The 65,585-nt window shown below is 34.1% G+C and overlaps 3 protein-coding genes across 4 annotated transcripts; 2 read left to right on the top strand and 1 right to left on the bottom strand.

Moving 5' to 3' along the window:
• The first annotated feature begins 16,761 nt into the window (after positions 1-16,761).
• On the top strand, positions 16,762-30,614 carry LOC143224263 (protein FAM151B-like). Its single transcript, XM_076452673.1, has 4 exons — positions 16,762-16,886; positions 22,239-22,477; positions 25,879-26,066; positions 27,936-30,614. Exons 1-4 carry the CDS (start codon positions 16,778-16,780, stop codon positions 28,216-28,218), a joined length of 819 nt encoding a protein of 272 aa, XP_076308788.1. The 5' UTR covers positions 16,762-16,777; the 3' UTR covers positions 28,219-30,614.
• An 11,131-nt stretch (positions 30,615-41,745) lies between these two features.
• On the top strand, positions 41,746-47,722 carry LOC143223282 (nucleoredoxin-like protein 2). 2 transcript variants are annotated; one of them, XM_076451070.1, is made up of 3 exons: positions 41,746-41,893; positions 44,526-44,833; positions 47,478-47,722. In XM_076451070.1, the coding sequence occupies exons 2-3, from the start codon at positions 44,541-44,543 to the stop codon at positions 47,614-47,616; spliced, it is 432 nt and encodes a 143-aa protein (XP_076307185.1). In that variant the 5' UTR covers positions 41,746-41,893; positions 44,526-44,540; the 3' UTR covers positions 47,617-47,722. The 2 variants fall into 2 exon arrangements, with proteins under 2 accessions (XP_076307185.1, XP_076307186.1); XM_076451071.1 differs by lacking the exon at positions 41,746-41,893 and adding an exon at positions 42,424-42,546.
• Positions 47,723-57,989: 10,267 nt separating this feature from the next.
• Positions 57,990-58,739, bottom strand: LOC143223989 (C-reactive protein 1.4-like). The gene has a single exon (XM_076452455.1). It carries the CDS (start codon positions 58,737-58,739, stop codon positions 57,990-57,992), a length of 750 nt encoding a protein of 249 aa, XP_076308570.1.
• Positions 58,740-65,585: the final 6,846 nt, after the last annotated feature.

Here is a 65,585-nt window from a genome sequence, read left to right as displayed (position 1 = left end):
GGATAAATCGCTAACGTCTTTTATAAACGATATCGTCTTATGACACTGTAGGATACCATTATCTCTGTTGCCAAGGTTATGAGATATCACTAAACAGAGAAATGCTAACAAAAACAAATAACCTTTATACTACTGTATGAAGTACGTAGTAACTCGCTGTAAGCAGATACATTTAATAATATATCATTATAAATATTGATATTACATTAAAAGAGACCACGATTTTATATTTCATATTATAACTTTTCAATTTAAAACAAAATTGTTGGAACTGTTGCATGTACAACAATTACAGTGCACTAGCCGTGATAACTGTTCAGCTAAGTATTTAGCAAGATTATATATATCAGTAGAACTACCAATACTGGTGTCAATCAATCGAAACGATTGACCAGATTTATGAAAGTTGACTTAACTTAAACTCTGTGATTTCTTATTAAAGGTTTATCGTTTAATATACATAGACTGATTGATAGATTGTAACAGACACTATTTCTAAGACACCTTTTTATTAAGCAGTATTTTAGTTTAAAGAGTAAAAGATTTAACCTGAAAATGAAGGACAGATCTAAAGGTCAACATATCTTTCGTATAAAGCGAACGTTCTTGTTAACTACCAGCTGCTTTTTTATTGAATGTGTTTGATATTTCCACTGGGTTAAACGGTCATGTAGAAGCCCCTAGATTCAGACCTAACCATTCCTATTTTACAATCGATAACTAGTCAGCATCGCCTGCCGTCTACAGGGCTGATTTTCACCAAGTACCAGGATTAGTTGCAATGGTCATAACAGCTTTGCAGCTGAAAATGCAAAGTATTATCAGCAACATACCACCACTTGAACCTTGGAATTTTCGTCCCGCAACCCAGCACGTCAACCACTTTGCTACTCTCAATACTAATTTATGAGAATCAGAGAAAGACAAAAGCTTCGGTGTTTTGCGAAAATAATAGAATAAATTTATCAGTATTAGAGTACTATCGGTCAAGTAGATAAATGAACACTTTAATCTACCATATTCTGATCACCACAATGTCCCAAGTTTAATTTAATTACACTAATGAATCATTTTGCACGTCGCGAACTTCTTTAATTAAAACCACGACATTAAGGGTAACAAACTGAGAATGTTAAAGAAGTATTAAAAATAACCACCACAAGAGTGCGTAAGTCACTGTTTACAAGGACTGGCAAGTTTTAACACGCCTAGAAACGGCAGGTTTACTGTCGACTTGCTAATCTGGTTGGTTATGTTTATGAACGGATATTAAATTTGACAACACCAGTGAAAGATTTATTTAGTTCTACGACACGAAAGCACTACTTATCTGTACAACAGATGAAGATACAAATACCACTTAGTTGTACAACAGCTGGAGAAACTATTATATAAAATGTAAGACACTAGAAAATATTACTTGTTTGTTCGACTAAAAGTTATGCTACTTAGCTGTGCAACCAACAGAATATCATTACCTCTTAGATCTAAAACGGATGGGAGACATTATCACAACTTTGTCTACTACATAGCTGTTCAAGGTATAAGGACATTATTTTGTTGAATAACAGTATGTTATACTATTGAATTGTACAACAGAGAGCATCATCACAGCCACTGAATTCGTGGAAAAGATATTTTGACAACTACATACACAGACACCACTTCCTGTACCACGTTGCTGACTTGTTGCAAACAACAAGTCTGGATCTTAAATCCGCTTATCTGATCGCAAAGCAACAGAAATGTGTGACGATTTACAAAACCTCTTAAGAGAGCAAATGAACTGATACAATGTGTGTTGGAATACATGTGCACAAATGTGTCAGCAATGTAGTTTCCCAAAACTACATTCACACACTGATATTTCTGTTTACTTTTCTCATTACCGTTGCTAGTGGAGAGAGAAAGTTTGATTAGAAAATGCTTGAAATTAGTGTTACTTAAAACTGGTTTGACTGACAATAATTTCGAAGGAGAGTGAAATTGTTCAAGAATTAGTCCTAAAGTGCAAGCTTTCTCCTACTGAGAGTGGCACAGCGGTATGACTGCGGAACGCTAGAAACAGGGTTTCGATACTCGTGGTTGGCAGCGCACAGGTGGCTCATTCTTTAGCTTTGTATTTATTTCCAAACATACAAACAAACCTCACTGAGAGTAAAAAATACTTAAATTTTAGAACTGCAAAACTTTGAACCAGCACAGTATAATATGCTAATCAGTTCTGAAAAACTGCTCAAATTTTAATAACTAAATATAAATAAATATATTTTACTTGACTTGTAGTTCTATGTTTTACCTCCCCCCTTGGTGGCTCAGCGGTAAATCTGAAGAATTATAATCCAAAAAAATCAAGTTTCGATACCCGCAAAGAGGACAGCACAGATGTGCTTAACAACAAAGAAATCCTACGCTTTGATTCAAATTTGAAAGTAAGGCACGAGGGTGTGAGACTGATAAATTTATTAGGATAAGTAATTAGGGTATTTTACAGAAACAGTTTGTTGTGTGTGATTAGGGATTAATTTGAAGCATGCAAAGATCTCTGTCTCACCGCTGCTTGGTGACAAGTTTAACTTATGCTACAAGGAATGCCATATCACAGGGCTAGTCATAAATTTAGAAAGTTTAATTGGCATCTTTATTGTGATTGATTTCACGTCAGAACGTGACATTGTCCATTCACTGTTACAGGATTGACATATTTTGCAATGGAGACCAAACACTGTAGACATCTTACGAAGAACAGGTACAGTATCAGTTCTATTTTTACATCGCATGCCGTTCAGTGTCTGCATTCTTTAACAAGAAAAAGAATGTTCATTACGAGACACTAAAAGAAAAGTTTGGTTTGTATATCGAAGTGCAGTTTGTTTGTTTTCTCTTCTTCAAAGTCGTTAGTCCTGCCTTTCATACTGGCCCCACTCTTATACTCCTAGCCTCTTAAACTTTAAAAAACAACACTTTTTAACAAGTTCGCTCAGAACAACTCTGATCGTATTTAATTGTTTCTGTAAACAGTAGAAAATACAGGAAAATACTCATCGATACTGAAAACCTGAATAATAATATTCTGTGTGGTTTATAAGAGCAGCAGAGTCGTGCACAATCGAGTAATATTTGACATGTTAGGAGCATGGCTGTCAACACATAAGTCTCGATCTTGTTTCATAGCAACTGGAATTAGCTCGTTCTAGATTCTTTAAGAGGCTCAAATGTGGCCAAATATTTGACAAATTTCAGTAACTTTCTGTCTATGTTGCTTAAAGCTTTTTATTACTTCCACCAAGGTTAAAGTTTTGAATTATATAAACCTTTATTAAATCAGTATACCTGTCGAGCACAACTTTCGAATGATTCGTATCTTCTTTAATCAGGAAAAGACTCTTCATGTCGATTGTTTGGTTTATTTTTAGTTTATCTACTGATGTTCTATGTCTACGTAACAGAGCTGATACTTTTGTTCATTTTCTTTGTTCTGTTTCAAGAATTAGATCTGTCAAAACCTTGCAACCGAAAACAAACAAACAACTGAATTGTGTGTAATCGAATAACTGACTTTACACTTTCATGCTTCTTTACTGACAAACAATTGTCGTGACTCTTTCATTTCTATTTTTTGAAGAACCAACTGGTTTCAGCTGCATTGGACTCATTTCTACTAACAACTATTGCCCTATTGATCCAAGTTTTGATCATTTAGCTATGCCACAGATATTAGGTGTGGTTATTACATCTGCTACCATTAAACTATTATCCAGCGCTGCTTGCGTCACAGTCGAGTGATCAGCTACTAAACTTGTTTCCCCCCATTTAGCTATATTTAGTGAGAAGGGTATATGGAAACCTGATGAAATAAAAAAAGAAACGAAAAATCCATCAAAGGACAGTCAAACCCTTATGTAGGAAAATTAGATCTTTCCTATATCATTAAAGTTTAATATATCGCATTGAAACAATTTGAGAAGAGCTTCCACTTTCCTTCCTAATTTCCTGCTTCCCCTTTTTGATAGTGAACACCAAAAAAAAAAAGAATTTTCCATCAGTCACGTTTTCTTAAGATTACTAATTAACACCTTGGTAATTACCACTGTTTTAATTGTTACCTTTTCTTTACTGTCTTGCACAGTAAGTATATTTTATAAACTTCAAAATTTGTTTTTATCTGTATGTGTAAACTTGATAAAAAAAAATAGTAATTAACCTCTACCAACAAGGTATTTTGTAATATAGCAAAGCTCATAATAACAATTCAGTTACAATATTCACATTTTTCGTTGAAATGTTATCAGTTAATTGAAACAATTGCTTAGAATCTTTTCCCAAAAGCATCGCTATGCGAATTATCGATTGTGAACAGGTTATTCAGACTATCGGTTTGGTTTTGGTTGTTGTTGAGCGCAAAACTATATCATTTGTTCTTTTTTTTTTTCTTTTTTCGCAGTTTCTGTAATTTGCCCACTACTATTTGTTTATAGGTAAATAAAAAACTACGGATTTAATATTTGGTCTCTAATATGTTTACGGTTTATATGTTCCGTTCTAAAGGTCTATTATTCTGCTGATATTAGTTGATATTTCGGTGTTTGTCGTACCTTGTGACTAAACGAACTAACTGTTATTCATATTTTTTTTTATAGATATTATGATAATATCTTGTATAACAGTAACAATACTTTAGATATTTAGATAATAAAACCTTGAATACATTATTTCAACCTTCTGCTGTCTTGTGAGCTGGAGGTTTAGTGTGATACTTTGTTTTAAAACTACTTCTTAAAACTTAAAGTATCCTGGAACAGTATCTTACAGTTACAAGTTCTAATCAATAATGTTCTAATTCTAAACGTTCGAGAAGTCTAATTATTAGTGTTGAAGAACTAAACCTGTTTTTCTTTTAGATAGAAGTCTACACAAGAAAGTTGAAATAAGTTATTGTGCACCATACTGGTGATAACAAATTATAAATGACTTTAAACTAGTTTATGATACTCTAACACTTGGATGTTTTTATTCTACAAGCGTTTATTAAACAGTAACTCGATAATAAAACACTATGTTTAGGTTTAACAACATTAATAAAACACACCTGTCCATGACGTGTGGACGTGACACAAGAAACTTTATTATTCTATTAAACATTATTGCATAACCTATAACTAAATTGTTGTCTGTTTAGAAACTAAAACAATGTCCTTTGGCAGTATGGAGGTGTCAACTTGTACACTTATACATTATCGACGAAATGGTAAGAATCCATTTACGAAACCACTTTTTGTGGTTTTATTCCAAAATACGTAATAACGGTTTCTCATAAACAAATAAACGAAAAAGACCGATAAATAGAGAGACTTGTGAACCAATCCAAGTACTCAAACATTTTAAGTATTTTGTCACGATTTACAGTTTGTTTGTTTTCATCTGCACAGCTTTATGAAGAACGGTATCAAACTGGTATTATATTTTTATTCAGATTGTATGCTTTCTACATCAGCTGTAAAAATGTCTCCCGATGGATGACATAGTGGTAAGTCTGGTGGATTATAATGGTCAAACTCTGTGTTATATCACTGCAGCAGACACAGTGTAGATAATCATAAAAAAAAAAAACACGAAGAATAACAGCCAGTTTCCAACATTAAGAAAATGATGTACGAAACTAACTTTCTTTCATAGTAAATACATATGAACGTTTATAAGAATAAATAATCTAAGTATAAATGCCAAATCGTTTAATAAAATTTTTAAAATAAATATAGAGAGCTGTTAAATACTGTATATCAATATATCAACGTGTCTTGAGTATTATCAAAAACGTTTAATGGAAGCTTCTTTTAAGAGGTGTCATCTCTGTGACAGCTTTTGTTCTGATAATCGTGCTAAATTTTCTTTCAGTTTTAATTTATTTTCTGTAAAATATTCGTTTGTTTAACGAACCCGACTAACACATGCTAATACTATTCCACTAATTATTTCTGTGGGTAGAATCTAGTCATCTTCAGAAAGATATTACAACGGTTCAAGTAATCAACAAGTAATACTTGAACATTCTTTTGTTTTTTTTCTATGAATACTTAAAAGAACAGTTGAAGATCTTAGCAACATAGAAACTGTTCGAATGTTTTGTGTTTACAGCTGGTCTTGTTTCTGTGTTGCTAATCACAAAGCTACACAGTGGGCTGGCTAGTTGTGCAGTACTCACGACTGGCATCGAAACCTGATATTTAGCGTTATAAATCTTTGGACTTGCTACCGGAACACATTTACAGTTGAAAATTACCCTGAGGTTAAAAAACTGTTTCCATAGAACTCGTTTTTAATTCACTTGGATACACACAATATATCTGCTAATGCGAGAACTGCAGTATTTACTAGGATAGGTAATTTTTCGACGTTTGCGGATTTTTCTTAACAATTGAATGCATATGAGAACAACTAGAACTTTCAAAACTATGACTTTTTGAAGTTCTAAAAATATGATTAAATAACAAATAAAAATATAATATGATGCATTGATGTTATTTTCTTTCGTACAATTAAATAAACGTTTGTAATCTCGATTTACAGTAAATTTTATTATAAAATAATCATTCCGTTATGCAGGAGGCTGTATCCCTAAATTAAATAAATAAATGTTAAACATTATAACTGTATAATTTATGCTTCGTATGATATGTTTGTTAACATTCTTAATTCTTAGATGATAATTAGCTGACGTACTTGAAGTGTCCCGTTTCCCTGATTGTACTATCCATGGTGTCCCAAGACTTATAAGTCCGTTGTAAGATCAATTGAATAGTATGGTAACACATAAGGACTCTCGGCAGGCGACACGATGGGGGAGGGAGTGAAACTATTGGCAGGTGTCACAGGATGGAGAGGTCCGTACATCAGTCCTTCAACATCACTTTCCGGATGGGCCAAGGGTACACGTTAAGTTTAATTGAGATCAGTGAGAAACTGAAAGCATGAAAGGCGAACAAACCGGACATTCCTCATACACACGCACGCCACGAAGTGTGGCGTGAGGGTAAGATCCGACCGGTAACCTCGATGACACTCCACGGTACGACCTAGAGTTTGATGCTAAGTTCAAGGTCAGTCAAAATGTGTAGGCGTAAAAAGCAGATACATCGATCATTTTCAATATTTCATTAATGACATTAGTTAACGAATTAACTTAACAAAATGAAACGTGCTTTAATATAAAGTTTATTAACATCTGATGAGTAACTAGTGGACTACATATGTAGTCACAGAGAAAGCTAGTACCATAGAACCCTACATATAATCGCTAGGTGAGTTTTGAATCAAAACTTACAGGTCGACCATAAATTCATGGTCGGGAAACGTAGCCTAATAATAAAAGTAAAGACGGTTGACAAAAACAAAGCATTTTTATTTATAAGGTTCGAACGTTTCGGAATACATTTATTCCATCTTCAGCGTAATATGAAAATGGCGTTACAAAGATATTTATTAACTAACACTATATTATTCCTAATCACTAACTTACGTAGATATTGAATAAAGTGATAAACAGAAGGAAAATGAAATTGTAATACATGATACGTTGTTAATATATTCCATAATCTATTGTTCGTTTTTCGTCTCTTTACCACTTAATACCTCAGTATATTAGTGATTGGTGATACTACAGTTTTAATTATTAAACATATTTGTAACACTATTTTCAGATTACGCTGAAGATGGAATAAATGTATTTCGAAATTTTCGAACTTTGTAAATAAAAATGTTTTGTTTCTTGTCAATCGTCTTCATCTTTCATATTTTATACATCAATCAATTCTTTCATGTTTCACGGTGAGAAACGGTTGGCGCCCCTCTACTTTAGCTAAAGAACACATATGAAGGACAGTCATACTTTTAAGAAAGCTATTTAAACCCAAACTCAACGTCATCTCATTCCTCAAATGGGGTGAGGTTTGTTTATGAAGTTAATTAACTAGAGGTTTAAAGAAACTAGTTCGTCTGGTATTTCCTGGAATGGCCACTTCAGTTTATGACATATCTATGATAAAACTATACGGGGTCTAGAGAGGTTTGTTACGCTAAGATATCAAATACTTGCTGAAATATGAGATCTAATCTGAAAATATAAAGTAAAAACGTTTTACATTATTTGTGAACCAATACGTTAAGGAAATACAGAGGTAAAAATCTTCATGGAATGAAAATGGACATTGACATGGAGTTTATCTACATTTATTAACTTTAAACTGCTACAGATTCTAAGAATACAGCTTGTTAAACGTTAACGTTATATATTAATTTCTCTGAACCTGTATATTTGAGTTTGTTTGATTTTATTATCTGCTGTTAAGTCGGCTGAAAATGATACTAGTATCAAGATAGGATCTTTCCTTCACTGTGGGCTTTGTAATTATGAGTGTGGAGTTACTCTGCGTTAACACTCCCTACCGTTACCATGGAGGTTTATACGGGTATAAGTCTAATCGTTGATGCAAACAGAGACCTGAAATCACCCATAGAAAACGCTTAATAATTATGCGAAACAAACCACAAAAGTTAAAAGAGGCACTCACTAAACTACAGTTCAGAATTCATAGTCGTACGCTTATCGTGTACCGCACACAATACGTTCATTTTAGACGTTCTAATTAAGACTTACCTTTACCGTGGAAAAAATATCTCAGAAACTGTTATCAACACTACTCAAAGATAGAATAGTCTTAGTTGTAGGATTAAATACTGCCAGTAACTCTAAACATAATGTTCACATCCATGAAGCTTACATTTAATTACATCTTTCAGTTCATGTTTTCTCAAACTCAATTTTCGCACTTATTTACAAATTCGTCTTGACCAGCATTATTTTATAGTTCCATTAATGTTAGAAACTTTTATTGATCAGTAATGCTACAAATTCCTGTTGATCAGTGTTGTTTTATCGTTACAGCTAATAGCAACAGAGTAATGAAGTAACGAAATCCTATTGGTCAGCATTGTTTTTAGTAACAAGTTATAAGTACAACAGTTAATTCTAAATATCTTGTTTAGTATTTTGGGTAGTATTGTTTTGTAGTTATTGATTATAACAACACAGTGATAATGGTTCATATCTTTGTTTCAAAGCATTATTTAGTAATCATATCGTTTACTTACAGCTATTAATAGCTGTTGGATACAAACTGTATAGTGATAAGTTAAATGTGTTGCATTATTTTACAATAATACAATAATGATGTTACACACTTTGGAAGAGATATTTCAGAACTGCCCTTGTTTCAGCTCAACACCAGCGTTTTCGATGAGAAAAGAAGAAAAACTTCGTTGTGCAAATGTATCAAAGTCACAAGCAAGTTAGTAGCCAAGATATTTGTAATGTATTTTTAGAATGGCAAACAATCACATTTGTTACCAGAGTGAATTTAATGGTAAACCTTCTGTGTCAGTGTACCAACTGTCGTGAGCATGACGTGTCATTGCACCCAAGAATAAGTATTTCTCGTCAAGGGTTCTTTCTTCAAAGGCTGCACCCTTCCTATTCGCTGGCTAAGACCACTATGAAGAGAATACAACCAATCTCACCTCGAATGATCGTGAGAAACCGTCACGCGGCGTAACTATAGGTAACACTAGCAACAACTAGTCCGGAAATTAAAAAAGAGAAAATAGGCAGAACTCGTGCATGATGATAATACAATGACCAGTTAACATCAGTCTTACTCTATTTAATGTTCCACTAGAGCTATTTATTTAAACCAGTTTTGTAACTATATTTGAGTTCCATATATATAGCGCAAATGAATGACTGATTAACAGATGCTCAACTAAAACAGTGTCATATAACGAGTTTTATAGCGAATTTTTATATAAACAAAAAGTTAAATGATCTAAGAATCTATAAAAAGGACTTGAAGATATAAGGTCATTATTATATATACACATACACATAAAATAATAAAAAATTACCCAGAAAAATGAGCAAAATTATACTAAAAATCAGCTAAACGTACAAAACACCTTGTAGTTTCATATGTAACTCGGATACGATTAGTCAGTCAGTAACGTTTTATCAACTATTATTATACACTTTTTAGTTTGGCAATTTGCTCATCAAGAGCTTATCTGTTTGTTGTTAAGCGTAAAGCTACAGAATAGGCTATCTATGCTGTGTCCACCACGGTATCAAAACTCAGTTTTTAGTGCTGTAAGCCTTCAGACCTACCGCTTTGCCACTGAGGAGCTATTTGATTGAATATAGTTTTGAATGCAGTTCATTTTAGGAATATATATATTTTTTTTTTCTTGACGAGAAATATTTTCTAGCCTCTCACCATTAAACACCATCTGAGACATACTGCTGCGTAGTGCTAAATCAATAACTTCTTGAAGAACATTATTTTTAAAAGCAAACTCAGTGTACAATAATCGATAAAGTAAGATCTACATATCCAGGTTCTTGTGGTGTTCAACTGTTCTTCTTCTCCAGAAAAAAGAGAAAAAAAACGAATATTTAAGGGATTAAAGTGTTGGTGCTTTGAGTAGTTTATCCTGTTGAACAATGTTGGCTTGAGTTGAAGTAGTTTATCCTGTAGCACAATGTTGACCAGAATAGAAGTAGTTTATCCTGTAGAACAAGGTTGGGTTATGTTGAAGTAGTTTATCCTGTAGAACAATGTTGACCTGTGTTGAAGTAGTTTATCCTGTAGAACAAGGTTGGGTTATGTTGAAGTAGTTTATCCTGTAGAACAATGTTGACCTGTGTTGAAGTAGTTTATCCTGTAGAACAATGTTGACCTGTGTTGAAGTAGTTTATCCTGTAGAATAATGTTGGCTTGAGTTGAAGTAGTTTATCCTGTAGCACAATGTTGACCTGTGATGAAGTAGTTTATCCTGTAGAACAAGGTTGGGTTATGTTGAAGTAGTTTATCCTGTAGAACAATGTTGGGTTATGTTGAAGTAGTTTACCTTGTAGAACAATGTTGACCTGTGTTGAAGTAGTTTATCCTGTAGAACAATGTTGGGTTATGTTGAAGTAGTTTACCTTGTAGAACAATGTTGACCTGTGTTGAAGTAGTTTATCCTGTAGAACAATGTTGGGTTATGTTGAAGTAGTTTACCTTGTAGAACAATGTTGACCTGTGTTGAAGTAGTTTATCCTGTAGAACAATGTTGGGTTATGTTGAAGTAGTTTATCCTGTAGAACAATGTTGACCTGTGTTGAAGTAGTTTATCCTGTAGAACAATGTTGGGTTATGTTGAAGTAGTTTACCTTGTAGAACAATGTTGACCTGTGTTGAAGTAGTTTATCCTGTAGAACAATGTTGGGTTATGTTGAAGTAGTTTACCTTGTAGAACAATGTTGACCTGTGTTGAAGTAGTTTATCCTGTAGAACAATGTTGGGTTATGTTGAAGTAGTTTACCTTGTAGAACAATGTTGACCTGTGTTGAAGTAGTTTATCCTGTAGAACAATGTTGGGTTATGTTGAAGTAGTTTACCTTGTAGAACAATGTTGATCTGTGTTGAAGTAGTTTATCCTGTAGAACAATGTTGGGTTATGTTGAAATAGTTTATCCTGTAGAACAATGTTGATGTGTGTTGAAGTGGTTTATCTTGTGGAACAATGTTGACCTGTGTTGAAGTGGTTTATCTTGTAGAACAATGTTGACCTGTGTCAAAGCAGATTGTACCTTATAATTAACTGTATGTATTGGAGTAACTTTTCATGTTTAAAAAAAAGGACATTGTTACTTTGCGTCTGAGTTGTTTGGCTTGTGTCACGTACAATATTGTCCTTCATCGGACCAGCTACAACAGTATTTATAAACCAGTAAAATGGTCTGTGCATCAAATTGGTTGGGTTGATTAGGCATGATTCTAATTAAAATACGTATGTAACACCGCCTAAAACTTAGCAGTTAAACGTGTGTAAGTTATACCCATATCTAAGTTGGCTGCAGTAACCCTTCCCATTTAACGTAGAGTTAATCTAGCCAGAAACGACTTCCCGAGTTTAAGTGTCTATAACATAAATATATTTTAAACTACTTGAAATGCACTGGAGGTCCATTCTTTAGTTTACTTTGTAAATGATTTATATTATGATCTCCAGTGTTAATTTAGTAATTTAAGACACAAAACGTTCAATGTATCTTAGATTTAACTGACAAGAGTACAGTAGATAAAGAAAAATGTTGAATAAGTGAAATGACAGTGAACTACAGTGAATTACAGAGAATCATTCAGTTCTAACTTCATCAATGTTTCAACTTCACACCTTCATCAGGAGCATACGGCTTCCGAAATAAACTCATCAGTCAAGTAAATGTTCATATCTTTATACATGTACCTTTGAAATTACTTGATTGTGCGATGATTTTAACATCTTTCTTAATATTATAACCAGAAAGAAAAATAACCCAATAAATCGAGTGCTTTTGGGAAAGTAGACTTTTCTTCATTAGGATTAAATGGCATGTCGATCCTAATACAGTGATTTTCATGTATTGTTAGGTAAACAAGACAATATGTTTTTAATTCCCTATTTTGACAGTGATTAGTATTGTTAGGTAAACAAGACAATATGTTTTTAATTCCCTATTTTGACAGTGATTAGTATTGTTAGGTAAACAAGACAATATGTTTTTAATTCCCTATTTTGACAGTGATTAGTATTGTTAGGTAAACAAGACAATATGTTTTTAATTCCCTATTTTGACAGTGATTATTATTTCCTTTTCTTCCTTCTTCAAAAATCTTTTTCTTTATTTTTACCCAGCATGCAGTTTGTTGTAATTGGTGTATTTTATAAATCTCTGTCGTCATGTTTGTTCTTCTAAATATCGTATTTAACCTTTCTTGTACATACTTTATCAAGTAATGTATTCCTCAGCCTTCATGGTACTTCCATCCTTTTACTTTTCAACAAGGCCCCCCAGTGGCTCAGCGGTATGTCTGCGGCCTTACATCGCTTAAAACCGGGTTTCGATACCCGTGGTGGGCAGAGCACAGATAGCCCATTGTGTAGCTTTGTGCTTAATTCAAAACAACAACTTTTCAACAAATTTTGGACCTTGGTGTGAACCATGGGATGATGAGCTTAGCGCACGTATTTTATATTTCGTATATTTATTTTTCCTACTTCGTTTTAATTTTAAAATATTTTTTTTATTATTGCATTTGTTTTTAAACATCTGCTTCAATGATTTGATTTCCCTGTGTGGCATACACTATAAAAATAACAAGTTTAATTTGGGTGTAATGATTGGATATTTGAAAGATTCTAGAAGATCAAGAAAATTGTCAAACGAAAAATCATAAAACATGTTTGAAACAATGGTTGGCTGAAAGTTTAAGAGTAAAGCGTTAGGATTCCTTCAAATACAGTGAGGGTAAGCGAAACGATGAGGTGGGAGTAAGGCCGTTAAGTGATGATATAGAAAACAAATATCTCATATTGTCCTTTTTAACCAGTGGGTTATTAAATTTTACTTTTTCTTCATATTTTACACTCCCTGAACTATTGCTAAAGGGAAACAGGGTTGAATAATATGATATATTAATTCTGAAGTCATTAAGAACTATTGAGATTTTAAAAAGTGATAAAGCTCCTAGACTAGGTAATACCTACTTAAAGGTGTGTAAGCGGGTTAAGGATCGAAATGTGAGTTACTTGTTTGTTTGTTGTTTTCTAATTCTTTGCATAGTTGGCAGGTGCCACAAGATTGGAAATTCACTAGTGTTACTCCCACTATCAAGTAATTATAGATTTATTAGTCTTACGTCAATGATGAGAAAAGTTTTTGAAAGCTCCATCAAAGATGTTTTGCAAAGTGATTTAACAAAATTTTAAATCTTATTGGATAGTCAGCACGGTTTTACTAGGGGAAAACACTGCTTTACTAGTCTTTTGACATTATTTGAAGAGGTTATTACTTATACAAATAAAGGTGCGGGTGTATATTTGGTATATTTGGAATTTCAGAAAGCATTTGACAAGATGCCACATAAAAATTATATCTGTTGATGTGGGAATTGGCTCGCCCACTGGGTATAAAACAGGCTAGAATGAAGAAAATTAATGGTTGTGAAACTAGATTTGTGTCACGAGTGAGACACCTCAGGGCTCAGTGTTAAAGCATGGTCGATAAATTATTTGAATTTATTAATTTCATTAAAGTTTTGCGTGTTGCTGGCTGGGAAGAAGATGCTACTGCTTTATAAAAGGATTTGAATTACTTGGTGAATCGGATGAATAAATGGTATGTGTGTTTTAGTTAAAACAAGTGTCAAGTAATGTATGTGATATATTACAATTTGAAAATATGAGTATAATTTTGACAAGAATAGCCTTGACGATATAATGGAAGAAAAATATATCAGTGTTCTGATTCATCAGTCCCTTAAGGCATCTAAACAATGAACTGTTACTATTGGCAGGTGAAATAGGAATTTAGGCTGTGATTACGAAAATAGGTTATAATGTTATTGGTTAGGTCACAATTAGAGTAATGTTTCAGTCTTGGGCTTCTCACTTTAGAAAATACATTGATTTGTTGCGAAAGGTACAGAAACTAGATTTTAAAATATGAACTTGTTTTCTCTTGAACAAAGAGCTAGAGGGGATCTTATTGAAATGTTTGAGATTGTTAAGAAAATTACAGGTGTTGATGCATCATTATATAAAATTTCATGGTGAAAATGGCAAAATTATGGGACAAAAATGTAAACTTTTGTCAGGGTAGAAGTCATCTTCAACTCAAACAGATTTATTTTTACTAACAGGGTGGTTTGCCTTTGGAATAGGTTATCCCCGAGTGCGGTGGATGTAGTTTTGTTTTGAATTTCGTCCAAAGCTACACAAGGGCTAACTACTCTAGCCGTCCCTAATTTAGCAATGTGAGACCAGAGAGAAGGCAGCTATCATCACCACCCACCACCAACTCTAAAGCTACTCTTTCACTAACGAATAATGGGATTCAACATACTTATAACGCCCTCACGGCTGAAAGGACGAGCATGTTTTATGTGATGAGGATTCGAACCTTCGACTCTCAGATTGCGAGTCAATTTTCTTAACCCTCTGTCCATGCTGAGCTAAGCTCTAATAGAATTTAAGAAATGCATGATAAATATTTGGATGACAAGGGCTGGCTAGTTTTTGGTATTTACTATAATTTAGTTGGTAGGACGGCGTAGATGAGACAAAATATTTCTTGTTGTCCTATAATATTATGTTATACACTATTTGGATTTTAAAACTCTATAGTCTTGATTACCATTGAGGTCATATATAACTAACACTATTAAAAACGGTAACTCATTGTTATTTTCCATATCAGATGCAAGTTGAATAATGTCGTTTATATTATTTAGATATGAATTAAATCGTTTAATCAGTTTCAAAGTATTCAGAAAAACAGCAGAATTGTCGTCTTCATATCTCGCACAAGAAATCCATTTTAATGAGAGTTTAAAAAGGTTTTCTTTTTAAAGCTGTCGACGTAGATATAAAACAATAATCGGAACAAACGAAGAATTATACTTAAACCCTGATTTCGATTACAAAAATTATTTTTATAACAAAATATATAGAGATCAATAGTTTTGTTTTGAGACAACCTTCTGGTTGCAAGTATTATTCTGTTATAAGTCACATCTCATACAGCAAGAACAAATATTTGTTAGGACAGGTACGAAGTTTTGATTACTGGTGCAATCGTTCTCAACCTGTTACTTTTAATAGAATAAGATATTTAGATGTTTCATACACTTGTTAAATACCGTGTTTTTCTGAGCCTTCTTTTGATTCAGCTTAAATACCAACAAAGATTATTTTTAGATTTTAAGATAATTTAATAATATATCCTTATAAATATTGATATTACATTAAAAGAGACCACGATTTTATATTTCATATTATAACTTTTCAATTTAAAACAAAATCGTTGGAACTGTTGCATGTACAACAATTACAGTGCACTAGCCGTGATAACTGTTTAGCTAAATATTTAGCAAGATTATATATATCAGTAGAACTACCAATACTGGTGACAATCGATCGAAACGATGAACCAGATTTATGAAAGTTGACTTAACTTAAACTCTGTTATTTCTTAGAGAACATAGGTCAATCATGAATCTTCTTCATCGAAATCCAGATCTTTCAGGAGTATCTTACTTAACTAAAGTACAAAAACTAGGTGGAATAATATTCGAAATAATTAAGTTTGTCTTTTTAAACATAAATATACTATGTTGATAGATAATTTTGAATTATTTAAAATGCCTCAGGGGGCAAATGGTAAGTTTGTTGACTTTCAATCTTAAAATCCAAGGCACAGTAATCTTATAGTAAATATTTGTATAACCTTGCAATCATATTCTGGAACTTTTGAAATAACGTCCTCTGATTTAAGTGTCAAAAATAATTCCTTCCTAAAAGAGGAAACACCAGTGAACGTTGAACCTGGCGCGCCACACCTTGAATACCTGACAAACTATAACTTGTATATGCATTAATAGATAAAAACAGAACGAGCAAACTGAATTTTAATACACCAAAATTAGTGTTCATTTACGTCTCCCTTAAAATAATAGATTATATTTTTAATAATTTCCTATAATGGTTGATAGATAGCGCTATAATCACCCATTTGACCGTTAAACGTTTTCTCTAGACATGATTTCCTTGACAGGTAATCGAAATTGAATCAAATTTTGTATTGTTAATATATATATTATAAATAAGTCACAATTATCGAATAGTTCATAAAATTTTCCAGGATATGCCAGCTAGTTTATTGGAGTATTTTCCCAAAGCAAACGGAGATGGGTTGAACATATCGTGGGCTCATGACGTTAACAGCAGGGGAAGATTAGGAGTTGCTTTGAGATGTAAGTATTTATAAAACTACCTTTCACATAACATAGAAGAAGAATTCAATTGAAAAATTTTCTTTATAACAAAATTACAAGTAGCTAAACATCCGATACTATATGCCTAACTATCTATTTAGTAAACAAATGGGATCTAGAACTTCTAATAGAATGATAAGACTTGCAAATAAGTGGGATCTAGAACTCGCAACAGAATGATAAAACTAGTGAACAAGTAGAACCTAGAACTCGTAACAGAATAATAAAACCAATGAACAAGTAGGACCTAGTACTCGCAACTAGAACCTACAACAGGCATTACTGATTGTAACAATTTTTACAGAGGGGTGGGGGAGACTTTTCTATGATTTTCGAAATTCTTTTGTCCCTCCTACTGATCCCTATATAGGAAATTTAATTTTTTTTAAAAGAAAAAAACTTTTTTATTAAACTTACACAACAGTTTACAACTTTGTGATAAACTATTAAACTAATAGAATTCTGTTTGTCGATTTTTTGCTACACTCTTGCTTCACATGTTCTTATTTAAGACACTCGTAATTTAAAACTAAATGTTTTAGTTTGAGGTATCACTATCATTGTATGAAGGTGTATTGAGCAACTAGTGTTTTTTTTTTGTTCTATTAGATCCTGAGTTAGTACTAATATTAGAGATGTTGGAATATTCATAAACGTTCTAAACTAATGTCTAGTTTTCCTCGTTTAGAACGAATCATATAACAAATTTTCTACATCCTAAGTGACATGTCAGTCCTATCAGCCGTAGGGGTGTTATAATGTGAAGGTCAGTCCCACTATTCGTTGGTAAAAGAGTACCCCAAGAGTCGGCGGTGGGTGGTGATGACAAGCTGCTTTCCCTCTAGTCTTACTCTGCTAAATTAGGGACGGCTAGTGCAGATAGCCTTCGTGTAGCTTTGCGCAAAATTCAAGACAACCCAATCATCCTAAGGAGCAGGCAGTGTGAGTAATTACTTACTCAAACGGAAATGTCGAAAAAATGACACTATGAGATCGACTGTAAATAACACAACTATGTCATACAAAGAAGATGGAAACGGGTTATGGTGTCAATTTTGTAAAACGGTTAGCGTGGTAATTATGACAAAAGTTTATGATGATTCTATGGCAAAAAAAACGTTATTTAGGTCTAGCTAATCTAAATGCCCAATTTTTACACACATCTACTGATTTAAGACTTAGAATATACACTCCTAAACAAATTCTTGTTCTATATTGATGTTATTATCTTGTTTGTTTGTTTTTTTAATTTCACACAAAGTTACACGAAGGCTATTTGCGTTAGCTGTCCCTAATTTAGCAGTGTAAGACTAGAGAGAAGGTAGCTAGTCATCACTACCCACCGCCAGCTCTTGGGCTACTCTTTTGCTGATGAATGGTGGGATTGAACGTCACAATAGAAGCCCCCACAGCTGAAAGGGCGAGCATGTCTGGTGTAAGGGGGATGCGAACCCGCAACTCTCAGATTACAAGTCGAGCGCCCTAACCACATGGCCATGCCAGGCCGATGTTATTATCACTATGCATGCAGTGGTTATTGAGTAAATGCTTGAATTGTAACAGAGAAGGTAGCGCATGATCGGACAAACATGCACGAGTTGTTATTCTGATCTGTATATGTTGAAACATGCACGAGTTGTTATTCTGATCTGTATATGTTGAAACATGCACGAGTTGTTATTCTGATCTGTATATGTTGAAACATGTACGAGTTGTTATTCTGATCTGTATATGTTGAAACATGTACGAGTTGTTATTCTGATCTGTATATGTTGAAACATGCACGAGTTGTTATTCTGATCTGTATATGTTGAAACATGCACGAGTTGTTATTCTGATCTGTATATGTTGAAACATGCACGAGTTGTTATTCTGATCTGTATATGTTGAAACATGCACGAGTTGTTATTCTGATCTGTATATGTTGAAACATGCACGAGTTGTTATTCTGATCTGTATATGTTGAAACATGCACGAGTTGTTATTCTGATCTGTATATGTTGAAACATGCACGAGTTGTTATTCTGATCTGTATATGTTGTTTTGAGCATTTGATCGTCAAACACATATACACACGGCCCGGCATGGCCAGGTTGTTAAGGCGCTCGACTCGTATCTGAGGATCGCGGGTTCGAATCCCCCTTACACCAGACATGCTCACTCTTTCAGCCGTCGGGGCGTTATAATGTAACGGTCAATCCCACTGTTCGTTGATAAAAGAGTAGCCCAAGAGTTGGAGGTGGGTGGTGATGGGCAGATGCCTTCCATCTAGTCTTCCACTGCTAAATTAGGGACGGCAAGCGCAGATAGCCCTTGAGTAGCTTTGCGCGGAATTCAAAACAAACTAAACCAAACACATACACACCTGTTTTGTATAAAAGGGTGTACTTTTGGTATAATAACGTGAATGGCGCCATCACAAGCATCACATGGAGACGATATGTTTGCCATATGCTAGAATAAAGTTTAACCATAACTTTCTGTTCCAGGATGAAATTGCTACTACTGCCCACTATGCCTATATTGTACAGGATTATCTCAACTAGGAGGACGTTAGAAACAAAGTCGCTAGATTGTAATTCCATTGAAGACTGTTAGGTGTAATTCAATCGAAAAATTACTAAACTAATTACAATCCTAAACCAGTTATAGTAGTTGAATTTCAACAACTTATAATGACGAGTTTGAGTAAAATCACAATAAATTACATCAATAACCTCATCAACAGCATGCCATGCCGCCTTGTGGAGGTTATTAGAATATGATTAAGACCAACCAAGTACTGATTGTTTAATATGAACTGATAAAAGGTTTCAGATGCTATTTATAATAACGTGATGTTATATCTTATCATTCTAGGTGTTGTGTTAAGGTTTTATTGAGGTAGATGAAATTATAAATTACACATCTTTCTTTAAGTCTCTGATAAAATTGTTTGCTGTTCTAATAAATCGCTCGTGATGTCCATAAAACTTGTCTCATTGTACAAATATACAGATGGTTAATACAACATTCATTTCTCAGTTTGACAGAACTGAGTGTATTTGTACTCCGTCTTAATAATAATTATTTTTATTTACTGCAAAATCTGAAAACATTTTGATTAAGACTTTAGGATGAAAGATCTGATGATTTGGCGATTTCTTATTTTATGGTTCGCGTAATGTTTACAAACATATCTACATATTGTAATTTTACTAATATTTAAAATGGCATTGTCTTTGAATACAGTACCTCTGTGCCGTCTGTAAACTAAACACATTTAATATAGATATTTTGACAAATAAACATTATGGACTTAAATTTATAGAAATTATCCAATAGCGCGTTTCGTCTCACTTTCTTAATGTGTGAATCGTTCACTGTTAAAATCAAATGAAAGCAGAACCCCGAAAGTTTTTTCTTGTGTGTGTGTTCTATAGGGAGAACTAGATTTTTAAGGACAACTATAATTTTAAAGAATTTTATTCGTTAGACAAAATTGTCTTTCTTTTTTTTTTTGTTATTCTGTGATCTTGAAACTACAACTCGCTTGTTTGTTTTAACATTTAGTGATGACAATTCAGTAAGAAATGTTAGAAAGCTACGAACTTAAAGGCTGCTAACCTGTTAACTGACTAAGAATTTTGTATTATTGAGTTAAGTGTTAGCCCTACCAGGAATTTCAGCGTGACTTCTATACGAACGATGTACTAAACTTATCTGGGATTACCATGGACTTAATGAATAAAAGAAACTGGCTATTGCAAACCGAAGCATGCAAAACATTATATACGTGTGTAAAATGTGAGATTACATGTTTAACTTGATTACACCCACTGTACACATGTAAATTAAGGGAATCGCATTTATATATATATTTACATATCATGTTATGTTCATATTACCAGTATAAACATATTATTTAAAGAGACAGTTCTATCACTTCGTTTGCTGTTATAGTATTTTTATCTGCGTTAATACTGATGTTCAATATCTTATCGATACAATTTACTGAAGTGGTTGTAATGTTAGCAATAATAGTAATAATAGTAGTAATATTAGTAATAATGTAATAATTAGTAAGAAAAGTAGTAATATGTGTAATAATGGTAGTAATATTGATAATCATTATAGTAATATTTGTAATATTGGTAATAATAGTAGTAATCGTAGTAATATTTTCTGCTCTAATTGAATGTTTTAACTATATGTTTCTCTCTCTATAAGATTTTGTGTATATACGTAGTAGATTTGTGTTTATTACACTTCTACCTGCTTCATGGTTCATATTACTTGGAATGTGTGATAAACGGGACATTTTTGTATATGTTATACTTCCACCTATTTTATGGTTCATATTGATCTGAATATGTGGTAGAAGGAGCAGATCCGTGTATATTACATTTGTACTTGTTTCGTGGTTTATAGAACTTGGAATACGGGGTAAATGTAGTAAAGAAAACGTGTAAAAAATTCTCTACACTTCTACCTGTTTCATGTTTCATATTACTTATAATATGTGATATACGGAGCAAATTTGTGTATATTACTTTGAATATGTAATACATGGAACAGATTCGTGAATATTACACTTCTACCTGTTTTATGGTTCATATTACTTGGAATATGTAGTAAACGGAGCAGGTGCTTGTTATTACATTTTTATCTGATTCATGGCTCATGTAACTTGGAATATGTACTCAAGTGTTCCATGATTTAACCTGGCTTCTAGTCATATTTATAAGTTTGATCCGAAACTGTACTTGTGTAGAGCTGTTTATGCCGTTTAGTTTAATATCTACACAAAAAAGAAATGACGGTTATAAATAGTATGTATAACAATGTCTACCACCACATGATAGCGTGTCAAGTATACCAGCTCATTCTAATCATGTCTAAAATATCTATAATATAATCTATAGTTTTCAGTTTAACTAAACAAGTATTTAATCTAAAAGCCAGTTTTCCTGCCTAAAAATAAACATATAAATATGTGTATATGTGTATATTTTGTTACTTTTTAACCAGCCTTTGCCATTTATTTGGAAATGCACAAATGCATTTTCCTTTCTGCAGTGTCAACGTAGATCTACATATGATGTGTTTCTTTGTTTTTCATTTTTCGTATTCTTACATAATTTGAATCACTGATCAGTTCCAATGATTCAGTGTGAAGAATTCGTTCGTTTTCGTGAGTTTGATAGCAAAAGAACTATGTTATAGAGGAAATACATAAACTTCAAAATTTATGACGTTTTCGTGTGGTAATGGTAACTACTAACCATTAAAAAAATGTTAAGATGAATATAATAGCTATCAACCGAAATCTAATGATTGTGTCATTCACAGCTCAAGCAATGGTGTTGGAGGCCGATATCAGTATGTCAATCAACAGTCGCCTTCCTGTACCAATCATGGCTCACTCTCCTGGTATGATGAGTGACATCACCATGGAGGAGTGGCTACATGAGGCACTTCCTTACAATAAAGGCATAAAGCTGAACTTCAAGAGTACCGAAGTAGTGGAACCCGCGTGCAGGGTTCTGGCTCGTGTATCTGAGCAGGCGAGTACAGCTTCAGGTTCCAAAGTAATGATGATTTTTAAATATACTATATACTCTATATTCTGTTATCATGATTTTGTTATTTCTAGCATTTACTTTTTATTTTCATTTCGTATTACTTTTTACTAGCCGCAGTTGTTTCCATTCCCTTTGTTTGAAATTTCCTTATTCTATCATTTTCACACACGCACTTTAAGCTGCGCTTTCTTGCAGACATGTTTGATCCATAAACCATGGTCCATTTGAAAAAATAATTACGCGGTTTCACGAACGAACTCACGTGCACATGACTTCATTGAATAAAACAGCACCTACCTAACTTTATTTAATAAAATTACACATAAAGTAAACAATAAAATACAATAATGGTATTTATAATGAAATAATTTTAAAAAGTGTTTATAATAGTATATAGAATTCGAAACAGGAACGAACAATGAAACCCATAATAAAGAAAAAGGTAGCCTAAAGTTGTTTAGCAGTCTATGAAACGAACCAAACCTAAAATATTTCAAAGTAAAGTAAATTGTAATGAAGGCAAACTTAGCTGGACATGAAGAAACGTCTGAAAACATGTTCACATGGTGATAAGCATGTGATGTTGAACGAACTGTACATGCGTATTTTAGATCTAAATAAGTTTCGAAAGCCAATAGAAACTGCATGTAGTGTAATGCTCATTTTGTTTTAGGAAATTACACGTGGATTAGGTATTGTTCGCACGAAATAATTCTCAAATAATGGAAAAAAACAACTAAAGTTGAAATCGAAGCCAGTAGTAACGTGATATTGTGCCATCGTGTACCATATTTGGTGCAGTACAAAATGTCTGACTAGGCAATAGATATGTGAAGGCATTGTGAATGGGAACGTCAATAGGCAATCTGGACTCCTCGCGCACAGTTATTCCTAACAATATAAGATTTATAGAATTTGATCAAGAAATCTGAGAGAAAAATTTCTTAATAGATAAGCATGTTAATTACATAGATTTTCTACTGTAAGTTTTTTAATGTCTTTTGTTAGCCTCTTATTTTCTTTGATATATTATTATTATTATTACTTGATAAATATATACCAAATAGAATTTGACCCTCAATCAAGCCAAGGGTTATCTCAACAGCATTTTATTGTCAAAACTGTAGTTCCATCAATTAAATTTTAAAGTCGCTCAGAAAGCCCATGAGTCCATAAGCTCATATTCAGTTATTAAATGATTAACGGGAATGTCTGTGGTCTTTATCACGCGCCCCACAGCTGAAAGTCTAGAATGTACTCAGCAGTGTCACGTTTCGAATTTCCGACTCATCGATTTGCAATTAGGCTTGCTATCCAATAGGTCACACCCGGCCTATTTTGCATAGGATGACAGGGCACAGTAGTATTACTGTGATCAATCAAATTATACCATGTTTGTATGTGTGTGTGTATTACTGTGACTAATCAAATTATACCATGTTTGTGTGAATGTGTACAACTGTGACTAATCAAATTATACTATGTTTGTGTGTGTAAGTGTATTACTGTGACTAATCAAATTTTACCGTCTTTGTGTGTGTTTTTAAGTACAAAATATCATTCGTTTTATGATCAATTTTTTGTGTGTAAGACTGGTTTAAAAGTTTCATGTTGCTGAGATTGTTTCAGTATACACGATGGGTGCAGTAATTCTACTACACGTTATAGTTACTGGCGTAAATTCCAGATTTTGTAGGCATAAAAGGTAAAACGATAACGCAAGAAATGGCGTGGGTGGTGTTGACCAGTGGGTGGTGTTGACCAGCGGGTGGTGTTGACCAGCGGGTGGTGTTGACCAGTGGGTGGTGTTGACCAGCGGGTGGTGTTGACCAGCTGCCTTTATTATAATCGATTACTTAAAAATCGGGAACAGCGAATACAGACAGCCTTCGTGTAGCTTGGCGCGAAACTGGAAAAAAAAAAACATTAAATAAACAAATAACTATTTTAAGAAAAAATCTGAATAAAAACGAATCACTGTCTCGCTTTATCACACATAATGAAATGTGTCTAAGCACTTCTCTCCAGTTAATATATATATATCAGGGATAACCAAACTTGCTTTACGTAAGAGCCACGCACGTTAAACTTCTGATGTTTGAGAGCCACAAGACATGAACGAATATTACACATGTTTTTATTGTTACATGTACATTTTGTTACATAAATTTTATATAAATATTAATAAATACATGTACGTAATAATAGTTATTCATGTATGTAGTTTTTAAACTGTTAATATGTATTAGTTTCAATAATCACAAGGTAAACACATATATATATATACCAAATGTTTTCAAAATCCTGGCTGATATTGTTTTAATTATATTGAGCCTATTTTATACAGTAATAAACTACGGAAACATTTTAAGAAAATATGCAAATTTGCATTTTATTAACATTAAATGAGACTACCAAAAATAAATACAAAAGGGGTAAAAATAAATATCTTTAATGATGTAGTAATTTAACCACACAGTATATGCATAACGTGCTCGCTTTAAGCAATATTTCTCTGTTGAGACTTCTTAAAATAGTTTGAAGAAACATTTCATATCCACTGTCAGTATTTGACATTTCTTGTCTAACTATTATCTGCGGCAACGTAATGTGAATTATGAACCCTCAAATTCCATTTTCGGGCATATTAACTAGTTGAGACTGAAAGTATACTTTTCAAATCAGGCTCCCCAGTGTACACTGGATAACATTAAACATTTGTATTATATTTTTATACTCAAATTCTAAGAATTTAGACTCTTCGAACCATCATCTGGGTGGTTAATGGGTAATTTTCAGTTATTTCTGACTAGAAACAAAATGTTTTTACTAATTTTCACAACCAACTAACGTTTTCAGACATAGTTACAAAACTCTTAACGCAAGTGCTGTGGTCATAGTTTTGTTGTTGTTGTCGTAGTTTTATCCAGATTTGTCTGAATTAAAATTTTTCCTCGGAAAAAGAAAACATGTTCCACATTTTTGGGAAGTACATCAACGTTCTATAAACGAGATTGTCTTATTCCAGTATTGTATTAGAGAAGAGAAACCCAAGAGTTGTCGGTGGATGCTGTTGTTATTAGTTGCGGTCCCTTTTTTATCAGTTTCGAATCTAGAACAACACTGCACGAAAAATAAAATTTCTTCCGAAACTTGAAATTTGAGGATAGCTTGGAAGGTTACCGGAAAGGCTATCAATCAATATAACCTCAGAAAAGGATAAACATTCTTCGCATTCAAACGATTTAAGAAAATAACGTATAATAGAAGGTTTGAGTATAATAACTTGTGATAGAAGGTTTGGATAAAACACAAACAAATGCAACACAAACTATCTATCTTTTTGAACCAATAGTAGTGTTTGTTTGTTTTTTTTCAAAAGAATAAATACTCTTTCCTGGTTCTAGATTCGAGGTCCACTGATACTAAATGCTGACATTCTACCTGGCCCTAACAACCCTATGACTCCACCGGTGGACGCCTGGACGTTTCTTACCCTGAGTAGAACCCGCTTTCCTCACTCCGTGATTTCCATCGGTTGGACAACGTGTAATGAAGTCATTGAGGTTATGCCAGGAGCATGTATCAAACTAGGGTGAGCGAATTTCTTCTACATAAAATCTGTTTAGGGTTAAGAATTGGTTGAAGGAAATAACTTAATTATAATTATTAAGCAGTCAAACTTCTCTGTTACATCTCGAAATAGGTTTTCTGTGGTCAATAATTATAAGATTTCTGGAAAATAATGTTCGTTGTCAGTTTAGTTGCCGCAAAGAGATTAATAATTTATAAAGCTACTTCTAGTGATAAATAACATACCAAGATATATATGAACATAACATTACTGTAGAATTTGCCATATTGCTGCTGAGTAATACTTGCCTATACCGGACATGATAAATTAATGGACGAATTTATTATTAGAGATGAAATCGTAACACATCAAGCCATGAACGTCGTACTTTTTCACAAGAGATCTTTGATATGTGCACTTTTGATTGAAGGATGTACACAAATTAGATGTATCAGAAATACTGTATATCCACTTCAATAACAGCGACGTTCACCATCCATAGTACTCTGGTTGGACTTCTACGGAATGCTTTTGTGCTCCCAGTCCTTGTTAATTCAGTGTATATATGCAGTTTGAGGTGACGAGCAACCTGTTACGAATGTCCCAAGTGTGTTATATGAAGTTGAGATCTGAGAAAATGTCGGATCATTCATTCTCACAACCGTTTTCTGTCTAATATAAGCTTTGATGATACCTGCTCAGTGCAGACGAACAATATCGTCATCAAAACGATACGAAAATCTAGGTAAAGCTTAACAGTGGCTGTACCAGGAGTTCTTCCTCAGCGGGGCCCGGCATGGCCAAGTGTGTTAAGGCATTCGTGGGTCGCGGGTTCGAATCCCGGTCGCACCAAACATGCTCGTTCTTTCAGCCGTGGAGGCGTTATAATGTGACGGTCAGTTACACTATTCGTTGGTAAAAGAGTAGCTCAAGAGTTGGCGGTGGATGGTGATGAGTAGCTGCCTTCCCTCTAGTCTTACACTGAAGAATTAGGAATGGCTAGTGCAGCTAGCCTTCGTGTAGCTTTGCGCGAAATTCAAAAAACAAAACAAATAAACCATTCCTCAGCGATGCATATTATCCAAAACACTCCTGATGAATAGTTATTCGGATAAGTACATCCACCAGATCAACAGATCATGTTAAAAACTATCATGTACTCGACATAGCTTGGTGTGTTATGACGTTTTTTTTTAGAATACTATAAAATTTGTTACGCGATCACTGACAAAAAAAAGTCAATATGTTTGTATCAAATACAGATTTTTGTATCATTGTTAAATCTTTAGTTCATAAAGACAATAGTTTCATGATATTTCAACTTTAATTTCCTGGAACACGTTTTACAGTCTAAAAGTTAATAATATTTATGGATATTGCAAAGTGACAATTTTCTTTTGATTCGGGTAAGTTGATTTAAAAATAATTAATTATATCTACTAACTATAAAATTATGGACAACATTTGAGAACATTTATCTTTGAGTGAAGTGTTGCTCCTAATTTCATGGTGTGGTGCTAGGCAGAAACTGTTTAGTTTTATGCTTCTAAATTCTGATAATGTATTTGTTTAAATAGTTACACTGTACTTCATTTTATTTTACGATAAAAAATTATGTCGTGTTATTTTCTTCATTTTCATTTGTTTTATCTACCTTCAGTTCTTGCCGTGTCTTTCTCCATTCATGTAAGTAATTCCGTCTTAGAATACTAGACTTTCTTACCATTAATCTAAGAAAACCAACTCTTAGCTAGAAGATGAGTGATACCTCCACATCTTCATTTATGAAAAGGCAAAGAAAGAAATAGAACAGGAATATTTATACATCAAATAAACTTGTTGTTTTTAAATGCTTTGAGTTTATAAGTAGTTGTGTTTTGTTTTTTTTAGTTTCACCAGAGAAACTGTTGACAAGATGATCGGTGTAGTAAAAGAATTCAGCTTGATACAACCAATAATGTTCCCCGTTTGGCTTCTCCACCTCAAGTATTCGGCGCCAGAAATTCAGAGATTGTTGTTTCAGGTTCCTAATAGTTCTCTGATGGCTTGGTGTCACAAAGGAGACCCTGTAACCCTAGATGACCTCCTGATGATACGGAAAACCTTTCATATAAGTCAGGTCTTTTACGACCTGCCCGACGACCTGCAGCAGCACTTTTATTCCGTTACTTAAAAGCGATTCGTGATTTAGGTTTCTCTGACTACTTAATTTGTTTTTTCTTGACAGACATTGGCAGAAACCATCATTCTTCCGTGACAGACATTGGTAAAATAGATAATTCTCCAAGAACAGAACACATCATGTGCTTTGGTTTTATTTTGTATATGGGGATGGGGGATTGGTTTCCCTTTTAGAGACAATGTTCCATGTCCCGTGTTTCCATTACAGCTACTTTCTCCATAATCAACTGTACACAGTCTGACGATCATTATGATTAGTCACTATTCCCGGACACCGCAGTTTCCATGATAACAAATTTCTGCTAAGGACGGCGAGATCAATTTGAGACCACATATTTTGGTAAGCTTTCTATAGATACTCACTGCTTACGTAGAAATCGGCTTCCACGATCATATGAAGTAAGCCAAAATGCATATGTCCAGATATGTTTCAGAAGGAGACAGAAAGATCACTAGTTTTTCATTGGTTTCAAAGGTATGTAAGAAAAGGGGATAACATGAACACTACTTTAATTCTTTAACCTAACAAGGGTGTAACAGAAAGAGATGACATGAACACTGGTTTTTTCCTTTAACCTAACGAGGGTGTAGCAGAACGAGATGACATGAACACTAGTTTTATTATTTAACCTAACAAGGGTGTAACAGAAAGAGATGACATGAACACTGGTTTTTTCCTTTAACCTAACGAGGGTGTAGCAGAACGAGATGACATGAACACCAGTTTTATTATTTAACTTAACGATGATGTAGCAGAAGGAGGTAGCATGAACACCAGTTTCATTTTTTTAACTTAACAAGGGTGTAACAGAAGGAGATGACATGAACACTGGTTTTATCCTTTAACTTGACGAGGATGTAGCAGAAGGAGGTAGTATGAACACTAGTTTCATTTTTTGACTTAACAGGGGTGTAGCAGAAGGAGGTAGCATGAACAGTAGTGCCCAGAAGGAGATAGTATGAACACTAGTTTCATTTTTTGACTTAACAGGGGTGTAGCAGAAGGAGGTAGCATGAACAGTAGTGCCCAGAAGGAGATAGTATGAACACTAGTTTCATTTTTTGACTTAACAGGGGTGTAGCAGAAGGAGGTAGCATGAACAGTAGTGCCTTTATTTGTGTCACGTTGGAAAGTCAGTATCAAGTTGCCAGTTTCTTGTCACAGTTATTCAAGTTACCACTTGGCGTCTTCCAATGTTGCATCAAACCTTCCTCTCTCACTTCAATGTTTGTTTTATTTTTCGCTTTGTCATTATAATCAACGTTTCTTGAAAGTAGCTTCTACACGTCTGGTTCATTCTTCTTCACAAAGACAATATCTTTGGGAATTACCTAATGCATAGTAAATTCAAAGATGTGTAACTTGTGAGCTTTGACTTTCTTAATGGTTGGGTCCTGGGTGACCATTGTAAGAATTCTGACAATGGTAACATGCATTGGAGTGCTGTTTAATTGGTTTTAAGTCCTTGTGTAGACATATTGATTTTTTTTCTTGCCCACATTATCCATTATTTTACAATAAGTCGTTGTTTTTTCAATTAGGGTGCTTTGTATCTGTTTGCCATTTAGCTATATTATTATTTTTCTTTAAAAAAACTGTGAAGTATTTCTTCAGACATAAAAGTATCCGAGATGGTGCTGCACTTTCGAATTCCTTGAAATGTTGACAACCTTACTATAGGCTATCTATAATAACGTTTTAGTTGAATAAACTTTTTAAAAGCTCTTTATTTCCACATTATCGCAAGTTGCAAATAGACATCTATTATGTTTCAGACGCGTGAGAGTGCTAGTCGTTTACACTTCCTATTTCAGGTGCTAATAAGACTTTACTTTTCCACAAGAGCTTGCTTGAAGTAATTTTTCAAGGCAACGTTTTTGCCAGGTCCAAAACAAAAATGTTGGATATACAGTTTTTACACGAAAATTTAAACAGTGATTTATGTATGTATAGATATGTATGTCATTTATCTAGATATACAACTATTTTGAGTGTATCATTTATTTCTTTATGTTATTTTTTTGTTCTAGGATTTGAGTAAGCTTTTATTTTCAGATTGAAAGAATGATGTTTTACACGTGGTCTTTATTCTAAGACTATGACAATAACTTTGGTTTACAGATGTTTGTGGTGGATTAAAATGTGTGTTTTTCAATCTATAAACTTCATAAGCATCACGTTTAGAGCTGAGCACTATGATTGTGTTACCATTCACTTCTAGATGGGTACAAAATATTCATAATAAACGTTTTCTACTTCTGTTTATTTAAGGGTTAGAAAAATAATGCTATATTTTCAGTACGATTAAAACTAGGAAGTTCTAACATATTTTTTTTTATATTTCTGTGAAGAAGAAAAAGATAATTGGTACATTTTTAATAATAACGTTTTCGTATGATATTTGTATTATGACTAGGACAACGATATGGTTCGTTTTTTACGAACTTTTGTTTCTTTTAGTCACATAGTTCTCTATTTTTTATTTTCTATGAAAAGAGAAAAAAGTTTTTCTATAACTCCAACTGATTCAAAAAATATTTTTGTATCTTTATTTTTTCTTTTTACTAAAACTAGGATGTTTTTGTATAGTTCGTTTTTAAGGACTAAAATAAAGAATTTTTCATAGTTCACTTTCTTTAACTACAAAGATGATGATCTCACATGACTTTTTTTCTACGACCAGAAAAGATATTTTCATTTCTATGGGATTTTTTAATACTTGTTTTTATGTGATTTATACATGTTGCTTATGTTGTATGGTTTAAAAAAATGTTGTATGTATTTTCTTTATTTTACACTGTAGTATCCATGTTATTTTTCTTTTCCTAGAAAAAACAACGTTTTAGTCTTGTTGTTCCTTTCTTTAGGACTAGGATATAATCATGTATCTCAGAACGGCTAGTGTGGGTACTTATATTGATAAGGAGAACAATGTCTCTATCTTCCTAGGTCATTTTCAGACTGTATTTTATATGGAGAGTGAGTTAAAACCAACTCTTACCAAAATAAAAGTCCCCTGCTAGTACAACGGGAAGTTTCTGGATTTACAACGCTAAAATCAGGGGTTCGATTCTCCTCGGTGAGCTCAGCAGCTGGCCCTATGTGGCTTTGCTATAAGAAAACACACACTGAAACAGAAAGCTGTATCTTGAATTTTGTCCTGAAATTTAAACTATAAACTGCTCGTTACTCAAGGAAGTGAAACAAATGACGTAAGAGACGTGTTAGGTAATCAGAGTTAATAAATTCGCTAATTGTTAAATTGCGGGTTCGAATCCCCGTAACACCAAACATGCTCGCCCTTTTAGCGGTGGGGGCATTATAATGTAACAGTCAATCCCACTATTCGTTGATAAAAGATTTGGCGGTGAGTGGTGATGACTAGTTGCCTTCCCTATGGAAGCACATAGCCCTTTAGTATCTTTGCGCGGAATTCAAAACAAACCAAACCAGTAATTGTTTAACTTGACAGTATATACATGACGAAACAAAGGCAGAAATGAGAACCATGGGAATTCAATAATTAAAAAAAAAGGCTGACGTAACAATGTTTCAGAAGGTTTTCTGATATATCAAGTCCTGTCACATTAGTTTTCTATATTGAAACTCTTGTCAATTATGTGCTGCTTTCTGTCACGCATTTGGCACCCTTTTCACTTCTGTTTTATCAAGATTCGTGTTTTATTATAATATGATTAGAACTACACTGTATAAAAAAACCCAACAAGAATGGTTTTGAAGAATGAAAATAGCATGTATTGTACAGGCGTAAAGAAACACATGCGATTGAAACATTTGCTTTAGTCTAAGAAGAGGTGGCGAATTTCTGGAACGCGAGGCTATTTCCTCTGGTCCGCAGTTCGCCTATGACACTCAAATAACGCTCGAGACCGATTACAATGACAAGCAATATCATGCGAGGCCTTTTCCTATGGCGTGCAGGTGCCCCTTGTCCGTTTGGAAACTTGATATGTTGAACTTGCACGACAAGCCCAAAATAATATATAATCAATTCCACTGTTGAAATAAGGTAAGTTGGATAACGTACATTACTAAGTCTCATTCAAACCAACGTATCTTGCTATGATTTAAAAAAAAAAAAACCTTCTTCAAAACAAATTACTTTTGCTAGCAATTAAATTAGAAAAAGTATTTTTTTTAGAAATAATGAAAACGGTTCATAAAACATTCGATTTATAATAGTCGACTAAAACCAGAACATCACAAAAAACAACAGAAAATGCCACGAAATATTTGGTGAGGCTGGCACTCAAGGTACCACAAAACTATTGGTAAAAGTTTGCAACTTTTATCTAATCTAAAATAAGGCCAAAAAGTTTCTAATTTGCTTAACATAAATTCGGCGAAATATGTTATTTCAATTTCATTATTATTGTTATCGCTGTATGGTTTACGTTCATACCAGTTTGAGGAATCAAGTATAATCTTTGTGATTACTGAGCTCGTGTGCGATTAACATTGTTGCACAGTTTCGAAGATGCGTATATTGCACACGGAAATGTAGTATTATTCCAAATTTTGACATTGTAATTTTAACTCGAGACTTTGGGTTTTAAACAACGAACTTTCCGGTTTTTATTAAATAACTCTGTGTTTGTTTGTTTGTTTTTTTAATTTCGCGCAAAGCTACATGAAGGCAACTAGTCATCACCACCCACAGCCAGCTCGTGGGTTACTCTTTTACCGATGAATAGTGAGGTTGACTGTAACGTTATAACGCCCTCACGACTGAAAGGGTGAGCATGTTTAGTATAACAGGAATTCGAACCCGCGACCCTCAGATTACGAGTCTAGCGCCCTAATCACTTGCCATGCCGGGCTATAACTCTGTGAAAAGTGATGTTTCTAATCCAGGTTATACTTTTAGGAATTATTTCGTGTCCAAAAATTTGAATAAATCTGTTTACTTCAGCTGCGTTTGTTTGTTTTAGAGAAAAGCCACATTGGGCTATCTGTTTTGTCCACTGCGGGGGATTGAACCCCGTATTTTACTGTTGTAAGTCGTAAACTTACAGCTGTCTCACTAGAAGACTACAGCTGAATTACATTCCAAATTTCACAAGCACAATATGAACAAAGGACCACATTTCACAAATTGGAATGCTTTCTAAATGGAATTATTCTCAATAAAATCGTCTGATTAGTCATTCAGTAACAATACATAAGTTTCAGGCATTGTCCAAATAATAGTTGTTCTGTGACTAGAAATGTTAATTGTTATACAAAACTAATTTATTAGGCCTAACAAGTGTGCTGAGAGAAACGTATAACTTTCCTTTTGTTTTCTCTCTTGTTTATTCCACTGTGTTTTTTAGTTCATTAGTATTTTTACGCACAAAAATAAAATGTACTGAAAAAAATGTAAAAAAGAACATTACTAAACATTAGATCCAGAATCGAGGGTCTAAATACTTTGATGTTTAATGTAATTAGGTTTCTGTTTTTGTTGCTATTACAATTAATTCGTTACAGACAACAGAAAGATAGGGATTAGTTTATAATAAAGGTTGTTTTTTTTTGTATTAGGAATAACGACAGCTTGACTAGTTTTGAGCAAAGCCTCGAAATAAGACACGATAAACAGAATGAATAGGTTAAGGCTTATTGGTTTGTTAACAAGGGTAATGTTGTGGCCGAGGTAATATCCTCTGGGGAAAGGGACCAATGACGAAGTAAAAAGTGCAGATTTCACCAGAGCTTAATCTGATCTTTACCCAAATTGATTTTTACTTTATAATGTTTTGGACGAGAGATCTTCACTGTCAGAGTAGCTATCATAACTCGTATGGTAAAGGGTTCTTTATCGAAACGTTGTAGCTAAAGGTAACTGGTAAAGTTTGAATAGCATCATTACGGTGAATCCTGCATTCCGCTCTGTTCTTAATTGGATCTCTTTCCATAATATTCTTTTGGGTTCACTTTGAAGGTCATAATCTTGCATCGTTTCCCGACTACGTAACTCTCATTGTAACAAACTTCTATGAACCAGAAAATTTAGACTACTGTTCTTGAATAAAATTCAACAAATCCTTCACTTTACCTAGACATCAGCTTCCAAGAGCAGACCCAAGGAACAACAGTCCACTGGAGCTGTATTGACATACTTGGCATGTGACTGACGCTGGCCACAACGCTGTGCCGTGCAAGTATTTCCACTCTAGAAACTCCTTTCTTCGAAGTATTATGCTCAAAGACTTCTTTATATATGAAAATACCCTCACTTGGAAAAGACTCTGTCTTATACTTCTCCAGCTGCGATACTATCGGTGACAAATTACACTAAGAAATGGCGGGAAATTCACCTAAACCCAAGATGTAATTGTTAAAAACGTCGCAGCTGTATTAGCATGTACATATCGTTCTTACAAAGTGTTACTCATCTTCTGTATTTCTCAAGTACAACAAAATACACTAAGATGTAACTATGTATTTTTAGTGTCCCAGGTGAATTTGAAGGTAACGCGTTAATAAGCTCGGGCATTTCTTACGTGACTGGCATTAACTTATCCAGACCTTAAGCTTGGTATAAATATGATTTTTACTGGGAGCGTTATTCGAATAACTCTCGTGCACCAGCGTCACGATCTGCCTGGACTAGCCTCCTCATTGATAACGTAGAGAAGGATGCAAGCAACAGTTTCAGATTTTATCTCAGAATATTTCGTGTTTTGCTTTCTCTTTTAAACAGGAAATAATAACGCTGTTTGTTAATACAATTTATAAGTAGAAAGAAATGTTAATGAAACGTGACCGAGCTCCTATAGATATAATAAATGGGTCTACAGACAAATACAATTAATATAACCATTAGTACTAGTTTATATAATGGATGTTCCAAAAATACCTAGTAATTCGAGACCTGGTGGTTTGGGCTCTCGACTCGCAACTTGCGGGTCAAAGGTTCGAATCCCATCGCTAAACATTCTCGTTCTTTCTTGGGGATGTTATAACGTTGGTAAATAATAGTTCATTAACTGGGTGATATTGACTAGTTGCTTTTCTCTAAACCATCACTTACGATTAAGGACAGCTAGCCCTCGTGTAGCATAGCGAGAAATTTCATAAACAAATAAGCTTATTGTCTTACTTTAGTATGTGCTCAAAATGTTCACTTTCTACATTTACACATACTTCCTACCGAGATATGCAGTCTACGTCTGTAAGTTATAAACTGTAAATACTAATTCTTCGATGAACTGATGGGCGAGAAACATCGTATTCTGCAGATATCTGATAAATGGACGACGAGTTGTTGCAAGACTTTACCTTGATTATCTAGTGTTAATGGTGTATGAACAACTCGAATATCTGGATGCATGATATATCGAACCAGTTTCTTTCTCAGTGCTTTGATTGTTTCTGAACATGGTGGTTTTATTACAACAAGTTTCCTACTGATGCTGAGCTCCCAACACGTTTTCACGTTTCTATATGATCTGTATCGCACTAGTTGTTTGTTCAATAATGAGCGTAAACAATATGTTACCTCTTCCTTCCATAATTAAGATCTCTCTTGCTAGATTAATTTATCAGCAATACCTGCAAAGAAAATGTTTTATATTTTCGTGCCAAACAGTTCTTGTACTGCACAACAACTTTACCAGGTATTTTTGGGTCACTATATATATATATATATATATATTTAAAACAGAAAAATAAATTTCTAAAATGTTTACTGTAAAATAAGGAAATAGCAATATCTAAAACAATCTTTGTTAAGGGTCACTGACCCTGGTAGTTAAAGTGATGGGCGAATACTAAAAAAAAAGAAGGAAAAAACGATCAAGAAAAACACACAGTGTGATAAAGTGTCTCTTTTTTTATCAGGAATTTTATTCAATAGTTTCTTTATTAAAGATAAAATAAGTTTTATTCACATCATTTTAACAAAAAAATGTGTGTGTGTAGATAAGAACTGCATAAAATCTGACGGATATTTTTACATTCAGTTAGACTTGTCAAATTTAAGGGAATGGTTTTGGTAAAACGAATGTCAGTTTGGTTTCCTTGTGAACAAAATCAACACACAGGGAATGTTTCGAAGGTGATATTTTACTGACTGAACTGAATCAATGATTCTCCCCTTGGCCTCTAGTTTGTGCTTAATGTTTCTTATGTAAAGTTGTTACAGTTACATCTTAAGTTTGACTTAGTTACTGACTTCTCAGTGAGATGTATAAATTCACGGTGTATATATTCATAAATATAACAGTGTCAGTATGGAATATACTTCTTTCATTTTACTTATGAAGTTCCCTTTGTTAAGTAGTTACAACACGAGACTACACAGCTGTAGCGTGCTTCAGAATGACGAAAGACGCCACAGGTATCAGTTAATGTTCAACGAGTGTAACGTGCGTCACCACAGGTGCCAGCCAGTTCTTGAATCAAACATGCGTTACGTGTAGAGGTACTAGCAAGTTGTCCAACTAAACATGGGTTGTGTGAGGCATTACAGGTTATTTGTTATTTTGAATTTTGCGCAAAGCTACTCGAGGGTTATCTGCGCTAGCCGTCCCTAATTTAGCAGTGTAAGACTAGAAGGAAGGCAGCTAGTCATCACCACCCACCGCCAACTCTTGGGCTACTCTTTTACAAACGAATAGTGGGATTGACCGTGACATTATAACGCCCCCACGGCTGAAAGGGCGAGCATGTTTGGTGCGACCGGAATTCGAACTCGTGATCCTCATATTACGAGTCGAACGCCTTAACCCACCTGGCCATGCCGGGCCAGGCATTACAGGTACCAGTCAGTTCTTCAATTAAGCATGCGTTATGTGTAGCACTAGAGGTACCAGCCAGATGTCCAACAAAACATGGGTTATGTGCGGCATTACATTTCTAGTTAGGTCTTCGACTAAACATGTGGTACGTGCTGCAGTATACTGCCAGTTAGGTCTTCGACTAAACATGTGGTACGTGCTGCACTACACTGCCGGTCAGTTCTTCGACTAAACATGTGGTATGCGTTGCACTACAAGTATGAACTAAATAGGACATAATGATAATAAATATGGGTGCTAACTTATGAAATGTTTCACACACTTTCAGGTTTGTTAACGTAACGTTTATCACATATATAAATGATTAATTTATGACTTCAGAAATATCTTCCCAGTATCACTAATAAACACCAAAATCACTCCAAAATATAGCACTTTAACTGCTAATAAAATGTTATTTATTCCCTGAAGCACCTGTTATTACTAAAAATATTAGGTAACTAAGATAGAAATTACGAAATCACAACTGCGAACATTGTTTGTATGTTTGTTTTGGAATTTCGCACAAAGCTACTCGAGGGTTATCTGTGCTAGCCGTCCCTAATTTAGCAGTGTAAGACTAGAGAGAAGGCAGCTAGTCATCACCACCCACCGCCAACTCTTGGGCTATTCTCTTACCAACGAATAGTGGGATTGATCGTCACATTATAACGCCCCCACGGCTGGGAGGGCGAGCATGTTTGGCGCGACGCGGATGCGAACCCGCGACCCTCAGATTACGAGTCGCACACCTTAACGCGCTTGGCCATTCCGGGCCCCAACTGCGAACAATTGTCATAAAATAATTTGCAAGCCAACGTTATTAGTTCAAACTAAAAATAAAATTATCACATACAAAAGGAAAAACTGTCTCTTTGGCCCGGTATGGCCAAGCGTGTTTAGGCGTTCGACTTCCGGTCGCACAAAACATGCTCGCCCTTTCAGTCGTGGGGTCGTTATAATATTACGGTCAGTCCCACTATTCGTTGGTAAAAGAGTAGCCCAAGAGTTGGCGGTGGGTGGTGATGACTCGCTGCCTTCCCTATAGTCTTACATTGCTAAATTAGGGACGGCTAGCGCAGATAGCCCTCGAGTAGCTTTGCGCAAAATTCAAAAAACAAACAAAAACTGTCTCACGTTGGCCCTTCGGCAAGTCTATGGGATTCTTTTCACACTAAAAATTGGATTTTAATATTTGATGGGCAGAACACAGAAAGCCCATTTATGATTTACGAAAAATCAAATTCTTAATTTTTGCTCCTTGTTAACTCAAATGATCGTATGTTGTTGTTTAGTTTTTTAAATAATTTTACCTAATAGGACAAAACATTATAATAATTTATAACTGAACATCCAGTAAACGCCATAGGGATTTATTCAGCATCATTTTGAAATTATGAATCACCATTGATACCAACTTTTCAAAATACTAATAATTATTTTCCTAAGATACCATACCAAATGGGAATTTAACATAAATATTTTGCGGTTTTTAGGCTGTTACACAAGTTTGGCACTATGTTAACTATATCTATCTTGTAATTCCAATTGTGTGCAATAGATGGCAATATAAAATTCATCGGCTAGTCATTAATTTTGTTATAATCTCGATGTCTGACAGTGTTATGGTTAAGTTCATAACGTTAGAAAAGCACATAGATTCGAGAAGTCTTGATAGAAGTTAATATATAATCCGAGCGGTTTCGAAAGTATTTTTTTCTTCAGACTTATGGTTAAATACATAAACTACAATAAATATTTTTTGTAAATATGCTTTGTAAAGTATGAGGTCTAACTAAGCTTGACAGTTAAACACAGAAATATTAGTTGTGAAAATGAAAGATGTATTTGCATAGGCATTAAAATGGATTCCGTCAAATACCAAGAATCATTAGGCCGGCTCTGATGTGACAAACGCTCTAACGAGACGTTATTTATGTCATAAAATACACGCAATGTTATGGTGTAAGTTACACTAGGTTGGTAAATCGGAATTTTTTATTAATTTTATGTGAGACGTTTACAAATAAGAGCTAGGGTAAGGAGTACTAACATCATATCTATCATTATTACTCATTTTTTCACTCTGCGTATTTGAAATTTATTCCTCTCCAAGCTTTTCAAAACTAAAAGTAAGAAAACAGAATAGCGGCAATGTTATTAATTATAATTAGTAAATAGTGTGTGTTATTGGTTACTTGAGACATTTGGGAAGCATAAAAATCCAGTGCAACCTCCAGTAAGTGGCCACATATAATAATTAATCTTATAAATGTTTACCAAAGACATTACAGCCTCAAACAGCTGATCACATCTACATGAGTTATGAGCTTTTGCCGCAGACATTGCTACCACCAACAGCTGACCAGAGTCTGCTGGAGACATCGCAGCCTCAAACAGCTGATCACATCTACCTACGTTATGAACTTTTACCACAGACATTGCTACCACCAACAGCTGACCACAGTCTGCTAGAGACATTGCAGCCTCAAACAACTGATTACATAAAGTGCGTGTTATGAACTTTTGCCACAGACATTGCTGCCACCAACAGCTGACCAGAGTCTGCTAGAGACATCGCAGCCTCAAACAACGGATCACATAAAGAGCGTGTTATGAAAGCTTGCTAGATGTTGCTTTGGTTAATGCAAAAATTAACTTTGTATTTTTAATTTATAGTGACGTCAATAGCTCAGTTATTTGATGTTATTAAAACTTATGTCACTGATAAGCTTTAAAATTACCACATTCTCGGGTTTATACACAAGCTCAAATCACTTTTAGCTCCTAAACTCTATTCCATTGGCTTAGCGAAAAATCTGAAGGCTTATAGCGCTAAAAATGAGGTTTTGCTATCAATCGTGGGCACAGCATAGACAGCCCATTATGCGGCTTTGTGCTTATCTACAAAGAGCTTGTCCCCCGTTGTCTATATTGAAAATTATCAATATAGAGAATGTTTTTAAATGTAAGAGAATGTTGTGAAGTGGTAGCATTAATTTTAAGAATAAAAAATGTTACATTGGAAACACAGCCTTGAATTAACTGAAGCTTTTATAAGAAGTATTGGAATAGTATTCATTCCACATTCACACACTATACACTAAAGTTATAAGTAAATCTATTTACTGCTAAAGACAGTGTCGTAAAACGTATACCAATAAATATCAAGTTTCAAATTGCGCTTGGATAGAATTCGGTAAAGTTAAAATTGAAGAGAAAATCACACAAATTTGTTGATAAAAGAACGAAAACGTATTTAAATTAAATGAAGGTAAAAAAGAAAGTAATGTGTCTGTCTGGCTTTAACTATTGTTTAACATTTAATATTAACTGATAGAACAAATACGGGACCACCTGGTCGTCTTATATACAATTTGGGAAACTAATATTCTAAAATTATCAAATAAACACAACAAAGATTACGAGCAAAAACTTTTCTGTCAAGCCTAAAATATCTTCCATTCTTTTGTTTAACCATTTAGAAAAGAAGTGTGAAATGGAAAGTTTTGTCTCTTTGTCTTAAAGATAGTTTAAACAAGTTACTTTATATTAATGTTGTTGTTTTTCAAGATTACTTGGCTGGAGATAAGTTCAACAACGTTTCGACCTCTGTGATAAGATCTTCATTACAGAGATCGAAACGTCGTTCATCTCGAAACTAGTCAATATCGAAACGTTCCATATAATATTCAAGAGCCGTCTGTTCCAGGACACGAGTCTACAAGACAAAGACGAGGCATTAGCATTACCCCCATATTTAATATATTTGTTAAGCATATTAACATTATGCATATTTTCGTATGTTTTTAAGAATGTTTAATATGTACTTTTTTATTCAGTATCAAATATTTCCTGTTTATCACTATGAATATGCATATGTACCATATTCTAGTTATGAAATTTCTTTATTTTTACTATTATTATTGATTGAAAATAAATCACATTTAACCATATCCTGTTACACACTTTAGACATAATGATAATTCTGAGTAATACACTACATTCACAATATATACGACAATGTTTAAAGTTTTTATGGTGTTTATTAAAAAAACTCGTCTTAATGATGAATTTTAGTTAGTATAAAACAACGAGTCTGGGAGGAGGTTTAATGTGAGAAGTTTTTCGAATTTAGTGACACGATATTTCGTTAAAAGGTGGCGTTTTCTTACAGAGCCATGTTTAAGATTTAACATTTTGTTCCAGCTTTCACTCCCACGTCTATAGACAAACAACTCAGTGCCAGGTTTAACATTATATACACAAGAAATTAATATTTCATTACATATCTGAAATTCGAAACGAATGAGCTTCAAGATATTTGGAAATTAACAGTCTTTCTTCGTGGTGGAACAAAACTCCAAGGCCCGGCATGGCCAGGTGGTTAAGGCATTAAACTCTAATCCGACGGTCGCGTTATAATGTGATGGTCAATCCCACCATTCATTGGTAAAAGAGTGTGCTAAATTAGGGACGACTGGCGCAGATAGCCCTTGTGTAACTTTGCGCGAAATCCGAAAACAAAGAAAACTAAGAAACAAAACTCCAAACTAGGATAGAGTGAAGTATATTTTACCACGTTAAAACAATGGTTACATAGAGTGCATAGTAGGTGCGCAATAAAAAGATGTTCTGAGAATGGTTTACTTGAATAATTTTCTTAAAATCTGTAATATAAACTGCATTAAGAGCTTATTTGAAAAGTGTATATTTAGTTTTTTGAGTATGAATTACATCTATTTTTATCGTGAATATCCTGTTTTTAATCTTGCCTTCGTGGTGAATTTCCTGTATTCATTATGTTATGACGTGTACATGCTCGACCACACAGCTGAGAATTTCGACAGTTTATGTCATCTGCCAGTTGAAACAGCTAGGTAGGTTTTACCTTTTTCTAAAGTAACTTTTATTAGGTTCTCTATAAAGTAAGATTTTACCTAGACCTTAGGGTAAAATTCTTCATGTATTGGTTGAACACAAGATTTAATGTAATAGAATACTTACTTAATACTTAGGTGGTGTTTAAATAGCAACTATTTTAGCAATATCGGTTATTTCTGGCATTTATGATATAAGATAAATGGTTGGAAAGAAGTGCAATTTATAACAAATAGCGTTACGCCACGTATTTAGTAAAAAAAAAGTTTTATAAGCTTTCATTTGTTAATATAATTAACCTTAATGATTCATTGTGCTTAAATATAATCATATTAATAGTATCAACACTTTATTAGGGTGCTCTAGATAGTGTTATTTTGCTTCAGGGCAAATATTTGACTTTTTTTATACCTTAATCAGGACATATGTATATAAATTAAATTATATTATATTAAATTAAATAGGTGGGGCACCTATAAAGCACAGGGAAATCGAATTGAAAACGGAATCCTAAGATAAATGCACGATAGGCTAGGCAAAAAGTCATTTTAAATGTTCAGGTCTTGCCTTCTCTTTTTAATAACTTAAAAGCGAAGATTCTAACCCATTGACTCAGCAGTTTCTCAGAGGTTTCACCAAGGGTTCAGGAACGGTGAGTGTTCCATATATATAATGTACTATACTTCTGCATGACTATTGTCTGAATTAAAGTAAAATAACATCTAACAAAAGGTAATGTTATCCAATAATAAATCGGAGTTCACGTTTAGGATCCTCATGAAAGTTGGGAATCCAGTTAGTTGAAAAACTCATCCTCCAAATTTCCATTTTGGATGTAAGTCTAAATTAAAAAAGAAAAAGCCTACATGTTGATTGCAGTTTCTACAAAATGTCCTTCCTCAACTAGTTGTTAAGTTCTTCGAAACCAGTACAGAGGGAAGAACTAGATAAATAAAACCCAAAGATGAATGTTCATATTTGCAGGTCATATCAGAACAAATTTCCATGTAGTCTGTAGTCAGTTAAGTGTTATCGACAGAGCAGTATACAGGCGCTATTGAACCAAACAAGACTTGCTTAGAGTCTTCACATTGTTGATCTCCCCACTTCCACAGTCTTATCGGCACCAAAGAGTCCCGGAATCTCTTTAAATTCTTGTAAACACTGACCTAAAACTGGTTTAAAGGTGTTTTGTCAGCTTTCCAAACGGTGATTACTGTTAAATTAAAATGACAAAAATAAATGTTATTGGTTGAATAATTCATCCTACAATATTTTCATTGTAGTTATTAGTCAAAATGAAACACCCATCTTTTGTTGAAGGGAGGAGACAGCAGTTTGTTTGTTTCATTTTATTTTAAAATACCTAACACTAATTTGTCCTTACGCTTTATTTGTGCTTTCTTCTCTTCTTGGGCCGATTGAAACCATAAACAGCCTGTACTTCAGCTGTTAGGTGTAAGTAACGTTTTGTGGCATGGCCAAGAGGTTAGGGTGGTCGATTCGCATTCTTCAGATTACAGGTTTGAATCCCATCACAAATTGAAGATCGTTCTTTCGGCTGTGGGAGTGTAATTATGTAACTGTCAATCACACAATTTGTTGGTAAAGAGTAGTCCAAGAGTTGGTGGTTAATAGTGTTGACTAACTGCCTTCCCTTTAATCTACCACTTCAAAACTAGGGATGGCTAGTGCAAATAGACCTCAAGTACATTTGTGCTAATTTCAACAAACAAATAAACACTGTCGCGTTATTATGAAGATGTTATGAGCGGAAACAGAAGAATCAAGCCTATGATCATAGTCAAAACGATAGACTGTAGCCCGTATTTATAATTATATTGTAGATGCAGTAAATGAACGAAATATTTAATAATGGTTAAAAAGAAAGTTACTAAAGTTTAACTGAAGTCTGATTAATCTATGTTCAAGCAGACGTTCATTAACTTTCGAGAGACAGAGTAAGTCTATTATATTTTAAAAAAACTACTTATCATAACGGAAAGAGTCGTAAGTTTTATTCATGACTGCTTGTAAACTTTACAAAGTGTTCCACAAACTGTCACAGAATGTGGATATTGTACTTCCTAACATTCTCAACAAACATATTAAGCTTATCCTGAAATCGCAGTATGAAAACATTCACCGACTTGTTCTTGACAATGTTCATCAGTATTCGTACATATTTTGTTATAAAATGTTCACTCGCTCCAATACCCTTACACCCTTCTTTCCACAGTTAAAGTTGTCGCGCACCTCACTGCCCTCTCGGTCAAGCACAATACTCTGCTCTCATTAAACTCTCTCACAATCTCGTATTTCTTTATGAGAAGTAATAACAATATTAGAATATGAGAAAGCAATTTAGGTATAACATCTTTTGGAACATCCTATACCATGTCAGAAACTTTCTGAATACAATACACGATTCTCAGTGTGCTTCTAGTGAATAACTTTTAATATGATTTATTTCATAATCACTGCATACGCCTGATGTAGGGAAGTTCTAATGAACAGTTAACTGGACACAAATACGCAAGGCCAGTTGCACGAACTATTCTATTTTTATTTAGTAGATTGTAATACCTTATATAACGTTTCATCATTATCGAGACTTTTAATTCTTTTCAGTTATTTTCTTGCAAAATGGACTTACTTCGAGGTGAGACACTAGTCAAGAAAGACAAAAGTGAAGCAAATATCAGCGAGGCTCTAACGGACAAAGAAGTTATTGGGTTTTACTTCAGCGCCCACTGGTGTCCTCCATGTCGCGGATTTACTCCAATTCTAGCCGACTTCTACAATGAACTAAAGGATAAAGGTGCTTCGTTTGAGATCATCTTTGTTTCATCTGATCGTTCTCCAGATGACATGTTCCAATACATGAAGGAAAGCCATGGAGATTGGCTTGCTTTATCTCATGGCTCTGAAGTTGCAAGGTATAGAGTTAGCAAGCGAACTTTTCTATGGGGTAATTAATGGTTTACAAGTCATGTTAAATAGTGGATCGTTTCTGTTTCACTGGCTGGGCCCGGGCATGGCCAGATGGGTTAAGGCGTTCGACTCGTAATCTGAGGGTCGCGGGTTCAAATCCCCGTCGCACCAATCATGCTCGCCATTTCAGCTGTGGGGGCGTTATAATGTAACGGTCAATCCCACTATTCGTTGGTAAAAGAGTAGCCCAAGAGTTGGCGGTGGGTGGTGATGACTAGCTGCCTTCCCTCTAGTCTTACACTGCTAAATTAGGGACGGCTAGCGCAGATAGCCCTTGAGTAGCTTTGCACGAAATTCAAAACAAAGTTTTACTGGTTTCATTTTAAAAAATTACAGTTGCACCTCATGTGGGATATTATATGATACACCGCGTTAAGAATATAATTTATTTTACAGTGTGTGTGTGTGTGTTTTTTTTCGTATAGCAAAGCCACAAAGGACTATCTGCTCAGCCCACCGAGGGGAATCAAACCCCTGATTTTAGCGTTGTAAATCGGGAGACATACCGCTATACTAGCGGGGGGCATTTATGTTACAACAAAAAATAATAATTTAATTGTAAACATTATTTATATATATTGTGTTTAAAAAGTTTTTTTTGTATGACACATTGATGTACTGCTTGACCTCAATGTGTAAATGTATACATCCAAAAGCTTTAAATAATAAATTTCTCTCGATTTCAATAACGTAGTATAATAACATTATAAAAATATATTTTACCAAATTGGTAACAGATCTTTATACAACACATCACACATTCCTATATAAAAGGAGTGATTTGTTAAGGAAAATAAAATAGAGTTAGAATTGTTACTTTGCAACGATAGAGTTAAAACAGAAGGATAAAGTTTAACCCATTTAAACTGGATAAATTGAAACATATTTCTATTTGCACTTATGGACCGTTTCTGGTCCGGCATGACCAGGTGGTCAAGGCACTCAACTGGTAATGCGAGAGTCACGGGTTCGAATCCCCGTTATACCAAACGTTTTCGCCCTTTTATCCGTGGGGGCGTTATAATGTGACGGTAGGTGGGGATGACTAGGTGCCTTTCCTCTAGTCTTACACTGCTAAATTAGGAACAGCTATCACAGATAGCCCTCGTGTAGGTTTGCACGAAATTCAAAACAAACAAAAACCATGGGTTCTGATGAGAGGTAGAATTTCATGAAACTTCTATAAGTTACTTCAACACGTGTTGAATCGAATGAGAGACGAGGTTTCATATTTATTTCCAACGTTTCTGTAAACTTCTAAACATGGACAGTAATTTGCGGGCATCTTTGTTGTACAAGTAAATATGCAGTACGTTTTTCAGACACAAGTTTTGTTTGTTTGTTTGTTTTTGAAATTTCGCACAAAGCTACTCGAGGGCTATCTGTGATAGCCGTCCCTAATTTAGCAGTATAAGACTAGAGGGAAGGCAGCTAGTCATCACCACCCACCGCCAACTCTTGGACTACTCTTTTATCAACGAGTAGTGGGATTGACCGCACATTATAACGCCCCCACGGCTGAAAGGACGAGCATGTTTGGCGCGACCGGAATGCGAACCAGCGACCCTCAGATTACGAGTCGCACGCCTTAACACGCTTGGCCATGCCGAGCCCTTTTCAGACACAATATGATGGGTGTGTGTAAAATATTTCATTCACGTGTATAAAAAACATGCGGAAAGACAAAACAATCATCTCTTGTAGTTTCTAAGTACTATTCTAGCAAATGCCATTCAGTCATTGTGATGAGTAATTTAGCCTCAGGGTTTATTTGTCAATCTTCAGACAATTACTCAAACTCAGTGGAGAAATGATGATCGGAAAGTGTTTTTCTGTCTTGACCACACTAGTACAACAGTATGTTCGCGAACTTACAAGTAACACTAGCAAGGATGTTTCGGTATTCGGGGTGGGCAGAGCACACATAAGCTTCTGCGTAGCTTTGTGTTTACCGAAAATCCCCAAAAATTAACTTAACATGTCACAATACCTTTAAAAAAACGGAACATTTTGAACGTTTATAAAGTTTGCTTGTTTGTTTGAAGTCAAGCGCAAACAAACACAATGTTCTGCCCACCACTGGTATCAAACCCGGACTCTAGAGTTGTAAGACATATCCCTTTGACACTGGGACCGTCTATAAAGTACTGGTGTGATATTATCGTACTTTAAATGTTGACAGTCTCGCCAGTAGTGTTTTAAAGTACGTACACAAATTTCGTGTATTTTTGATGGCCTTTTATATTATTGTAACAGTTTTGGAAATGCATACATGATTCATTCAAGTTTTGCTGGCACGAAGATTTTTCGTTTGCTGATTAGACACTAAAGTTACTTTTAAAAAAATCGAAAGGTAAGTTCTGTGCTATGTTGAGTTATCTCTAAACATTTCCTTCATAATTCAATCAAATTAATGTGTGTGTTTTTTCCTAACAGAATGGAACGTTGTTTTCATTCTGAAATACTTTGAATTTCCGTTACTTTTATTCTGGTTTATTTATGTGACATTTTATCTGCCCTTCTTTAAGTTATAAATTGGTTTTCACATCCTATAATGGTTAACAGTTCTGTTTAATTTTCTTTTTTCAGTAAATTGAAGAAAAAGTATGGCGTCCAAGGAATCCCTACGTTAGTAGTAGTTAAAAAAGACGGGATTCTGATTACCAAAGATGGCAGAAACGACGTACAGTCAATGGGTCCACGAGCTTTTAAAACTTGGCTGAAATAAACAGATAGGCTTAAAGAGTAAAGTTCAGCGTGACCCAAGACATTTGTGAAAGTGAAAATTGTATCACTTAATAAACGATAGCAGTTTTCTAATTACCTTCTAGAAATGCCTTTCTGTTTGTTTGGAGTAGAGAGAATCTTTTAGTATGATGTTGGTAACATGTTTTTAGAGAAAAGATATAAACTATACAAATTTTTCCGTTCTTACGTGACACTTGGTAAAGCTTCACAGTTACAGAATTGAGAAAGTCAAGTATGTTTTAAACATATTTCATTCACTACGATACCTGATGACACTTTAACAGGCAAAACTACGGTTGTAAAAAACAAAATGCTTTACGAAAAGTGCAACTACCTTCGTTTCTCGCCGTCCAGTTTAATATACTTTTATCAGTTATTTCAGTGTATTTTAATCTTCTATTTTAAATTAAATAAAAACAAATATTTGTCAAGGGACTTTGAGAAACAGAAGATATATAATATTTTACAAGCTAAAGAAATTACCCATTAGGAATTTAGAATAAGTCCTTCTTTCTTTGAATGAATTAAACTTATTAAAGCTACTAAAACATTATTACTTAATTACTTTAATCTCACTGTGTATTGGGCAATCAGAACGATAATCGAATATACACAACACAACGTTGGTATGAAGCACACTAAGATTGTAACCAATACTGACACGAATTACCATTCCACGCGTTTCTTGTTCAATTTTCATGAAACTTCCAATTATTTAAGCTTATAGATTAAAAGAAAAGATGGACAAAAGTTTCAGTAGTAAACTTTGGGTAAAGATTAGGGTGAAGAACGATCTTAAAAGATGAAATTACACAGATATTCCTCTCTATTGAACATAATGTTTTCTTTTATTGTATCTCCGTTGTTAAGTGATATTTTATCTCCGTTGTTAAGTGATATTGTATCTCCATTGTTAAGTGATATTGTATCTCCGTTGTTAAATGATATTGTATCTCCGTTGTTAAGTGGTATTGTATCTCCATTGTTAAGTGATATTGTATCTCCGTTGTTAAGTGATATTGTATCTCCATTGTTAAGTGATATTGTATCTCCATTGTTAAGTGATATTGTATCTCTCTTGTTAAGTGATATTGTATCTCCATTGTTAAGTGATATTGTATCTCCGTTGTTAAGTGACATTGTATCTCCGTTGTTAAGTGATATTGTATCTCCATTGTTAAGTGATATTGTATCTCCGTTGTTAAGTGATATTGTATCTCCGTTGTTAAGAGATATTGTATCTCCATTGTTAAGTGATATTGTATCTCCGTTGTTAAGTGATATTGTATCTCCATTGTTAAGTGATATTGTATCTCCATTGTTAAGTGATATTGTATCTCCGTTGTTAAGTGACATTGTATCTCCGTTGTTAAGTGACATTGTATCTCCGTTGTTAAGTGATATTGTATCTCCATTGTTAAGTGATATTGTATCTCCGTTGTTAAGTGATATTGTATCTCCGTTGTTAAGTGATATTGTATCTCCATTGTTAAGTGATATTGTATCTCCATTGTTAAGTGATATGTATGGAATCATGACATACATTTTTAACTCGTGGTTAACGAGTAAAATTATTGCTTTTCTGATAGACATGTTTTATGTATTTCGTAAGGATGTGTATAGGGAAGATTACACTGTAGGTCCATAAAAACATTGTGGTTGTAAATAGCACAAAAACATATTTGCATTAAAGATGATTAATTTTCTTACAAATGAAAAAAATGTAAACACAAAAGCAACTCTGTATGAGTTTAAAAAGTTAACAAAATATAATTTTGTTTATGTTTTTAACGCTTGAAAACAAGAAGTGAAAAATCAAGACGTTGTTTGCATATATATACAGTCATGTGAAAAAGTTAGGACACCCTATGAAAGCCTGTATATTTTTCTAACATTTTTGGATTTATAGGTATTTAATCTCAATTTTAACAATACTGAGAGATTATAGGAATATAACTAAACAATTAAAACTGAAGAAAAGACTTTTCAAGATCTTCTGTAAATGTAATTCTACAAAAATGCATATTCTAACTGAGGAAAAGTTAGAACACCCGCACATTTATTCCCACTTAAAATGGCTCAACTCACACACAGGTGTATCACACCAGTTGCATATGATTAGAAGATCATTACTCAGCATTGTGAATGAGACTTGCCCTATTTACACCTCAAATATTTAGTTTGGTGTGCTCCTGACTGTTGAAGTGAGAGTGAGCACCATGGTGAAAGCAAAAGAGCTGTCTGAGGCCTTCAGAAAGAAAATTGTAACAGCTTATGAGTCTGGTAAGGAATTTAAAAAGATCCCAAAAGATTTTGAAATCAGCCATTCTACTGTCCGGAAAATAGTCAACAAGTGGAGTGCTTTCAAAACAACTGCCAACATGCCCAATTCTGGTCGTCCAAACAAGTTTATCCCGAGAGCAGCCCGCAAGATGCTAAAAGAGCTCTCCAAACACCTTAACATGTCATAACGGGACCTACAGCAGGTTTTGGCTACTGTTTATGTGAAAGTGCATGCCTCTTCAATCAGAAAGAGACTGCACAAGTTTAACTTGCATGGGAGGTGTGCAAGGAGGAAAACTTTGCTCTCTAAGAGAAACATCAAGGTCAGACTGAAGTTTACCAGAAGAATGTAGACAAAGACCAGAACTTCTGGAATAATGTTCTTTGGACAGATGAGTCCAAAATTGAATTATTTGGACACCAGAACAGAGGACATGTTTGGCGTAAATCAAATACAGCATTACAGGAAAAGAACCTTCTACCAACTGTGAAGCATGGAGGTTGAAGTATCATGGTTTGGGGCTGCTTTGCTGCAGCAGGACCTGGACAGCTCACAATCATAGAATCCATTATGAATTCTACTGTGTATCAGAGAGTACTTGAGGATCATGTGAGACCATCTGTACGAAAATTAAAGCTGAAGCGAAACTTGACCCTGCAACACGACAATGACCCAAAACATACCAGTAAATCCACCAAGAACTGGCTGAAAACTAAGAAATGGAGAGTCCTGGAATGGCCGAGTCAAGCCCCAGATCTTAATTCCATTGAGATGTTGTGGGGTGACTTGAAACGGGCTGTACATGCAAGAAACCCCTCAAACAAGGGGGGTACCACTAGCTATTAGGAGGTAAGGTGTCCTAACTTTTTCTTCAGTTAGAATATGCATTTTTGTATAATTACATTTACAGAAGAACTTGAAAAGTCTTTTCTTCAGTTTTAATTGTTTAGTTATATTCCTATAATCTCTCAGTATTGTTGGAATTGAGATTAAATATCTATATATCAAAAAATGTTACAAAAATACACAGGCATTCATAGGGTGTCCTAGCTTTTTCACATGACTGTATATATATATACGTGTGTGTATATGTGTGCATGTATATATATATATACCGATTAACTAACTATTATTATTTCCTGGAAATACATATACCAGGATATGACTCTAGCGAAAACTTCAACCTTCAAAATCAATTTTTTATAAGGTCGACGATAGACGTACACATTTATATTTAGTCTTTAGAAACAGTTTTATCTTGTTTATTCTTTAAACCATACTTTTATAATCTAAATTTACCATTTTAAAGGTTATCCCTAATCGGTGTCACTTTTGGCAGGGCTTGTTAAACACTATAAACAATCCATAAAAAGTGAGTTAGTTATGTTAGCTAGATAATTGTTCTTGCGCTGCTAATAGACAAACCGCCTTTAATTTGATCGTTAAATGGTTACTAACAAAGAGTTTACAAATATACTCGAGTTAATAGGTGCTAGATTAACAGCTAAACTCACGCTTTTACCCTTAAACCCCTATCATCTTGACATCTGTCGCTATATGAAGTATTTAAAGGTAGACTAAATGCTGTAGCTTAAGGTTACATTTTTGTTTTAGAGAAAACCTAAATTGGGTTATCTACCCTGTCTATCGCGAAGAATCGAACCATAGTTGTTATTGTTGTATGTCTGTAGACTTACTGCTGTTGTTTGTTGTTTTGGTTTTTTTTGGGGGGACATTTATATTGTTAAATTAATGTTCACCTAGATAAAAGTAAAGTGAAGTTAATATATACGTTATATAAGGTTCAGCTTTCTTGAAAAGGTGGGTCTATTAACATTAAATACTTGATATTCTAAATGTATTAAACGCTCAAAGATTAACAATATTAACACTGATAATAACGTGAAACATGTAATGTTAATAATGTCAAAAATCTAAGAATATCTTTCCCTTTGTTTTCTTATATTTTCACCGTGGGAAATCGAACCTCAGATTAAAATACTACAAGTCAGAAAACTTACAACTGGTGAACCCAAGGGTCATGTATGTTTTAATTTCACATGCACGACTGTTTTCTCTTTCTCAGCTTTTTCATTTGCTAATATTTGTACAAATTATAAAGTTTTGTGTTTCTAATAATTTAACTGTAATTAAAGTGTTTTGTCTCTAATAATTTAACTGTAATTTTCAATCGTGTAAATCTGGAAGAAATTGAATATCCACTGTCACGAAATGATAGTATAATGCATTATTTAATTTTGATATAATCATATTTCGCTATATTGACTTGTTTATTAAAGCATGGGAAATACAGAGACTGAGTTCAGTATATTAAAAGGATTTTGGAGTCTCACCACCTTGTTACAAATCATGTTGCCACGTCAAGTTGTATGTTACTTACCAGATTTTCGTCTTAATAATAGCTCTGCATTACTATTTTTATCGCAAAAGGCTAAATTGAAAGGTTTTTGAATAAAACACACAATTACTTCCTATAAACCATCTTTATATGATCATGATCGTTTCTTAGCAACCACTCCAACAATAATAATAATAACACATAAGTACACCATTTTGCAGCTTAACTGGGATAACGCCGTATGAACTACCATGACTACCCATTTATTTCTCCATGTGTTTGAGGACTATGACGGTTGAATGACTACGTCTTTATCCAAACGAAGTTCCTTCTTGATTACGGTGTGTACTGCTGCCTAAGGGCACGTGAGCGAGTTTTGGTATTTATCTTTGTGTTAGTCTATTCTCACTTGATACAAGATACCACGTTTTATTTACCATACTTGAGGAACGAATTGTCACAGGTCTCTTTGAGGATAGTCCTAGCGTCCCAGTTTGACTCATATTATTTTTACCAACACCATTATATATGTGAGATATCCCATCTTCGAAATTCTAAATTATCAATCTAAATACATCTTTATGATCTGATTCTATGAATATTTTTCATCAGAAAAAAATGTTAATGCCCATCCCAAAAGCAAAACATTTTTATGTGGCATCACATCACCTATACAAATTGCAAACAATGTCAAAAAAGTAGTTCTGATAAGTTCCATTTTACCGCAAATTAGGCTATCATGTGACTTGCTGATATGAGTATTCAAAATAATCTAATATAACGTACTCAACTCTCTCTATAACATAGATATTTATCTTGTTTGCATAAGCATATCAATCCCATAGCCATTATGCAGTTTGACTGCATTGAGAACTGAATTACATGACAGAGAAGTAAAATAACGTTCAAAGAACAGCTTCATCCATTTACTGTATCCAATCATTTCAGTATCGTATTAGTAAAGTACACCATTCCAAAGATTCTATCCGAAGATATTACGTTAATTAATAACAATTCATGAATCAAGCGACAGTTAAGAATATCACGTCTTTAAGTGAGGATATTCAGTCAACCAGAATCTGAGAAAGATATCTTGTTAAAGATGCTATTTAGTAGTTTAAGACGATTATACTATTGGATTTCACCTTTAGCAGGAATAAAGTTAGAGAATATTAACAAAACATAATCAAATATTACTGGAAGTTACACATGTTAATCGTATGATATTATCTGGTGTATTAATTTACACGTATTAATCGTATGATATCCTCTGATGTATTAATTTACATATGTTAATCATATGATATTCTCTGATGTATTAATTTACACAAGTTAATCGTATGATATTCTCTGGTGTATTAATTTACACAGGTTAATCATATGATATTCTCTGGTGTATTAATTTCTCCTGAGAAATGTCAGGTAGATTCTGCTAAATAATAAGAGATATGATAGAAAATAGATGATGAAGCAAACCGGAAATGTCTGTTGTTTACGGAAATTAAAGAACGTAAACAATAGTGGACACAATGTGTAACAAAATGAAGCAATAGTTATTCAGTTCACTAAAACAATCCAAGTGGAATATTTATAAAAGATGTCTTTATTGGAGAAAGCCCTTAGTATGTGTGAAAAAAAATATCTAACTTAATAGAACAGCTAACGGTAACTTATGGTTTCAAACTGAGAGAAGGCGATATTATATGTATGAACAAATTATGCTCTTTTCCTCAGAACGTGTGTGCTACCCGAGTGACTGTTTATCAGTCTCAGCCAAAAATAAGGGAAGTTAAACCCTGAAAATGTCACCTAACCAGCTGACCGGACAATGAAAAAATTTTTGCATTATTTCACATATTATAATGAACATTACAGACATTTTGCCCACAAGTAGGTGCATATGACATTCGAGGTGAAAATTTGAGAATAACAGGTAATTTAGGCGAGCTTGAGTGACATTCTATGTTAAGCAGCATACATTTGCATATAGACAAATAGTGAATATTTTTATATTAATAAGAAAAGAAATAAGAAAATACGCACTACTCATGAATACCACAACCATTCTTTAAAATCAAGTTACATATTAGTAGATGAAACTTGTGAATCAAATCTTGCTGCCAGGGTACAATCACGCATTTCATTCAGATATTGTAGAAGATCCACTTGGGGTATAAAGCAGATGAGGAAACGTTTGTACTAATTCAATAGTTTGTAAAATGTGTTTGTACAAAGAACACTGGTCAGCAAGAACGAACATTAATACAGGTAGTAATTTAGTCAATGCAAATGTTTCTTTAACAGAACGAAACTTGTTAAAAAGTCCCATGACAAGCGCTACTGAACTGATGTTAAAATTATCTGTAGTTCCAGGAAGACCAGAAATGTGTTTCAGACGAAACAAATGCCTTACTATATACGAATCTGAGGGTATGTCAATTTTGCTGCACCACAGAGGTTCAAAGCTTAAATATTTCTTCTTGTTTACGTTTCAAGCGAATGTTTAAGCTAAATTGATAGACAGGTTCGCGTTACTTCGTGATTATGAGTTAAATTTTGAGTTCACTGCTTCCAGAATCACAAAAGCGATTATAAGTCAACGGGATTGCGATCCATGGACGCTGAGGTCCACAGTCCAACAGCTAGCGACACCTGACTTCAATACTGACTCCTGCACACTCAGTATTGTGAACTTATCCACTTCTGACGTTTCCATACTATTTGACAATAAAAACAGTTGACGTAAACCATTTAGCAGACGCAGTGGAATATTCGTCGTTAGTTCACTACACAGTTTTTGACAGCTTTACTTGTAAAAATCGTTTATGAAAACATTTTTCGTATCGCTGGGCTCTGAATTTCTATTTTTGTGTGTGCATTAGGAAACATAAGTTTAAAACAGGTAACTTGTTATAAAAATTATGATTTGCAGCATTCTGCACTTTTTCAAAGTCAGCTATCATTTGTATTTGTATTTATATCATCTGTATTTGATTGTTGGGTCATATCGTTGGTCCTCACGCACTTGAAAATTAAAAAGTTAAAAGTGATTTGGACGTTACATATCACTGTAGCTTAACTAAAGTAAATTTTAGATATTTTTATAAAGTGTAAAGACATTGGTTTCAGAAAGTTTTCTCTTTTATCAAAGTATATTAAAATTAATCACTTTAACATTTCTGATAGTTTAAGTAGGATAACATGACTGTTTAAATATATTTCCTTTTTAATGAAACAGTCTAGTCTAGTGAATATTTGTAGTATAATCTCTGATATCAATACTTCAACTACCCTTACAGTTAAACACACTCATGTTCTAGTAATCTTTTCATTGTATTTGCTATTTATTTTTCAAAGTTTGTTTTGAATTTTGCGCAAAGCTGCATGAGGGATATCTGCGCTAGCCGTCCCCAATTTAGCAGTGTAAGACTAGAAGGAAGGCAGCCAGTTATCACCACCCACCGCCAACTCTTGAGCTACTCTTTTACTCTCGACTAGTGGGATTGAGCGTTACATTACGACGGCCCCGCGACTAAAGGGTAGAGCATGTTTGATACGAGGGGGATTCGAACCCGCAACCCTAGGATTAGGAGCCGAGCTCTTTAACCATCTGGCCATGCCGGGCCGTTTTTCAACCTACTACACGAAGATGTATTGATATTAACTGAATTGTATTTCACTACTTGCACAAAAAATATGAATAACTCTCGTTTACAACCTAAAGCTTTTTTAATTATACACTGAGTAAAAACCAAATGCGTTATCGTATATTAAGTCTATAGTCATGGTTGTTCTGATTGCTAATTATTAATTTTTCAGAAACGTGTTGTTATTATCTTGTTGTTAAAACTGATTCTTGTTTACAGATAAATTATGGTTTTTTGACATGGATTAAGAATGTTTAAGCAGCAAAGTAATTTAATTATGTAAAGGAAGGAGAGGTAACAGAGAACTTTTTACAATGATTTTCTTATCATAGCTTCAGACTTTTTCTGAAAAAAATAAAATGCAAATATTCAGAATGTCACAGTTAAATGCAGTCTTTACAGTTGTTTGAATAGTTAAATATGGAAACTGAATTACCGCCAGGTCTTTAAAAAAAACAAGCATGTTCAAGAGTTTGGTAAAACTGTGTGTCATTGCTTACGTTTTTTGTTCTAATGTGTGGTTATCAGAACGCTGCACTGAACAACTCTTTAACTAGCTAGTGATACTTTATAATACATCCTAAGCCTTTAAACATTGATTAGTTTGGAGAAATGGCATGCACGTGTGTATTTTTGCTTGCATGTGCAAAATGATCTTGATCCTAATATATAATAAACATTCTGATAAGATTAATCCGTCTATAAGCACTTACAAAAACGCAAACTTGAAAGAGAACAAAAATCTTAAATCAAAACGCCAAAATAAGAACAATACAAACAAAAAATATGTTTATCATCATACGTCACTTCACAATGGGGGCGAGAGTATAGACCACTGGTACGTATACAATCCTGTAACAGTATAAAAACACGTTTAAGTGTATTTACGTACTTGTTATATTTTACATTTTGGGGGGAAAGTGGATGACTTGAGGAACTTTTAAGATAGGTTGGAGGAGCTTCAGGACTAAACTCTGCTCCATCGGTCAGGAAGTCCAGAACCTGGTGTGGTTTTCATAAGATTCTGCTGCACAACTGTGATATTCTTGTTTAGATAGTATTACAACAGTAGAGACAGTATGTCTGGTGAAACTTTCTGTTCCAATGTATTTGTATTGTATGACAACCGGACAAGTCTGGTATATTTTTAGGGTTTTATAGGAACATAGGTAGATAAGTCTTCAATCACTCGATTAATTCATCCACAAACTAAACACTTTAACACTTCTAATAATCTAAGTCAAACAACACGGCTGTTAAAGATGTTTCCTTTTTTATGAAACGGTCTAGTCTAATCAATACGTGTACGGTCTAGTCTAATCAATACGTGTACGGTCTTGTCTAATCAATACGTGTACGGTCTAGTCTAATCAATACGTGTACGGTCTAGTCTAATCAATACGTGTACGGTTTAGTCTAATAAATACGTGTAATGTAATATATAACATTAATTTTAAATACACACATGTCCTGGAAATCTTGCAATGTCATATATTTGTTTTCTTTTTCATAAACGCAATATAAAAGTACATTGATCGTAACTAAATTTAATTTTATTACAAGTACAAAGCTCTCAATAGCATTTATTTACAGTCTGAGTAATTTACTCTTAATAATCTAAGTAAAAACAAATATTACTGTATATTAACTTTATAGCCATTGTTGTCCCAATGGCTAATTATTAATTTCTAACAAACGTGTTGTCATCATCTTCTTGATTACCATTGGTTCTTGTTTACAGTGTCTTCTGGTTTCTTTTTATTGGTTCTGGAAGGTTTTTTTTATTAAAGTACTTGAGATTAAAAGAAAGTGGCAACAGTGAATTTTAACAACGCCTTTATTATAACTTTACACAGATAATTTTCACCAACAATTCAGAATATCAGAGTTAAATGTAGTCTAAACAGTTGTTTGGATAGTTATATATGTAAACTGAATTATCACCCATAGAGATTTTATTTTTACTTTCAAGAATTAATTGAAATATTGTTATCATTACTTTCGTTACAAAACATAAAAACATTTTACGGTTAGCAGACATCTGAGCAACACCTGTTGTCACATCACCTTAAACACAAAGTTGTTGGGTGGAAAGACACTCCATCAAAAGCTCTGAAAGCACTGTTTGACCAGTCTATCAGGTTTCCATGAAATTCCAAACCACCTTCTGTTCTACACGTAGATGCGGAAAAAACAGAGATCTGATCCTCATCCAAAGTTTCATCCCAAAGATGCAAATCTGTCAGTTCTCCTTCCAAAGTTTCTTTGACTTTAAAGCCACCTCCAACAGAATCCTGGTCAGCACCCAAAACGATCATTCCTCCTGGCCTTACTTCTACTCCTCTGGAAACAGTGGCTGTGATGTTGGTACAAAGTTTTCCGTTCAAGTAAGCATTGACATTCCCACTTTGTGATGACCACGTATATGTCACATGTTGCCATTTTCTTAAAACAAACTCTGGACAAGGTATATTAATAAAATGGCCTTCCCCGGAATGAATATGGATACCTACATGCGGAATTTTGTCCTTCAGCTGAATCCATGTATATAATTCGTTGTTTTCCTTTGGATGAGCATAAGAAAAGATAGAATTTGAATATTCACCAAACTGGTACAACTTCACCCAGTAGGCTAAGGTCAGGTCTCGAACTCTGGGCAAAGTACCTATCATAACAAGACGTGGAATGCTCGAGTCAGAGTGAAAGAAACGGACTTTTGTTGCCAGATAGCCATGTCGTAATGTCATCATTGACGATACAAAAACTCCTCCAAAAATACAGCTAATAAGGAACAACTGAAAAACAGAAGCCATGGTCTTCCACTAATTGGAGACTTTTCCAGCCAAGAACTTAACGTGCAATGCGAGAATATTTCCCGGTGTTTAACAGCCTGTACTTTATTTTTACTCTTAAGAGCCAATCGCTGCGAAGAAAACAGTGAAGCATCCAAAAATAAACTTGAAATACAGACTGTTTATTCAAGGGTGCGGACATACCATTTCCTTCTCATAGTTCAATAGACCTTGCCTGTTGAAAAGTCTTGTCCTTCATTTCCACGCAAGATATCTGTTAATTTTCAGACTTCACAATAATATAATACTTGCAGAACATTTCACACTTTACGTTCAATAGACTGTAAAGATTATAATTTGAAAAGCCAACATCTTAAGATTCCATTTTGTGATATATATGTATTTTTAGTGTGTATATTATAAAACTAAAGACATATTCGAAAATAACAAACAACATTCGGTTGCATTTATAATGATTATCAAACCCCAAGATTTGTCTGATTATCTATAGTTTTATGCATGTGAATAAAGGGTTAAGGCTCGGCATGACCAGGTGGTTAGGACGCTCGACTCGTAATTCAAGGATCACGGTTTCGAATTCTGTCACACCAAACATGCTCGCCCTTTTTAGCTGTGTGAGTGTTATAATGTAACATTCAATCCCACTATGTGTTAGTAAAAGAGTAGCCCAAGGGTTGGAGGTGGGTATTGATGATTAACCGCCATCCCTCTGGTCTTACACTGCTAAATTAGGGACGGCTAACGCAGATAGCCCTCATGTAACTTTGTGCGAAATTCACTAAAGAAACAATCAGTATAGAGGGTTATTTTTTTTATGAGGAATAATTTAGCAGTAACACCACCTGCGAGTTTCGTATACTTAACATCAGGAAAGAATTTCTGCAAAATGGATGTTAGTACTTACTATATCTGGAAGACAAGAATATAAATATGACGGCAATAATCACCCCATCTCAACGTAATTTTTAATGCAAATACTGTTAAAGTTATATTTATTATTCAGTATGTGTTCTTATTGCAAAGCCACATCGGGCTACCTGCTGAATCCACCGAGGGGAATTGAAACTCTGATTTGAGCGTTGTAAATCCGTAGACATACCGCTGTACTAGAGAGTGGCTGTTATTCAGTACAAAAATATTATACTGATTCCTAGATACTGTTTCTAAAACAGTACTTAACGGTTCAAAACATTTGTTTAAATAGCATTGTACATACAAAATAACAAAAAACGCAAGTGAAAATGTCAGAACAAACGTACAAAATAAATATACTTCATTTTACATTCCACATTGGGGTGTATGTATAAACCAGTGGAAAGCATAGAATTCTGTGAGAACATTAAACCAGATTTAAGTATATATTTGTTTATGTGCTTATTCATTTATACATTCTAAAATAAAACTTTATCGTTAGAGTTTTTGTTTTTTGTTAGCTAGATTTCGGGAAAATTCAGAGAAATTCTTAAGGCGTATGTTCTGCTGTAGAATTGTGATTTTTTTGTTAAAAACGATTCTTTTGGTAACAGCAAGGCAATCTGTTCTGCGTAAGTTTCTGATATTTCTGTTGTATGATAAGCCAATAGTGTCGTGTAAAGACTTGTCCAGAAATTAAGAGTACGGCATGATTCGATATTCTATAAAACTTTCAATAAGGTGTGGAAACTTTTGTATAACTACCATAGTATGTCGCTGTTTCAAACTTTGAATTCAATGGCCATAATTAACATAGCAATTAGCTACATCTTAAATTTACAATGTCGGTTATAGAATACGGAGTCTTAAGTCTAACAGTGGGAAATGATCACAATCTACTCAAAACACAGGCTAACCTTTAAAAACTGCACGCATGTTAAGGCAACAAATTATTAAACTAAGTATTACCTTTAAAATCTTTCTGTTATTGGGACACCCAAACCCCTGTTGTAGCCTTCAGAACACAAACAGACCGATCAGGATTGTCTTCCAGGTTAAAACGCAGTCACACTTTGACTTAATTGGGATCAGAATTGAATTAAAGTCACCATTCAAACATTCACAAAATGATTTTAAAATTATCCTTTGCTCACTTACTTTTATGGTGCAAAGCAAACAAGCCCTCAGTGATGTTGAGAAAATCCACTTGGAGAGAAATATATATGTAAAAACGGCTCGTTTGGGTTGAGAAAATATTTTACATAGAAGAGCGAACAACATTTCGACCTTCTTCGATGACCGAAGAACGAGGCGTTTTTACATATATATTTCCAAACAAGCCTTCATTTTTGTCTTTATGTCCATCTCTTTAAGATGTTTGAAATCTCGCGTTTCTAGCTTGATCATTTAAACTATACAGTTTTCATTAATTTATAATGTTACAGTGTCAGCCTAATTGTACGATACTTCACGTCTTTTTGCACAATTACTTTGCAATTAATCAGCTTGTGAGAAACTTTGGAATACATAGTAGGAATCGGTAGCATATTAAGCTTGAACCTCATTTTTCTTCTGATTAATTTTATCGAAAGAAACACATTGAATTGGGAATGAGTATCCTAAATCTAATAATAATAAACTGTTTACGAGCTTTTATCTGGATCTGCACTATCGGTACCTCATAGTTAATGTAGTAATTTAATAGTGGATTGTCAACATTATGGTTACAAATTATGCTTAAATTTCATTGGATAGTCCATAAAGTTTCAGCTGACTATATCACATGTTGAAGTTGAGTCTTAAAGACACGCAGCTAAAGAAGTATTAAACTAATTTCCCCAAGAATACCAGTTTCTTTAAAAAGATTGCCCATAACTCGTCCAACTCTAATCTCTTAAAGAAATAATCAAAACTGCTCGGAGGATTCATTGACAAAATGTTGCACGAAGTCAAAAGAGTCACATAAGTCAACACCAGTGTGACTCACAGTTGCAAATATTCAGTAAGTTATGCAAATCTGCCTCTTCACTCCAATGCACGTGGCGCCAGGCTAATGATCTTTCTCAGACCAGGAAACTTCCTTCCATAGCACATCAATAAAGATGCGTTAAAATAATCTTCAGGTGCTTGATGTTCACAAGATGAAATGGATCGGTTAGGCTTAACATTGCTCTTGAGAGTCTTCATATTTAAAATTATCAGAAAGCTATTTCTCTGGACAATGATAAAACTTTGAGCTTTTTATCTGTAAAAATAACAAGATACAGAAATGTACATACTCAAAGATCATGACTCAGATAAGTTTATTTATTAGTTTTGTTTTAAGACTATTTTAACATTAAATTATTAACGTCCAGCCATTTAAGTTCTGGTTTTATACCTTGCTGTCTGGATATATTTACGTTATTACTGTCGTCATGATGGAAAATGACAGGAAATGTTAGTCCATAATAAGTTGCACCGTCTAGCATACAACTTACAAGTTTGTTCCACTGTTTGTAGCTGTGTGATCTACATTAATGAGCCATTTATAACTGTCGTTTGTAACTAACTGACTGTATTGAAACAGCCAATCTTAGAAGTATTGAATTACTTTCATTTTTCGACCCCCTCCAATGGCACAGTAGTACGTCTGCGAACAAACAACGCCAGAAACCGGGATTCAATAACCGTGGTGAGCACAGCACAGGTAGCCCATTATGTAACTTTGTTTTTCATTTTAGTGTGAAAAAAGATGTTACTTTAGATTTCGACCTATTAGGTACAATGGTAAAATCAGGGGTTCGATTTCCCCTCAGTAAACTCAGCATATAGTCCGATGTGACTTTGCTATAAGAAAAAAAAACACACACATACTCGACCGCTTAGGTAAGCGTTTTAAAGTCTTATGAGCGGTTAAGGGAAGAAAACTGAAAACATCTAAACATTTATTTCATGCTAGCAAAAGGGAAAAAGAAACAAGACTTCGTTTATTTTTGTCTGGGGAGTATGCGCCTGGGAAGATTGCTCATAAACATTATTGAAAGTACAATGTTTAGGAGTCTGGATCCCACCTAAGCTGTACGGGATTTTCTTTACTTGACAAAATTAGTTTGTCAGTGAACTATATCGATTGTATAACGTATTTCAGCTGGAGACAAATTGCGTGCAGCTATAGAAAGAAAAATGTTTGCACTTATATATCTTCTCATACGTACCATTTCTTATAGACTAAGCCAATTTTAATTGTCTGTAATAAACTATAATTTAGTTTAAAACAGCTTCATAAATGTAATCACGACCATTTACTTGCACAAATGGCCGTTTATTAGTATAATTAAAGCATTTACGTTACGTGTACACAGTTTTAGTTTGGCTTGCTTTCAACGTTGCGCAAAACTACTCGAGTGCTCTCTACCCTAGTAATCACTACCCATCTTCAATTCTTGGACTACTCTTTTACCAACAAATAGTAGAACTGGTCGTTCCATTATAATGCCCCCACGGCTGAAAGGGCAAACGTGTATGATGAGACCGGGTTTCGAACTCGTAACTCTCAGATTGCGAGTCAATGGCCACTAATCACTAGCAGAAATTTAAAAAAAATGTATTTATCGTATTTCTGATGTGATCTAACAAAACGTTGTCTTTATTGTAGTTCTCTTTGTTTCTTTGTCTTCTGGAGTTAACACTTCTGCCCAAAGATGTTATTGTAATAATGCACAACATGCAGTAACGTAAACAACAGTTCGTAGGTTTGTTTCTTTAGAGTTATGCACAAAGCTGCACAATGAGCGATCTGTGCTCTGCCCACCGCGGGTATCGAAATCTGGTTTTTAACGGTGTGAGTCCGCAGACATACCGCAGTGGTACTGGAGGGCAGCTGATAGAACATACATATATCTTGCGGTTATGGCTTTCCATACGTGAATAAGAGTTACCATCCACGTAGTTAGAGCTAGTTACTATGGACAAATAACAAGCTTTCCATTAAGTAAAAAATGTATTTTGACAGTTTTATACGAAATCTCAAAGCCGTTGATTAGCATAAAGACGTCTTGAAAGAAGATCTGTTAACTATTTTATGAGTCCAGCGTAATTAACGTACTAAAGACTTTTTCACATGGTGACTATTTTTGTTTATTAACTTAAAACTTAATCAGTTTTTTTAAGCATCACTTCTAGTAATTTATTCTGTCAGTCCTCCGTTACAAAGTAGACTCGTTTATATATCCTTTGAGAAAGTCAGCTTAACGTGAAATAACAATGTGATATAGCCACTCGCCTGCTTTTAAAAGGTAGGGTGAGAAGGCATAGAATAACTAAATATATAATATAATTAGTATTTGTTGTAGGAATAGAATGTAGAAAGATAAAAGGAATGTAATGTAGTAAGAAAACACAATCTGCTCATTCTTTCCTGTTTCCGAAGTCGCAGCTTTTATCACTTGCACTTTTTTTATATATAACATCATTGTTCTGTACCTAATTATTTGTTTATTTTTGAAGTTAAGCTTAAAGCTCACCTGTATTCTGTCTACCGCAGGTATATCGAAACCCGGTTTCTAAGATGTATGTTGTTGTTTCACATGTCAAAACACCTTGTACAGGATATGAACAGGAAAAGAAAATAGATCAATTTTGAAGACACTGCACTAGTTTATTTTATTTATTCGATTACTAGAGAGAAAGCTAATGCATTTTTTCTAAGCTTAATTGAAAATATTAATGCGTTATATCAGAATAAGAATATTTATTTTCGCAAGCAGTTTAAAACTATTTAATTATTTAAAATAAATCTGTCCACAAGTGTGCTCGTGGTAAAATACTACAGAAATAATAACACAAGATATAGTCTGTTTGAAATAATAATCAGTGATGACGAGAAAACCCACTTGTAGAGAAAAATATATATGTAAAAACGGCTGGTATGGGTTGAGAAAATTTTTATGTAGAGAAGCGAAGAAGGTCGAAAAATGTTCTCAACCCAAGCCAGCCGTTTTTACGTATGTATATAATCTATTTGTTTGTTTCCTGAATTTCGGGCAAAGAATTACAAGGATTATCTCCTCTAGCTGTCCCTAATTTAACAGCGAGGAAGGACTAGAGGAAATGTAGCTAATCATTATTATTCATTGCTAACTCGTGGCGCTGTTCTTTTACCAACGAATAGTGTGATTGCATTTACATTAAAATGTACCCCACAACAGAAAAGGCGATCATATTTGAGGAGAGGATTTTCGAACCAGCAACCCTCAGAGTACGACTCGCGTGCCCTAACCACCTATCAATGCCGGGTCGTAGACAGAGTTACCTGATGAGGAGCTAATATAGATTATATTTTGTATTTATTCAGGTCTAGATGAACCAGTTTACACCGAAAGGGGACTGAGACCGTGGTTTCAGAATTAGATCCCAATGTACCTGAATAAAAATATATTCCATGCCAGTCAATATAGAATTTCAACAACAAAAATTTACTAATATATATATGCATATATACATACAACACTTTTGTTATTATATTAGATTGTTTACAGGGTCCACAAACTTCTCACAGCAGCTTCACCCATATTATTAACTTCGATGAGCTTGTGAATATGTCCAATTATAAGTATCACCTGAGCTCTATTTGTTGGTAAAAGAGTAGTCTAAGAGTTGGCGGCGGGCGATGTTAAGTAGCTGCCTGCTCTCCACCCTGTCACTGTTAAATTATAGACGGTTAGAGTAAATACTTTTCAAGTAGCTTTGCTCGAAATTCAAAGCTAATCAACTGATTAGGAAGTAACCAATATGATTCACATATTCTACGAATAATAGCGTTATTTGATCCTAACAATATAACTTTATAATTACAAGTTTTCTAAAACCATTCAATAAAACAATACGATTAAACATTTTTCTTCAATATTTTAATATTTAATGCTAGTTTGATACAACACAATAAATACTTAC

Source organism: Tachypleus tridentatus, chromosome 8 (genome assembly GCF_004210375.1).
Source record: "Tachypleus tridentatus isolate NWPU-2018 chromosome 8, ASM421037v1, whole genome shotgun sequence".
In the NCBI taxonomy this organism is placed as follows: Eukaryota; Metazoa; Arthropoda; class Merostomata; order Xiphosura; family Limulidae; genus Tachypleus; species Tachypleus tridentatus.
Note: the sequence above shows the minus strand (reverse complement) of the source record. Positions and strands in the feature narration are given on the sequence as shown.

Excerpts from the sequence above, each read along its gene's own strand:
- LOC143223282 (XM_076451070.1), top strand. The coding sequence starts at position 44,541 with ATGGACTTACTTCGAGGTGAGACACTAGTCAAGAAAGACAAAAGTGAA. Across the intron at positions 44,834-47,477 it reads CATGGCTCTGAAGTTGCAAG|TAAATTGAAGAAAAAGTATG; the intron begins GTATAGAGTTAG and ends TTCTTTTTTCAG.
- LOC143223989 (XM_076452455.1), bottom strand. The coding sequence starts at position 58,739 with ATGGCTTCTGTTTTTCAGTTGTTCCTTATTAGCTGTATTTTTGGAGGA.
- LOC143224263 (XM_076452673.1), top strand. The coding sequence starts at position 16,778 with ATGCCAGCTAGTTTATTGGAGTATTTTCCCAAAGCAAACGGAGATGGG. Across the intron at positions 16,887-22,238 it reads ATTAGGAGTTGCTTTGAGAT|CTCAAGCAATGGTGTTGGAG; the intron begins GTAAGTATTTAT and ends TGTCATTCACAG. Across the intron at positions 26,067-27,935 it reads GGAGCATGTATCAAACTAGG|TTTCACCAGAGAAACTGTTG; the intron begins GTGAGCGAATTT and ends TGTTTTTTTTAG.